Here is a 67815-nt window from a genome sequence, read left to right on the forward strand (position 1 = left end):
TATTCATTATTTTTCAATTATAAACGTACATTTTAGGGAACTTCAACGAAAAGCTCCCGGTACTGTTTACTTTAACGAAAAACCACATTTTCATACTAAAACGTCAATCCTGATACTATTCACTTTACCCTTTATTTTGTCCTTATCATTAAAACTCAAAGTTTTCAAGCCCTTTTCATTAGTTTTCCTTACATTTTAAGGTTAGTAAAACTTAGAATTAGTGATATTATAACTAAAGCTTGTTTTGCCATAGTCATCCAGTTTACTAACCCAACCTAGCACAGCCCATGTCTTAATGGGCAAGGGTCGTGGGTTGAGCTTAATGTTTTATTAAGTGGGTCGATTCAAGCACGATTCATTTATTAAGTGAGCCGGTACAAACACAACCCAAGCTCACATAGCCTAATTTTAAATAGGTCGGACCGAGCTGGGCCGAGCTGGACCGTTTGACACCTCTATGTAGTACTTATTTACAGAAGGTATAAACTACAACACGCGTTAATAGCCTATCCTATATAAGATGAAATTTTCAAGTATGCTTCAAGATTTCCTATACAATCAAGTTTTTGGCTGTTAGATCACCCGTCAAGGATCCATATCAGAATTTTCCATATGAGATATATCATATATGATATATCAGCCAGCGGCAACATTCTTTGATGCCGACATATACAGTAAATTAACATGTGCTGCAGATGTAACAAGCTAAACATATACAAAAGAGTATTAATACGAGTGTGCCCTGACCAAAAGACAACCATGGCCACACAAATTGATCAAGCAACTTTGCCAGCTTCAGCATAATACGGGAAGACAAACACTCACAAGTGTGTCGATGGACGTGGAAATTATGGAAGGGTTACCATGGCAAACCCTAGAAGAATGTGAGTGTGTCCAGCTGTTTGGTCACTTTGGTGAAATGTTCATATACATATTCACAAATCAATCATTATGAATATAATATATAGATGGATACGGTTCTACAAATAAACTCTTAATCCAACAGTCATATAATTTTACATATGAGTCATTTTTTGTATTTATTTAATCCACTTACTATCAATAAACCATGTGTTAGGTTCTCGTTTTGGGAGATCTTGGAACGTGCCCTCGTGTGAAATTGAATGCGGATACACTCTCATCATCTGATTCCCGAAATGCAAAACTGAAGAACGCACTGTTTGGGAGTAGGCATGACTCCTCTTCTTTCTTCAGACTATCGTTTTTAGACATGATCTTTAAGGGAAGACTTAAAAGATAAATGGTTTGGATCCTTGAAGTACATTACAAAGTAGGCTCCACAAAAACGTGTATAAAAAATTGTGTAAGAAAAATAGTGTCACAATCCGCCCCGTGTATGTGTGTGCGCGCATGTGTGTAATATGTATTAGATGTCCATATAACCGGCCTGTAGTGATTGATGAGCGGGAATCCTGGATCATGATCATAGTCAGATTTTGAAGTCGATTTTGTGAAATCTATTAGCAATCTCAGACTCTCATCATGATCAATAATTTAGGTTGAGGACCTAATTATAAGACGGACTTCAATAATAGAACCCTACTGATCATCAATCCTAAGGTTCTTTGCATATCTTCTGAGATTTCCAATTTTTAGGTTATGCTTGGCAACTTGACACTTCCATACAATTTTTTAACCAAAATCTCCCTAGGTCTTCTTTTTGTACTACATATTTAAGCATTATTGGTGTATGATATGATATGGCAAGTAATGCATACAACGAACATCTAACGAGAGAAACTCAGTCCCAGTTCTTTGTTATAGCTTTCATTTTCCAGTCCCAGTTCTTTGGCCTCCGCATGTGATTCTCGCCATGGATTACACCGACAAGCGGAACAAGTGCCTGGTAAAGAAGTACAATCACTAGTTGAGGAGAATCAGCCTCGAGTTGATGTAGCCATGAAGAAAAAACATGCGCTCTCAATGGAATCACTGCAAGCTTGTCACGCAACTTCTGCCTCATAAGCTCCACCGTGTCCGCCTGATTTTTCTTCATGGTTGCATCAACACGAGGGTGATTCTCTCTCGTGATTGTCCCTCTTCAGGCACTTGCTCTGCTTGCCGGTGTAATCCACGACGAGAATTGAATGCGAAGGCTAAGGAACTAGGACTGGGAGAACGGAAGCTATAATAAAGGGACTTCTCCGCCAGGTAGCCAACATGTCGTTCATTCTCACCTCAGTCTCCACTGCATCGGTTGATGTCCAGCTCACGACCGGTTCTTGAACCACCTACTTCTTGTTAGTGTTGATTGAGTGTTGCCATCACTTGCACCACTTGATGGCTTGACGCATCTTTCTGCCTTCAGTGTTGGGCACTTCTCCTTCCTCAATTTCCTTGGCAACCTCCTCATGTTAGACATTGTTGAAAGAACTTTTTTTTTTTAAGGGACATTTTGGATGCGGTTCCTAGCTATCAATATTCTTTAATTGAAACCTTGTCTGTTTTTAGTTTTTTATCAAAGTTTCTGACATTAATGTAATAAGGTAAGTTACTATAGTTTTTAAATTAAAAATTACAAATTGAAATTTTATTTGTTTATATTAATGAGATTTTAAATAAAACCCATAATTTGTGGAATTAAAAATAATAAAATATAAAGTATACTCTCTATTATATTGTGTGTGTATATACACACACACATATATATATATATAGGTACATTCATCAAAATTAACAAAAAAAATTATTGTACCAAAACAAAGCATGGGGACATTCTTCAAAACCACATGAAAAAAAAGAAAGATATTAGGCTTAATAACATTAGTAAATTTCTTCAATTAAACTTGACATGGATACATTCTCAAAATCTACGAACTGTAATGTACCCATATAATTTTAAAAATGGATTAAAAAAATTTGAATGGATTTTATATTGAAAAATTGGGTTCATTTTATATTAAAAAAGGGTACATTTTACATATAATAAACTTGTGACAGCTCGTCTGGACTTTTTGTACCGTAGGGGTGAAATGACAGTTTTGCCCCTAGTATGGTTTTTTTTCGTTGTGTGGTTGTTTTTGGGTTTTGCTTGGCTGATTTTGGACCACACACATACCACACTCATTCCCCTATCTCTCTGCCCTGTCCCGAGCCCCTCTCACTCTCCCTTTCCTATCCCTTTTGTACGGACAACACCCAAAACCCTTGAAACCTTCACAGATCGAGGAAACAAATTATATATTCGTGCTCGTGAGGTCCTTAGGAGTTCAACTATACCCATTTCAAGTAAGGATACCTTCGTTTTCACGTCGAACTCGGGATTCCCGATTTTGGTCACTGTTCATGCACACGTTAATTCTTGTGTTTTTGGGAATTTCAAGCTTGTAGGAAGCTTGATGAGGTCCTTAAAAGGCTCGGGGTGGTTCGTTTAAAGGTTTTGGACGTCGGGATCGTGAGTTGCAGGTTTGGCCGGAGTTGGTGGTGTTTTCCCGGCAAGATTCCGTGGGTTTTAGTGCTTGAAAGTGGTATGGATTTGTTCATCTTGTTGTAAGCTTCATTTTGGTACCAATTTTGTGAAATTTGGTTGAAAAACGAAGAAGATACAAGGTTTTGAAAATGTCCCGATTTTCCGGCACCGGCGACAGCGCCAGAGTTTGGCCGGAGAAGACGACGGAATATTCCTAACGGCGTTAACAGAATCCGTCAGAGTTAACGGAATATTCTTGACGGCGTTAACTGACGCCGTCAGTGTGCCAGGCACGTGCCTGTGCGTAGGCGGCGCGTGGGGACGCGTGCAGCGTCGGAAAATTTTTCTAAAAATATGGGGATGTTCGTGAGGTTAAGTAGATCACGTTGGTGTATTCATACACCCTATTTGAGCATTGTAAGAGAAGTTATTTCGTATGGTTGGTTATGTGCTTTAAAATTAACGTATTTATAGTTGTTTCGCATATAGGTAAGACCTCTCCTGAGGACGAGCGTGGTCACTCGAGGCAAGGGGGTTACGACCCTTTTACATACCAGTGAGTGGGCTTTTGGTTTTCCGTATATACCTATATACTTATGTTTTTCCCAGAAAGTGAAATGAAACGTTTATACGTTTATATGCCATGCATTATGTTTGCCCATTTAATTATGCATTATTAGTTGCATATGTATATATGTTTGGTGCTGCGGACGCATAGGTAAGTGTCAGGTGAGTTATGATTTATGTTTATGTTCAGTAGTGATTTGAGATGCATAGAGAGCTCATAACATGCACCCCTGGTGTTAGTGCTCTTGCCCAGAGTTGGGCACAGTCCTTCACATGATGTTCACCTCCCGCACCACACGCTCATCTTGGATCCAAGTTAGGTGCACAGTCCTGTTGTACAGATCACTTTAGGTGGTTCCGACTCGTAGGTGACCCGCGATTATTCGCCCAGCCTTCACGTGATCGTAGCACTTGAGCGTACACCCAATCATGTCGTACAAACCACTTTAGGTGGTTCCGACTGGTGTGCAAGTATAGTTAGTGAGATGGAGATTTGAGCTCTAGATTCAGCCGTACAGGTCACGTTAGGTGACTCCGGCTGACAGATTACATGACATTGTTTGGCATTACCTGAGTACTGGCATTTTATTTCGAGGCATTTGACATGGCATATTTCTGAGCATGACTTATATATATGTATATTCTATTTTCTGGGAAGTATACAGGTTTTACGGCGAGGGGTTAGAACTTTGTTTATGAACTGGTTTTTGAAAAGCTTTGTTTTTACCCACTCACGCTTTCTGTTTTGCGCCCCTCCAGGTTCTAGTTGGATAGCACTTGTGGTGGCTTCCCAGAGGATTTTTCCGGCATATCTGACAGATTATCACCAGTGTAGGACCACCTTTGGGTGTGTTTACGTAGTGTTGTTTCTTCCGGACTGCATTAGGTCTTCTGTGCTCTGAACTTTGCTTTTCACACTTACGCGTGCACATGTATGTTCTTATTTTGTGTATAGCTGGTTTTTATTTATTTGTACTTTTATTATTATTTATTAGCTTCCGCACTGTGCACATGGTTACGTCACTTCCACGTGATGGCCAACATGCTCTGATCTCGGCCAGGGTGTGTCAAATTGGTACATTTAAGAATGGATACATTTAAAATTTAAAAAAAAAAATTAAAATTATATGAATGGGTACATTTAAGATTAAAAAATTGAGAATCTTTCTATAAAAAACTAATGGGTACAAACTTATTCTAATTTTTTTTTTTTTTTTTGGAAATGTTTGAATTGAAAATTAATTAGGAGTTTAATAGAGGTGTGAGTATTAAAACCCTAAATCAATTACTAATTTTTTTTTTAAATTATGTAATAAACATGTAAATTCATTATCACATTAATGTTAGAGACTTCAACCAAAATTTGAAAACTAATAAGGTCTCAGTCAATGAGCAATTGTAATTAGGAACCGGATACTAATTTTTCATTTTTTAAATCTATGAATTAAGATGAGTATGGAGGATGGAGGTTATTGGCGTAAGTAGATGTAGTGGATTGAAGGGTTTTTATGAAGAAATACAAGGAAAAAAAATAGTAATAATGACACGTAACACGACATAAATAGTAAAAAATTTATCAAAATTTTGAGCAAACATTTTTAATGAATAATAACACATGACATGACGAGATTTGTTGAAAATCTCATCGAAAAACTGAAGTAACAATAACACATAGAAGATCAGACCAACAAAGCATTAGAGAAAATATAAAAAATAGGTGCCACCAATCTGTTATTTTTAAACCCCATTTGTCCTTCTTAATAAATTTCACACACACACTTGGCCCTTTTTTCAGCAAAACAAGAAGAATGTACATGAAAATTTGTGCAAACATGAACCGGTGACCAAAATAAAGAAGACTTGGCCTTCCAAGAGGCCCATGATTCCAACCCTTTGCAAAAGATCTATCAATGATTTAAGCCCGCTTGAGATTTGCTTCTCATAAAACACTTTGTATCATAAGCAATTCTAGAAAAAGCATCTAGCAGGTTCATCTCTGAAAACGCTTTTATGATCTAGAACCACTTTTATGTTTTCATGTCAAGAGCTTTTGCCATTACAAAAGCACTTCTAAACAAAGCTCTTACCATCTCATTAACAAACAAACAAAAATAAAAAATATTTGGCTCCTTATATGTAAAAAGTCATTTAATTTTACAAGTAATTCATAGTTTAACAAGTGCATATAAATTTTCTTTTTCATTACTTTTTATGTATCACATGTCAGGGCCGCCCTTGAGGGTAGCCGAAGTAGGCAGGCTGCCTAAGGCCCCGAGTCCGAAAAGGCCCCTAATTTTATTTTATTTTAAAAACTACATATTAATATTACAAATTTATGTATGTTCAGATAAAAAGTTTACAAACTTTGAGTCTTTGTTTAAATATAATAGCCCATTGCACTGAACAGCTAAGTTCAACATTTGTAACATTTAATTGTGTATATAATTAATTGAATAAAAAACAACAAACTTGTTTTGTACGTGAAAGGTGAAATGTCAAGCGACTCAAAGATTTACTGGTTTAATATTGAGTTGAATCTTGATTGTTAATGATATTTGATGTAAAAATAAATTTTTTATATACAAAGATCAGGGGTCAAAGGACTCTAGGATCTTATTTCGAAGGCTCGCATAGGGCTCCCAAATTCTCAGAACCGGCCTCGTTAACGAAGAATGACATTCTTTCTTAAGCGAATAAGCAAAGAAAGTAGTCATTGATCATGAAATATGAATTGTGATACTTGATCGTGAAGTATGAAACATCAAGCACAAAACCACAAAAGCAATGTCGTGCCTACCAAATTCAACAAATAGATGCCACCCAATCTACAAGGGATAAACTCTCTCTAAGAAGTCCCCCATTCTCTCTTTAAAATTCTCTCTGTGAAAGACTCCCTGCATCTTCACTGCCGGCCCTAGCCTTTGGCTTGGGTGCCAGAGGCATCATCCCTTCTTCCCTTCCTCCTTTGCTTCATTTTTTTTCTTATTTTCCTCCATCTTCTTTCTCGGGTTCTATTTCCTTTGCACTTTCTCTCATTTCCTTCCCCTCATCTCCTCTGCTTCTTACTCCTTCCTGTTTCCCTCCTCCTATTCCCTCATCTTTTCCAGTTTTCTCCATTCCTTTTTAATTCTCGATTCTCCCTTGAGTTTAATATCAGTTTTTCTTGAGTTGAGTCTCAACTATTTGGGGCTTGTACCCCTTATCCGGCTTTTTTCGCCCTCTTTTACTGCTTTCTATCTTTTATTTCCCTTCCTCCCTCCTCCCTATTTGTGATACTTCATCCCAATCCCACCATGTGCTTGGATCGGCGGGCTCTGATCAGAAATTGGATATCAGATCCACTTCTCTCCTTCACTTCCCCTCCTCCAACTAGCATGTTAGATCTCCCTCGAGGCCAAGTGTTGGGTATTTTACATAACCTCTTAGCCCCACCTTCTTCCCATATGTTACTTTGTTTGTATATATTTTGCAGGGGTTCATAAAGAGGACTTAGATCTGGTGTTTACTTTCTCGATTCGGAGTTTGGCTTCCTCCGAAGATATGACGGCAATGTGGTATTTACTGTTGGAGATTAGGATTTTTTATTGTCTATTTTCTGCTATCTTCATGCCTATGCTTATGTGGGCCTCCCGTTGTATATTGGGTTGTTGCTCTCATTTTGCTTGGGCCTTTTACTTTTCCTGTAGTTGTTTACCCGGTCCTTTTTGGACCTTGTACTAGTTTTTATTGTAATAAAAGTTGTCTTCATGATAAATAAAATATAAAATAAAAATGGCACCCAATCTGTCATTTTCGAACCCCATTTCTGCTCCTCAATAAATTTCAAACACACTTCCCCCCTTTTTTGAACAACATAAGAAGAACAAAGTCATTCTTTCTTGTGCAAACATGAAACGTGTTGTGAAACTTGTCACTTGTGATGTGATTTGACCACGAATATGCGTGTATTAGTAGGCCCTCTAATTAACATTAACAATGACATGTATGTTAATATATTCTGCGTTATGATTAGGGCCATGGTGTTACTTCTTAAGGAAAGTTAAATAATTACCATATTAAAGTTTCAACTTAATTATTTATGTCTCTCCATCGGTTGGTGAATGATTATGTATCGTTTTTTTTTCTACCAGCATGATAGAAAGATTTGAGAAGAGAAAGAGACGTAAAGATAGAAAAGTGTGGATAGAAAGATAAAGAGAAATAAGTATATCATAATTGATTAAGTAAGTTTCTCTAATGCAACTTCGCATATCAGTATAGATTAGATTTTGTTTTGTCATTAATTCACCATGCGATAAGCCTTTTTATTGGACATGTGGTTCCTATTTTGATTGCATACCAAATATTTATTGGCAAAATGACGCCACTGAAATATTAGGTAACCTAAAAGCAACTATTGGACCACATTCTAATACAAACTTTGTTTTTATCATGTAAATACTCATTCGAATGATGATTGACTGTTGAAAGAAGAGCAGCAAGTCCTGCTAAAATAAAAAAGTATTCAATTAAAAATGGATACGTGACCAAACACTTAAGGAATTGAAAACTTAAACTAACATCACTCCAAACAAATGCACACGTGTTCATTTTCAGCAAAACTCTTCTTTCAACGGTCAAACATTATTCTATACGTTTTGCATGAATTTTGATTATTTACATTTGAAGCATTGAAAAATTACGATGACCTTGCTGCCAAGTGCCAACGTGAAACAAATCTTACTGGACCACAAATTCCTGAAAGAAATAAAACATTTCAAAGCCGGCCTCCAAAAATTAGAACATTTAAACATTTCGGCCTTGTCCTGTATATTTATGGGTTAGGACTTAGTTGTATGTAAGATGAACATCAACAGATTAAGAAAGTTAGGTATAAAGTAGAGTCTTAACACTAGGTTTGTAGGCCAACGACATTGTCAAGTCGGAAACAAATATCTGTATTTAGTATTTAAACTAGACGGCCTTAGGGTGACTCTAAAACCGCTAAAACATGCATGCAGCGGAGTGTCAGAGAGATGGGCAAATGAGATGAATCACCTCAATTGATTATGTTTCTCACAAGTCACAAGAATTGTAAAAATTAAGTATGTAGCTGGTCAAATACTCTCACAAGATGTTTGACCTCGTGCACATGAGGTCGGACTATAATTCATAGGCGACCTACTCTTGTGTGAGAGTGGCCTTAGTAGTCACGAAATTAGATTGCTAATAAGATAGCTTAATCGCGCATCTAGTTATGCACATTCACAAAAAGTGACACCGTGTGCATAAGTGATTATACCTACATGAGGTGGATTGGCCGGATTGTACCAAAATACATGAAGACCTACTCTTTTGTGAGAGTAATTTTACCGATCACGTGATTAGACTATCATAACGAACAAGATGATATAAATGTGGCCATATCCGTCTACATTTAACACACTTGATTGTTTCCTGAACTTAGTTGATTTGGGAGATTTATGATTTAGATGGGTGGCAATCGCATTCAAAAACAGATAGGCCACATGTGGCCTAATCGGTCCCCAAGACCAAATGCTTGTTGTCCATTTCCAAAAATTATCCTTCTAACTTGAATCAAATTAATCAATCAACTACCATTCCAAAAACATATTTATTTCTTTTTCCCCACTTTGCAAAAGTTTGTTGAACTTTCAGCAAAATACAATCATTTTTCCCAGTCAAAATCAAATCAAATGTAATGTTTGGTTTGTTTTCTGAAACGTTGCTTTCAAAGATCCATTTTTAAAACCCTTTTTGAAAAAATAAATCCGAGAAACACCAGAAAACAAATTAGTCGTTTTCTTTCGCCATCAGAGCCAGAAGACGACTAATATATAAAGTATTATTGTTTACACACTTATTGTTTACTTCTTAGATGTTTTTTGTTAATTTATGTCATTTGTTATTCTTCAATTCATCTAATCAGAAAGTCAGAAATTGTGATAAATAAAAAAGAGTGTGGTGTTAGCACACCCCAAAATATATGGGAATTTTTTTAATTGGTTTGGAATTAGGGATTTGGATCCCATCCTGATCCAAATTGTAGGGATCATCACATCTTAGTCATTCATCGTGCATCGTGCAGTCATAAATTATTTGATTTTTTAATATTTAAAATCAAACACAAATAATACATGACAAAACCTGACCGCACGATGTACAATAAACGATTAAGATATCAAAATCCCTATAATCCTCACAAAATGAATCCGGAGAGTATCATCTTCCTGGAATTTGGGGTTATGAAAACAGCTTAAGTACATGCAACAAGCAAACTCTAATCCGCATCACTGGACACTGGATGGGGTTGAAAACGACAAGCCGTGTGGGGGGTGAACTCTGGTATGGTGTTATTCTTTGTAAAGTTTGGTTGAGGGTGACCCAACCAATCAAGGATAAGAAGTCTCAAAAGTAAGAGAGCTTTTATTGGATCTACGGCTCGGATTGCATGATGATCATGAATTGTGATGTCAATCACCATCTGCTGGGCTGTACAGGAACAAGTTGCATGTTTTGTTTTCCGCTTAACTTGTTGTGGGCATGTCACTCCTAGGGTTGGAAAAGGGTGAATCATATTGCCACGAGACTCCATAAAAACTTCAATGCAAAAAGAATGTTACAATATCAAGTATTTTAAGTCGATCACACGTTGTTTATAAAGAATGTCACGTTTTAGTAAATACATGTGTGAGACTTCAAAAGACTCCACATTACTTTTTAACGTCATTTTTTTTGAGTTGAAATGATAAGCAATGTCTGACCGATAATTAGTCAACATCTCTTTTTGCTCAAGTGAAGTTTGGTCACTGTGTTAAATAATTATGTGTGTAATCATAATTTAAATGAAATCTTGATGAACTTAGCATGGTCTAAAAGGCATGTATATAATTTCTCAAAAATTAATTAAGGACATTGAATGACATCCTTCTTTCTTCCACTTCTCATTTCTCAATATAATCGATATTAAGAGGAAGATAACAGAATTCGGGACTTCAAGTGAACTTAATCAACTGAACTACAAACTCTTTATTTTCTCCCGTCCATTTTGTAAAGCAGAACCACAACTCTAGTTCCAAGTCCATAAGAAACACAATATTCATTAATAGCATTAGTTAGAATGCCTCCCATTTGCCGACTACTTTACAATTGAGGGAAATATATTTAGTGTGCAAAAAACATGACCTGATACGCAAAGTGTAATAATATATTTTTTGAAAACTTGAGATAAAAAAAATCAACTAACTGTATTATAACACTCAATGTATCTGATCAAAACATTGTTCAATTAGAAAAACAAACCTTGTAAAAGTGCACTTAAATCAAGGGACGTGCTATCCACACACATTTTTTTACTTCTCACACACCCCTTGTTAATTTATGTGTGTTGATCTTCTTCATTTCATCTGATCCGACAGCCAAAAATTAGAAGAGTATGTGAGAAATAAAAAAAAGGTGTGTGAATATCATACCCCTAAATTCAAGTAACTTGGTGTTCTTTTACGACACAATAAACTTAAGTTTTGTTACATTCCTTACATAATATTTTGTGCTTGTTGCTCTTTTTTCGGTCCCTAGTTTTATGTACTTACCTAGTATTTCACAAGGTATTGTGACAAGTTTATAATTATTTTTAGTAAAAATTAACTATTATTTGTTTATCTTATTTTACAAAATAACGCAGGTCGAATAAAAAAATATTTTTTCTTTAACAAACGATATTATCTACACTAAGGGGGAAGGGTTGGCTTAGCCTCACATTTGGCTAGTAATATGTGGTTCAAATTTGCCTTTGGCGAGAATCGAACCTAAGACCTATCACCTATAAGTAAAGAGGAATACCACTAAACCGAAAATAAATGGAGTGTGACTGTTTCATAGGGGGCTCTGGGTTGTGGGTGTAAAGATAACCACTAATCTTTGGGTATAAATATTGGTTGTAAAGCCACTTTGTTCTTTTGTCCAGTAGTATTTCTCTTCACTTGTACATGAGAGGTTTTAGGTTCGATTCTCGCCAAAGGCGAATTTGAACTACATTATTATTAATTCATTGTGAGACTAAGTCCATCCCATTTAACGTAGAAAATATCGTTTGTCAAAAAAAATATTGGTGGCAAACACAAATGTTGGTTTTCTGTTTTCATTTATATAAGGGTAATTTGGAAGTTTGGTGAACAAATTGTGTTAGTTGGGTGACACATCATATGGGTTCAATAGAAGGCTCTGAATATAAAATGTTACTAATTCATATTTATGTACTTGATCAATACGATAAACTACTATTTATGAACTTCATTAATATAATAAAATAGTGCTAGAAACATTAAAAAGACATTATTCGAATTATCACATACCACAACAAGTGGCCTAGTGGTAAAAACGCGAATTCTGGCTTCCAAAATACACAAAATAGGGAGGTCTCGGGTTTGAGATTCTAACCTGATGAGTCTGCATGACTGGCTAGAGGAAGACTGAAATACCTTTGTAAGTCTTTCCGGCTCTCAAAATGAGCAGTTAATCGTGACTTGTCGCCCATTGTCATTTTTTAATAAAATTCCAAAAAAAAAAGAAAAAATTTGTGCAAATCCCACAAACGACGTCGTCGTTCCTGTCTCCATCAAGCATTACCTTGGCAACACTGGCAATTTCTTAGCCCCAAACCATTTCCCCTTCTTTTCTCCTCACACCTGCTTCCTCCGTTTCGTCTTGCGCACCAACGTCCAAATCTCTCCCTCTCTCTCTCTCTCTCTCTCTCTCTCTCTCTCTCTCTCTCTCCTCGCTTTCTCTCTCATCGCGAGCTCCTCGCCCGAAATCTCTCTCTGGATTTCGCCAATTGAATTACCTTCCTTCCTTCTCGATCCCAAATCCCCCAAATCTCTCTGACCCGACCCATGGTTGAATCCCCACCACCGAAGCCCTAGACTTCCCGAATCGTTTTGACCCTTATCCAATCGAAGATCCAGGGCTTGATCTAGGGTTTTGTCCCCCCGTTCGATTTTCGCGAATCTAGGGTTCCTGCTGTTGAATTCGACTCCGGATTGATGTTTCATCTCAAGGCGGACGATTGTGGGATCGATTGCTCGCGAATTGAAAACCGAGATGGAGGGCTATACATGGGTCGCCAGCTGAGAAGTCGAAACGGCGTCGGCACATGTGGCCTGTCCCTTATTCCAACGCCACGACTGTAGCTTCCGACCTCTCTACCGCATCCGATTCCTTCTGCAAAGTATATTTTTTTCACTTTCCCCGAGCGATTTTGTTTCGTTTTTGGTATTTTTTTGGTCAATTTCTGCTGTTTTTCGATTACCATGAGATTTTTTATTGTGCTTTTGTTGCGGTGATTATGTAATTATCGTCGTTTTGGATTTTGTTATACCGTTCCTTTGGTGAAATTCCTCTTTCGGTTTCTTGAATTTTCGTGGGTGTTGATTTTACTGGGTTAATTTGCCCTCCAATTGGGTATTGGGTATTCATTTTCTTTTTGGTTTTCCATCTTTCGATTATCTGGTTCTTTTTTGATGGGAAGAAACAAACTTTTTTATACGGTTAAATTATACCATTTATATGTGTATATGGTGAATTTCATGTATTCCTCTATCACAGGGACTTCATATGTCTGTCCTGTTTATCTCATAGTTGAATTTGTTGGGTTTGAATTTTGTTTACTACTTCCTGTCCGATTCCGTGTTCGTTTGTGCTTGCGTAGATTGAAATCTTGTTCTTGAACATGATATACTTAATTGACAAAGAAGGCGTGATTTTTCTTTTTGGCTCTGTTTTTCTCTCTCTTTGATTCTCAAAGAATGTAATTGATTGTGAGCAAGTCTCTTGAGTATTTTGATTTGGAATTATATTTTCTCATGTAAGTTTCCTGTTAGTTTCAGATTGTCTGTTCTTTAGAATTAGCTTTGCTTTCAGTTTCGTAAAAAAACTTTATGGAAACTTAGTTATATTTTACCCGATTGGGAGTAATGATTTAAGCACCTTCCCTGTGTGGTGAAATTTATCGTTTGTTTGAGAGTCATCTATGTTTTTTTGTTTGGAGACCTTCATTTCTATTAGTCCTGATGCTTCGATATTGCTGAATACATGTTTTCTAGTGCTGTCTGCTGAATACATGTTTTCTAGTGCTGTCTGCTGAATACATGTTCACCCTCTCTTGCCTATCCATAGTTCTGTACGATTTCTATTGTATCTAAATACAGTCAAACTTTACTTCATATTTCAACACCTTCCCCTTGTGTTAAAATTTATCGTTTGTTTGAGAGTTATTTATATTTTTTGTTTGGAATTGACCTTCATTTCTATTAGTCCTGATGCTTCCATATTGCTGAATATATGTTTTCTAGTGCTGTTTGCTGAATACATGTTCACGCTCTCTTGCCTGTCCATAGTTCTGTATGATTTCTATTATATCTAAATACAGTCAAACTTTACTTCATATTTCTTAAGCTTGATGAAATCTTTCCCTTGTTGTATAGGATGGTCGCAAAATTTGTGTCGGTGACTGTGCACTTTTCAAGCCACCCCAGGATTCCCTACCTTTTATTGGAGTAATTCGTAGGCTAATATTAGACAAGGAGGAACGTCTATGTTTAGGTGTAAGTTGGCTTTATCGACCTGCTGATGTAAAGCTTTCCAAAGGGGTCTCACTAGAAGCTGCCCCGAACGAGGTCTTTTACTCCTTTCACAAGGATGAGATACCTGCTGCATCGTTACTCCATCCATGTAAAGTCGCATTCCTTCGTAAAGGTGTTGAACTTCCTCCAGGGATATCCTCATTTGTGTGCAGACGAGTGTATGATACTGAGAGCAATTGTTTATGGTGGTTAACTGACAAAGACTATATTAATGTGAGTTTTGACTATTTAAATTTATTCATTGTCTCACATTTGTATGCTCATGATTATTAGATTTGTAGTGATTATTCATTTTACCACAGGAACGACAGGAAGAAGTAGATCAGCTATTAGACAAGACAAGACTAGAAATGCATGGGGCAGTGCAGTCGGGAGGTCGTTCTCCGAAACCCTTGAATACTTCGTCATCAACACAACAGATAAAATCTGGTTCAGATAGTTTACAGAATAGCACATCCCCCTTTTCTTCACATGTTAAAGGAAAAAAGAGGGAACGAGGAGATCAGGGCTCCGAACCTGCCAAACGAGAACGTTTAGTTAAAATAGAGGATGGAGAGTCTGGTCAGTCCAGACCTGAAAATATGCTAAAGTCTGAGCTTGAAAAAATAACGGACAAAGGAGGTCTACTAGACATAGACGGCGTTGAGAAGTTTGTCCAACTTATGGAAGCTGAAAGTGCTGACAAGAAAATAGATTTGGCTGGCCGAACAATGCTTGTTGATGTGATCGCAGTTACTGATAGGTTGGATTGCCTTGGGCAATTTATACAATGCAAGGGTTTGTGTGTATTGGATGAATGGCTCCAAGAAGTTCACAAGGGAAAACTTGGTGATGGTAGTAGCCCAAAAGAAAGTGATAAATCTGTTGATGAATTTCTTTTTGCTTTGCTTCGTGCACTGGAGAAGGTTCCTGTGAATCTTCATGCGCTGCAGTCTTGTTATGTCGGCAAGTCTGTGAATAATTTACGTAGTTACAGAAACTCTGAAATCCAGAAGAAAGCTAAGAGTTTAGTTGATATGTGGAAGAAACGTGTTGAAGCTGAGATGAATTTGAATGAGACAAAGACTGGATCTAGTCGTGGTGGTGTTTCGTGGCCTACGAAGCATGCATCTTCTGAAGTTTCTCAAGCTGGGAGCAGAAAGACTGGAAGTTCCGCTGAGGTTGGCTCAAAAAGCTCTACTATGCAACCTTCTGTGTCGAAAACTCCTCAGATTAAACTTGGCTCTGGAGAAACAGTTTCAAAATCTTCTGGTTCACCTGGGTCAACGAAATTGTTGAGTATATCATCTGGAAATCTCTCAAAGGATCAGAATTTTAGAACGTTAGGTGCTGGAACTTCAGATCTTCCATTGACACCAATTAAGGAGGAAAGGAGCAGCAGTTCTAGCCAGTCTCAGAACAACAGCCAGTCAAGTGATCATGCGAGAAATGTGGGTTCTTTATATAGGGAAGATGCAAGGAGCTCATCTGCCGGTTCAGTTAGTGCAAGCAAAATTTCTGCCAGTGGTTCTCGCCATCGGAAATCAAGCAATGGCGTTCATGGGTCTCCTGCCTCAGGAGTTAAGAAGGAAACAGGGCCAGGAAAAGCGTGTACCCTTAGTAGAAGTTTGACTTCTGAAAAGGCTTCAACAGTTGGAGTATCCTATGAGAAGCATCCTGAAGCACCCATGATTGACCATGGAAATAACCGACTGATTGTCAGATTGCCAAACACTGGTCGCAGTCCTGCTCGAGGTGCCTCAGGATGTTCTTTTGAAGATCCTGTTAACACAGCGTCTCCTCCTGCAGAAAAGCATGATAACCATGACCAAAAATATAAGCACAGAAGCGATGCCTTGCATGGTAGTAGAATATCAGATGTGAACTCAGATGCATTTCACAGCAAAGAGGGATTGTCGGGTTCTGAAGATGGCAATGTGCTACCTTTAGGCAGCGAACAAAATAGGGCTGGTGAAGATGATGAAAAACGAACAGAAGCATCAAAGGCTACTGGTTCCTCGTCAAAACTCATTTCAAGGACAGGAAAATCGTATGAAGCATCGTTAAGCTCCATGAATGCTTTAATTGAAAGCTGTGTGAAGTTTTCTGAGGGTAGCGGTAGTGCTTCACCTAGTGATGATGTTGGGATGAATTTGCTAGCTAGCGTGGCTGCTGGAGAAATGTCCAAATCTGAGAATGTGTCACCATCAGGTTCTCCTGGGAGGAATTCTCCTGTGCACGAGGAATCATTCTCAGAAAATGATGCTAAGTTGAAACCACTGGGCGAAGAAACTGCTGACATCCAATGTCAACCTAATGGAGGGGTCAATAGTGGTGCAACCAAGCTGGACAGTGCTCTTGACTCATTGCGATGTAAGAGTGAAGCAAGACACTCTCTTACCCACCTGCCAACTAATGGTTTTGATGTTATAGTTGCTTCATATGGGGGCGGGGATAAACCAGTAGAGTGTAATGCAAATTTGAATTGTTCCTCAAATAAGCAACAAAATAGCGATGGTCAGTTCTTGAGGGCTGATGTCAATCCTGGTGAGTCATGTGATGCTTCAGCATCGGAGCCACCTTCATGTGCTAGAAAAGAGGGTCATTTGGAGGCTGAAGGATCTAACCAGTCTCATGAACAAGGAAAATTGAGGACTCCAAATGGTAACAGGCGCAACCTTTCTGACTCTAAAATAAAATTGTTGTCTTCCTTTTCTGACGAAGATTTGTTTGTTCTTTGTGCAGATGAAAGAACTGTCGGGAGCAGTACACCAGTTGTATCTGAAGCAGCCTCTGGGAGTGTAAAAGTTGAACAGGACATTGGAATATCTACTTGCTCATCCTCTCAAGTGGCTGGTGAGAACCATGATGTCAAAAAGGATTCAAATAGTGCTCTACTGACAGAGCAGAAACCATCCGCTGTAGCAGGAAATCACTCAGAGTCCAAAGAGGGGAAGAGTGAGGAAGCTGTTCTTTGTTCGGGCCCTGGAAACACTTTACATGTGGAGTCTAAGGGTGAACAGACAGATGACATTAAGGCTGCTGGTCACACCACACAAACAGGGAAAGAGACACGGGATATTTATGTGCCAGATCCGGAGGACAGCAGAGATTTTGCTCGGGTTGCTACCGAAGGAAATGAGGCTTTTGTTGACTGTTCCGATCTACAGGTTTCCAAGGCAGAGTCACCGTCAATACCTGTTAAAGAAAATGAGCAGCATGACAAGTCTAGTAAGTGTAAGCCAGAAGTTATTGAATCAGGGGGGACAGAGGAACGGCAAGTTTCATGTGTGAATTCCTTGGGGTCAGATACTGCTGTAAAGCTGGACTTTGATTTGAATGAGGGCTTTCCTGTTGATGATGGGAGCCAACCAGAGTTTGTTAAAGCAGGAGATCCTGGAACTTCGTCCTCTGTTCATTTTCCTTGCCCTTTACCTTTTCAAATGTCTTCTGTGTCAGGGAGCTTCCCTGCATCAATTACTGTAGTTGCGCCTGCCAAAGGTTCATTTGTACCTCCTGAAAACCTGATGCGGAGTACGGGTGAACTTGGATGGAAAGGATCTTCAACTACCAGTGCATTCCGACCTGCAGAACCCCGAAGGAATGTGGAAGCATCAGTCAGTGCAACGGATGCACCTATTGTTGATACTGCTTCCAGCAAACAAGTCCGCCCTCCATTGGACTTTGACTTGAATGTGCCTGATCAGAGAGTTTATGAGGAAGTTGTCCAAAACTCTGCTCATGTAATGGGTTTCAAGTCAGATACTCATGATCGGGGCTCCGGAGGGCTAGATCTTGATTTGAATAGAGTGGATGAGAGTCCTGATGTTGGGCTGCTTGTAAGCAACAGTTGCAGGTTGGATATACCTCCCTTGCCAAGTAGGTCATCAGTATCTGGTGGACTATCTAATGGTGGGGTCAACGACTCTAGAGACTTTGATTTAAACAATGGGCCAGGCCTTGATGAAGTGGGCACTGACACAGCTCCGTGCGCCCAGCATTTAAAAACTAGCATGCTGCTTAGTACTCCTGCTTCTAATTTAAGAATAAACAGTCCTGATTTTGGGAACTTATCGGCATGGTTTCCTCAAGGAAACTCATATTCTGCCATCACAGTCCCTCCCATGTTTCCTGGCAGGGGTGAGCAGAGTTATGGTGCTCCTGCTGGGTCTCAGAGAATTGTGTGTCCTCCCACTGGTAATGCCTCAACTGCAGTGCCATTTCCTCCTGCTACTACATTTCAATATCCAGGGTTTCCTTTTGAAACCAGTTTTTCTCTGTCATCGAGCTCCTTTTCTGGTTCTACTGCATATATGGATTCATCATCTGGCGGAGCACTTTGCTTCCCCAGCATGCCCTCCCAGATGGTGGGACCGGGTGGCGTAGTTTCATCCTCTTACCCTCGACCCTATATGATGAGCCTTCCTGGTGGTAGCAGTAATGTTGGCCTTGATGGTAGGAAATGGGGTAGTCATGGTCTTGACCTTAATGCTGGGCCTGGAGCTACAGAAACTGAACGGAGAGCTGAAAGGTTGCCTTCAGGAATGAGACAGCTTTCTGTTCCCAGTTCGCAAGCCCCGGTAGAGGAACAGTTAAAGTTGTTTCAGGTGGGAGGTGCATTGAAGAGAAAGGAACCTGATAGTGGGTTGGATGCTGTTGATCGAATTGGCTATAAGCAGCCTTCATGGCAGTAGAATTATGGCACAATGCGGCAAACCTGTCAAGGTGTGGTGAGCTTTCGTAGCCTTTCCAAATTATTGTATTCAGATTCTTTATTGCCTTAGACAAGTATGGAAACCCTTGGATTGCGTCACTGGTCACTACTGCAGTCATGAAATTGGATTGATGATATTCATCTCGAAGGATATCTTTCTCCATTTACCTATGATTACAATCAGTTAAATTAATGATTTGTTCTCAATTTCGAAGCTTTGGAGTTGATCCTGCAAAAGTTTCTTTTAATATATATTTTTCATGAATTGTTTCACTTTTTCGGTGAAATCCTTAATTTGTTTATTCGGAATTTCTCTACATGAAAAACTATAGTCTAATCCTGAATGACTAGCGGGGCATATGACCTTGTCTTCACCGCAACTTGTAATTTGCAAGCTGAGTTGCCATCATAATAAAAGGAAAATTGAAATTGAGTTTCCACCCGCTTTTGTTTGGGTTTTTGGTTTGTAATATGATTTCAAACAAAACTCTTCTGTGAAATTTCCTTGAACATTCTCTTCTTGATGAAGCTTTCTTGTTTCTTTCTTGCAGCACATCGGGGTGTTTTGCATTGGAAACTTACAGGAGTTGACAAGTTGTTCGCTTGAACAGTAAAAAATGCTAAAGGGCGGGTGCAGGCGTTCATTGCACGGAACACCAGTCCATACCATCTCTAACTTTGGAAACCCCTGGGGTCCTGGAAGCAGTTCTTTTAACTGAATCTGCTCTGATGGCCACTGCAGACAAGTTTTTCTGTGTAGATATCTAACTCTTGAAAAGCATCCTCTATACGCTGCCTAAAGCTGTGACATTGGTGCTCAATGTTTGGACTTGTGCTCGTTCAGGTACACACTGCAATCCCGATCCTTACTCAGATTGTATTCTTTGGGGAGATTGGTTGTATGAACCTCCCAGGCCAGGCCAGGCCAGGGTCGGCTTGTGTTCTGTCATTAATTTTTTTTCCTTCTCCAGTTGTTACATATATAGTTATTACCTAGTCAGGACTGCCGAATTTTGTTATATTGTCACATTCTGGTTATTGAAATTTGCACAGGCTGTCACCGTGTTGTGTTTTTTTCTTCTTTTTCCCGTTGTATTATAAGTTATAACCAGAGTCGTCGCGATCTTTTTGGCAAACCTAGAGATTGTTGGACAGAAACTTCACTTTTGCCGCATTTGATTCATTTATATTATGCCTTTTGACTTGGTTGTTAAATTTCGATGATGCCGCTGACAGGGTTTTCGTTTACTTGTTTATCTTCTTTTACCTATACTGTGAAATGTAATCCTGGCAACTGTCGTACGACTTCAGTAGCTCTGGTTTCAGCGGAATCGTAAAGATTATGGGTAGACGGTGAAGGTGCAGTTGGCTCGTTTTTTATCTTCCACTGCATCGTTGGACATTCTAGTGATTATTTTCACCTAAATTTTTGTAACAATGTTGGCCTGTTGTTTCTGAGTTGAACAATTCAATTCCGTTATGAGTATGCAGCGCTGAGCGCACCACTTTTTCTGATATAATCGCAATTTTTCATCATTTCTTTTTTCTGTTCTCCGGAGAATCACTTGTTTGGAATTGGATCGTTTTGCTAGTTGTACAAGTCATTATGCAATCACGCCGTTTGCAGCCTCGTAGGGTTGCATCGCTTAGGGTTGTACAAGTCATTCAGATTCGTGTTCAAATGTGTCGACTTATTGCCGCTTCGGCACTTGTATGCCGGAAAATGTTTTCAAAGTTATTACATTGAGCACTGTTCCAAAAATCTTCGCTTAGCTCTGCCTAGGCTCGAGGCAGTTGATTACCGTCCCGATTAATGCCTACGCATTTGAAAATTAAGAAGGGTTGTCGAAACCTTTTGAGGCCCTGCCTAGACCGTCTAGGCATCTGCTTAGATCCGCCTAGGTTGCAACTCATTTAGATATAAAATAGATAACTTTTATTTTGAATTTTTTTTTAATAAATTGTAAGAGATTTGTTGAATACTTAAATGAACACATATTATAGGCTTGTTCCGCATGTTTTTATTAGGTTTCAATACTTAATAATTTATATGTCATTCTATTTTATAGTTTATGATGAAATTATATATATTTTAAGTATAAACATACACTTATTTACATAAAATATATAGATTTACTTAAATCCGTCTAGACGTTAAATTCCAACCCGCCGTCCGACTAGCGCTTTGATATTGAGCCATTCATTCATGCAGTGGATGGAGTCTCGGAGTACAGTAGAATTTTCGTCGTAAAAACACCCGAGGACATCAGAATTTTCGTAAAAAGTAAGGGAACCTTCAGCATCAGACGCATTTGTCGTAAAGTAGCTTTTAAGAACAAGTCTCTGAAGAACCAAGGAAGGTTTCATATGACAATGTCCGGGAGTGGGGTTACAAATTTAACAAAACACATGTTGCTTTTGTTTAGTTGCACAGAAGAGCCACCTCTGTCTCGTCGTATGAACGGTTAAGGTTTCGGATGGACCACCACATGCGATTGAATCCAAGTGCCCAAAACAAAAGATTAGTAAAGTGGGCCAGGAGGGACTGTCAAGGGATAAAATAGTCTTTGCATGTAGGCTAGGGAAAAGGATCTTTGAATCTTAGGAATTCCGTGATCTTACCTGTTCATTATACATCGTGCGATTATAAATTATTTTAAAATTTAAAATGTAAATTAAATATGAATAGTACTTAATGAAAACTGATCGTACCATATATAATGAACAGTTAAAATCAAGAAATCCCTAGAAAAATGATCCGACGATAATTCTTCTCCACCTTTCTAGGAGGGAGGAGGGACAATGCCAACTTTGAGATTCACTTGTAGAATGTTGGTGATATCATAGCCCAAAAATCCTAGGGTCAGACCGTTGACCAATTAGCTAATGTGCCAAATATTAAATGGTGGAATGAACCAGCTAATTATTCGGCATGATTTCAGGGCTCAACCTACGACTAAAACTTGTTTTCTTGCTTTATAGTTGGTCATTTATTAGGCCTTACATAATAATTTGTTTGTTACACTGGCATGTTTGTATTGCTTTCGTGTCAAACTTGTTGTTTTAATGAGTTTTAAATTTCAATTTCAAACTCATCTGTATTGTTTTACTCAGTTACAAACAATACAACTACAATTATTTTATTAAGCACTACAATTACATGATACATAAATTGAGAGAGAGATTGAGAAAGCTAGGACTTTAGTTTAACGGATTGAAACTTGCAACGGGTTATCTGCGTGTAGACCTGAATTAACTTATCATTTAACGGGTGCTTAAAGGGTTGACCGAATAAAATACCTGACTCGTTGAGTCTCCTTCCAAAATCTACTTTCCATTTTACTTCATGTCGAATTAAAGTTTCATGTCATTTCCTTTTGGGTTATCGTGGATTGGCATCAAGGGTGTTTGCTACTATTTATATAAAAAAAAAAAATGCAACGTCTTTATTTGTTGTCAACTTTGACGTTCACGTACATGTCCTTAAATTGTGTTACATGCCAATCCATCCTGAATTTGAATATTCGGTTGGAGATGCTCTACAAATGCATGTGGTGGATGCTTTGGAGGATAACGCTTTCTCCAACTCCGTGAGTCTCGAGTTTAAACTTTTCAAATCGTCTTAATCGATCTAGATTAGAATAATGATATTGTTCATAAACAAAAAGTTAGGAATAAAAAATGATTCCGTTGATTAGATGTTACCGCTTTGTATTCCATGCAATGCAACAACACCGGATGGATATAGACCCAGTCTTGAACCACAACAATTTTCAAAACTTCCGACCGCCTGTTATGGAGGAGGATTATATGGAGGAGGGTCATATGGGACTCAGAAAGCTCCACTGGGTTTTTGCCACGTAGGGAACGCTGATTCATCATTTTTCCGTCCAAAGACTCCGAGCCAGTCGATTAGATTCCGCCGAGTATACTGGTCAATTAGTAAATTCACATGCATGCATGCTCTCTCTCTCTCTCTCTCTCTCTCTCTCTCTCGCGTCATTTCAGTTACTCATTTGCATGGCTTGCCGCGTGTTTCAATGTCACATCTCCCATCTCTGATTTCTTAAATGCCCCTAATTACAAAGCACACCCTTATTATTTTTCGTTGGCTTTTTAGCGAGAACGGTTCTGAAATTGGTATAACTTTTCAGTTTGGTTATTGGAATGTGAAATCGATAGAAATAGTTATTGAGTTTGTCCATCATCAATCATTTTGATCATTCCGTAAAAAATTATGTTAAATATGAACAAAAATAACAAAAATACTCTCAATTTAATAAACAACTGGTCAAGATGAATTGAGGGTAATTTTATTATTTGGGTCCGTATTTAATTAAGATTTCTCACGGAATAACCAAAATGATTCATGGTAGACAAACTCAAAGATTATTTCTATTGATTTCAAATTTCAAGCAAAATGAAGAGTTATGCTAATCTTAGTGCACATTTTGGATAAAATTGTTTTGTACAAGTGACGACCTTTCAATTTCTTGATGTTACTACTTGAAGTGTTAACGTTAACAATTCAAGTAATTCTTCTATCTTGTAGTCTAAGTGCTCATAAACTGGATACGTCGTACGTATGGAGCTCCCTCGTAAAATACAATCGGACTATATCGTGGACCGGTTATTCTCTTGCCTGGTTTTGGCCAAACACAAGAATAACTTGAATTGTGAAACTTTTAATACTTTAGGGCGCAATGGGTAAAAAACTGACGAAACAAACATTAAAACGTTGAGTGATTTTGACATTGACCTAAACTTGAGGGTGTATTATATAAATAGCTCAAAAGAAAGGAAAGGAACGGAAAGTAGAGGCTCTCTCACGCAAGGCACCATCCCTTTACTCCCAATGATGGAGTTGCAGAATCTGCACTCTCTACCCCTTCTAATTTCTTCTTAGACTCTCTCTCTCTCTCTCTCTCTCTCTCTCTCTCTCTCTCTCTACTTTATCTCTCTTCTGTCTGTTTGAGGCAGTCATGAGTCTTTGTACTTTTTTCCCAGAAAAATCCCACAACTATCCCAAAAGGGTGAGAGGCCATGATGGTCTGAGCAGATTGGCTCCTTTCTTTGTCACATTTCTAGCCACATGCACCATTTTCAGCTTCTTACTAGTCTATTCTCCAAACCCTTTTCTAATTTTTCCCAAAGAGGCCCTTAACAAACTCAATTCTCTTCCAAACCAGGCATCCATTCATGCAGCACAAAAAGACCATCAAGCCCCTGATCACACTACCATCAAGCTCCTCCCCCCACCAAGTAACTCTTTCTTGTTACAAACAAAACAAACCCAATTCTTCTTCTTTCTTTTTTTTCTTTTTTATAATAATTTCTGGATCATTTTCTGAAAAGTTTGGTTTTTGTTTTTTGGATTTTGTAGAGAAGGAGGAGTGTGATTTGTTTAAGGGGCAGTGGATTTCGGATTCTAGAGGAGCAATGTACACGAATACGAGCTGCGCCACGATTCCGGAATCGAAAAATTGTTTCAGAAACGGGAGGAGGGACAGGGATTTTCTGAACTGGAGATGGAAACCGGACAAGTGCGAGCTTCCGCGGTTTGATCCGAAAACGTTTTTGGAAATCGTTCGGGGAAAGAGAATGGCGTTCGTCGGCGACTCGGTCGCGAGGAACCATGTAGAGTCTCTTCTCTGCCTCTTGTCACAGGTCAGTTCATTTTTTGATATTGGATTTGATATATGTTTTTTTACGTTGACTACTCTAATTTATACTTACGGGTCAAAACTTCTAACTCGGTGTAATGTCTTGGCCAGGCGGCCTAATCGACATCTTCGATTTCTGTATGATCCTTGTGTTTTATTTTTCAGTGTGCCAGTTTTGTGTGTCCTTGAAATCTTAAAACTTATGCAAGAAGAATTCGATAGAAATTTCACAACAAATTACTTTTACTAATTTTGTTTGCTTAGTTGTTATCGCTTGTAATGGTAATAAATTTGGCATTTAATTAGCGTAACATTTGATTTTATATCAATTTAATTAGCCTAATTGGCATAGGAGAATAATATTGCTAATTAAGGGCTTGATTGGATTCAATATAACAGGAAAACAAAAGGTATGTAGCAGCAATTCAAATTTCCACTGATTATTGTTTTCCTGTGCAATTTTTTCTATAGTACGTAACATTGAATGGGTCTTAAAAATTAACGGTTTAGGTTTTGCATCAGTGGCGAAGCCACTAAGGGACCAGAATGGTTCCTGGCCCATTCTGCCTTTTTTTGTTCTTGCTATTCTAACAGATGCTAATACTACTTATCAATTTAATACTCTTAAAATTCAAGTGTGTTCTCAATCCGAACTCTTTCCGTTCTAGGCTAGGCCTTTCTCTCAACCTCTCTCATTGCCATGCAGTCTTCACTTCCCCTCCTTATTCTATCAGCTTTCCATTGGTTTTAACTTGTATTTTAAGTCATTCAATATTATGGTCTGGTGGTATTTCTCTTCACTTGGAAGTGAGAGGTCTTAGGTTTAAATCTCATGGATGACGAATTCGATATCAAATTAGACTCCTCATTACGTGGGTTAGCCGAACTCCTCATCCTCTTAGTGTAAAAATATCAATGTACTAAAAAAAAAACTTGTATTTTAAAAACTTTCTTACTTACTCTTTTACCTTATATTTGGATTTTTGGAATTGTGCAACGTTTTTAGTTCTCTCTATTGAATTTATGTTGTTTCAATTTTTATGCAAATTACTTTAGTCTCTCATGTTCTAAGTTCAAACTATTTATGTATGTGAAAAACCCTCCCACACCACACGCGGAATCTTGACTCCGCCACTATTTTGCATATAAGGATTTAATGAATGTTACATTGGTTCCTGCATAAAACTCGTATACTGAGTGACTTAGCATTGTAACCCTATTTATTTATTGTTTATAAATTATAAGTGGTTGGTGGTGACAATCTGACTGTTCTATGAGTAAAGTCAACCTGAAAAACGAGTAGAACACGCAGGGCGGTACACATGCACCAAAGTTTGTTTGGCTGACGAAAAATACCAGTGGAGAAACATTAAACAATATAAATTTGCAACGATGTTGTACACGTAAACCATTCATGACATAATAAATGACATGGATCGCGACACAAATTATTTTGCTCATTAAGTTATTCTTGAAGTCAAACCTTAAAATTTTCAATTATTGGATTCAGATTTGTAGATATAAAATGAGGGTATTATGTGACTTCCCTGACATATTGTTTGTTTGGAATTGCTTTAAAATGATTGAAGACGTTTTGAGAGAAAATGTTTTTAGATGTTTTTGGATTCTAAAAACATTTAACGTGTTTCATGCAAGCAATGGTTTTTTTCACTTACATTTTTACTAAGAATTGTTTCGAAATGTGTTTTCACCAAAAACGTTTTCAGCTATTTTAAAAGTATTTCCAAACAAGCTCATAATAGAAATAATAGTTTGCAGATGTGGATGATGTCAGTTGATTAGAACAGTGTATTTGTTTCCCTTGTACTTGAGTTTGAATCTCATCCCGCAAATTAAAGTGTTTAGGAACATTGTGACAACTTTACTAAGCTTGGTGCTTTATGCTTTAAAGCAATGTCACAATGTCACAGTGCCACAGATGCCATATATGCATCTCATTACCTTTCGTGCTCGTCTCATTTTTGGAGTGATGACAAGCAATCGTAGTGGTTTAGAGTTTAGAGGGGATACTATCTTTGCAACAATGTCCACTAATTCTTACGTTGGTAGTTTATTCTGTCATGCCATGTAAATAGGACCCTTGCTATACAGTTCGAGTCATAGAAACGACTTCTTTACAAAACAAGGGTAAGACTGCGTATGATAAACATTTCCTCTCCTCTTCCCGCCGACCCTCACAAAATAGGTAGCCTTCTTGGCTTGGGGTTGGTTTTTTTAGTAGTGCCTTGCTATATTGACATGCCATATATGCAACATTTCTTTATTCAAATACATAAATTACGCTTCAGGAGCATGTACAAGGATCTTCCAAACCCTAATATTAATCCTATTAATCTTGCAGGAGGAAAACCCTAAAGACATCTACAAGGATTCCGAAGACCGGTTCAGGACATGGTACTTTCCTCGGTACAACTTCACCCTCATGAAATTATGGTCCAAATATCTCATAGCTGCAGAAGAGAAGATGGTTAATGGTTCAGGATCCGGCGTTTTTGATTTGCAACTAGACAAGGTCGACGACGTATGGGCAGACCACCTCCCGGATTTAGACTACGCTATAATCTCAGGCGGACATTGGTTTTTTCGTCTAATGTACCTACACGAAGGTGACAAACTCACCGGATGTGTCTATTGTAACAAACCTAATGTCACCGAATACAACAACAGCCACGCCCTGCGCATGGCATTTCGAGCTACATTCAAGTACATACAGGATTGCAAAAACTGCAAGGGAGGCCTCTTGACCTTGTTGAGGACATTTGCGCCGGCACATTTTGAGGGCGGGGCTTGGAACACCGGGGGATACTGCAACAGAACGAGTCCTTTGAGCGAGGGGGAAGTTGATTTAAAACGTTTCGATTGGGAGCTGAGGAGCATTCAGGTTGAGGAGTTTGAAAGAGCAAAAAAAGAAGGGGAGATGGAGGGGAGGAAGTTTAGGGTTTTGGATATAACCCGAGCCATGCTTATGCGACCGGACGGGCATCCCGGAGATCACTGGGGAAACAAGTGGATGAAGGGTTACAACGACTGTGTGCACTGGTGCATGCCAGGCCCTGTTGATTATTGGAACCATTTTTTGATGGAGATTATCCGAAACGAGAGAGGATAGTTTCTTAGTTGAGTGTTTAGGGTTTAGTTAGAACAAAATTCATACAAATTCGTATCTTAATAGTTAATAATGCCCTATGTTTTTTACTTTGTTTTTATTACAAGGGCGTATATTAATTTTAGTTCAGAGATATAGCTTGGGCTCGGATTTATGGTTGTGGTGGGTCGGATCCATATCCCACCCCTCGTTTTCCACGGTAGTTGTGCGCTACTCCGCTGACTATGACTAAGCCGTCTTACTTGACTTGATCTATGGCCGTTCCTCCTCCCATGGCTGCTATAGATCCCTCTAAAAGTGGTTTTGTCCTCACCACGAAGACTTGCTGATTGATGGTTCCATTCTCAGATTAGGTAGTTTTTCATTTTAGCTTAGCAGGTTGTGTTGTATTGCTTCGACAAGTCGTTTGTGGCCTCGTTCTTGTGATGACTTTTGTAGCCTCGTTCTTGCCATAGCTTTTGTGGCCTCAGTGCAAGGTCTGTTATTTCTGCCATCATTGTGGCAGATCTTTACCAATGGCTTATGGTTCGTGTTATTGTGATGTGGTTGCCTAGTAGGGGTTTTCCTTATTTGTCAATTTGGATGGATTTATCTCCAGATCAAAATATTTCGTCACTAGAGAAATGTACCCATCTAGCACCTCTTAGTTGTATGTATTTGTTCTGATAAATGAAATTCTCTACGTTTTTGTAATACACACACACACACACACACACACACACACACACACACACACATATATATATACACACACACACATAGAAGTCGAGTCAAGTAAGTTGCAAAGTATCCAGAATCTGAGGTTTTTCACTACCAATTTGCCAATGTAGACCTTTTATTTTAGCAAAAGTGTTTTCCGTGCTGGTTGTTATACAAATGTTAATAGAACTATCAGACCTTAGTGAATCTCCCTCTCCGAAGTTTATATTCGAATATCGCCTGAATAAAAATAAAAATTCTAGATGTTCTTGTTCAAAGTAATTTAAGAGCATTTTTAACCGATATGTCAAATTAATTTTCGTATAAAGCATGTACATGTGCTCGGAGTTTGGAAACGATTCATACTCTGTTAAGATGTAAGTAGGTTGCTGGTTGGTTATGTCCGAAATTCGGGTCTTGTGCTAATCTCTGTGTCTAGATTGAGTGAGGTTTTAACTCTCTCTCTCTCTCTCTCTCTCTCTCTCTCAGAGTCATTAGCAGGTTGGCTCCTTTGCTCACCTGTCTAGCCATAACCACCATTTTCATCTTCTTCTAACTCCATTCTCCAAACCCTTTTCTAATTCTTCCCAAACAAGGCCTTGATCATGTTATTAAGCTCTAACCACCAACAAGTAAACATACAAAAAGAAAATAAAACCCAATTGTTCTTTTTTATTTTTATATTTGAATTATTTTAGAGTTTGTTTGGTAACCATTTGATTTTCAGTTTTCGTTTGTTGTGCTAGAGATGAAGCGAAAATATATGAGAGGAGTGAAGGGAGAAGAATGAAGGGAGGTGGTGGGAGAAAGGGAGAAGGAAGAGAAATGCAGGAGTTTATATGAACACAAAAACTTGAAAGTTCAATTTTTTGGATTTTATTTTTTGTCATGCGTGTTTTTCCTTTTCAATTTCTTCCACCATCCTTTCTTCACCCTTCTCCGTTCCTCCTTTTATAATATACATTTTCTTTAGCTAAAAAATGAAAAATAAAAACTAAAAATTGAATTCGTTATCAAACGAATTGTTATTTTCTTTGGGTAGGGTTCTAAAAGAGATTGCAATTTTTGATTTTTGTAGAAGAGGAGAAGTGTGACCTTTTAAAGGGTCACTGGATTCCAGATCTGAGAGGGCCAATCTACACCAATACAAGCTGTGTCACTCACTGTTCCTGAATCAAGGAATTGTTTCAAATATGGTAGGATGGACAAGGGTTTTCTGAACTGGAAATGGAAGCCGGACAACTGCGAGCTTCCGTGGTTCGATCCAAATACATTTTAGGAAATCGTTTGAGGTAAGAAAATGGCCGTTATCAGATGTAAGGAAACAGACATATTACTCTGACCAATTGACCTAATTAACCCAATATGTATACTTTTATGTGCGGGTTCTTCAATGAACTATGATATTAACACTAATAACTTGCAGGAGGAATTCCCTATACAAGGATTCCGAAGACCACTTCAGGACATGGTACTTTGCTGACTTCACCCTTATGAATTTATGGTCCAAATTTCTTATAGCTGCATAAGAGAAGGGGAGATGCAGAGAAGGAAGTCTAGGGTTTTAGATGTAACCATGCCATGCTTATGAGACCGGACGGGTAGCCTGAAGTTCACTGGAACAAGTGGATGGACGGTTATAACGATTGTGTGCGTTGGCGTAGTTTCTTAGGGCCAATTTGATATGTGATACTGTTGTAGCTTTTTAAAGACATACTTATGATGTGCTGTGAAAATAATCAGTTGTACGAATATAATCTCTCCCCCGGTACTCTATCCTATATACCATACTTACGTTCTATGACAACCTAGAGCTATTCCTCATAGTACTGTCACTGTAACTTCCCAGGTCCAATCAACAAGTAAGCTGGAGTCTTAGTGTTTTCCGACAAGTAACAAGTGACATGGACTCCAAACTCCGGGAAGGTCAATCCTCGATGGAAGCATACATAACCCAGGACATAAATTTCAAATCCTTACATTCTATCTTTCATAATTAACATATGTTAAATCGAGTACCTCCAACATGTTTATAAACTTTCCCAAATATTCAGCAGATTTTGGGAAGCCAAGGTATCCTTTCACATCAGACATAAAACATGCACCCGAAATTTGGTAAATATGCGAAAAGAGATCCTACATAACAACGGAGATTCAGAGATGCTTTACACACACAGTCATGCACACAAACGGAAGGCCAATTTCAGCCAACAGTACAGCAAAGCCATAGAAGAACTCTTGGCTCAATCACACAGAGGGAAGAGTCTGAGAAGTATGATTACCACAAACCATAGCTAGATTGTTGAAGCAGATAGGTTTCAGAATCATCTGAAACAAAAATTGCAAACCGATACCAAGGATCGACAGTTAATTGATACAGGACCAGCCTTGTTTCATAACAGAGTGCACAATCAGAAATCAGAATTTTAAAACTACGCAATGAGTTTCAAATTATAAGAGCAGAAGCATTACAAATATGAGAGTAGTCTAACAAATATCTGCAGTGCACACATAGCGCGCACACGCCTTCAGCAGATGAAAGCGATATTTTCAAGAGCTCAAAAAACCAAGGCTCTAGATAACTAGTAAAGCAAGGTCGATAATTAACCGGTTTGGGGCATAGAGTCCAAGTTATTCAAATATGCATGATCTAATCAGTCTATGGAAGATATCCTTCAAAAGGCTGCATCAGAGAAAAAAACTTTAACGGCTGACACGTACGCCAGTAGAAATTGATAACCTAAACCTCTGGGAACCGGCACACTATTGATCAAATTTAGCATCTTTGATATGGTCTAAAGATTAAAGCCAACATAATAAGATGTTCACTAGTCGAATCAATACTCAAATGCAACGCAAGCTCGGATAATTTTAGAACAGTTTTAAGTATGTCAATCAACATGAACAAAACAAAGCATCAATCTGAAGGGAAGATAAAATGAAACTATCCAATTCGAAAAACATCAAATTCAAAATCTGTAACTGTAACTACACTAAGTAGCACAATAGGCAGTAATCTACACTAACATCAATAAGGTAACACATAGTCATTAGACAACAACTAAAACTTTAGATTAACACATAAGCATTGCTCTGAAATCTCATGCTTCCACTGTGTTACCTAGCACAAACGAGAACAGCTCGCGAACCGGTGAAAATTCCACCAATCCAATATCCATGGCATACCCTGCAACCGGCAACTTCAAGTCCCGCAACACGCAGAATGCCTCCGCCATTCGAGTCTTCGGCGCTTCCTGAGCAACAGCACAGTAAGGAACCCAGCAGTCAGTGCGATACTCCTCCCCAATTTCCACACCTTCTTTCTTCATTGCATCACACAATTGGGACTGAAACTGCAGCAACGAAACCGACGGAGTTGGCGACAGAAACAGGACGTTGTTGTCATTTGGGAGGCTCCCGATCGAAGAGAAAGACAAGGCCAGAGGCTCTTGCTTGGAAGCGAAGGTTCTGATCACGTTTTCGAGCTTGGCGGGTTCAATAAAGGGACTTGCGAAGAGGGTGATGTGAGGTCGTGATTCGATTTCGATAAGCTGGGTACTAATCTGACGGCGGGCGAGCACGTTCCAAGCCTTCAAGACCTGGTTTTCGAGGGCTGGATCGAAGTAAAGCTCGATTGCATAGCCCTCTGACATCGCCTTGGGATTGAAATTCGAAAGAAAACAATCAAATTGGATCGAAATCACCACAACCCAGTTTCAGAAATTGAGATCTCAGATTGCCCAGAAACGAAAAGTGAAAGACAAGCTGAAATCGAAGTGACCCAGAATTGCAAGAACCAAAATTTCCAAGAAAAAATTACAGATTCAAGAAAATATCAGAAAACAAGAACTACCCAAGAGAGACTGGGATCGGAAAAAGCCTGAGAATTGAAATAAAAAATGGGGAACAAAAAGTGAAAGAGATGAGATTTTTAAAACATGTGAAATGGTGGATTAAAGTTTCAATCAGAGAGAGACAGAGGGAATAAAGGCGCAATAAAAATTCGGAGGGAAAGCTCGAAAGGGGTTTCCGAAGAGGCTCCGTAGCAGCGAAGATACGATTTTTCTTTGTTCGCAGATTACAGTGATGGATAAGATAAAGTGGGAGAGAGAAGGGAGGAGGAGCCTTGCACCATCTGTTGAAGGAGGAGGAGGGAGTGTGCAAGGTCACCTGTTTTTTGGTGGTCAGCTTCTTCAAGTTTTTCAACACTTACAATTCTTTCAAAATTGGAGTCCCAAGGTCTCAAAGTAGAGAGATACATTGGTAAAATTGCTTAATTAGTACAAAGAAAAAGATTGATTGATTGTACACAGCGAAAAAGACTTCATAAAGAATAGATACATGCATGAGCATCGATAAATGACGTTAAAGTGTTAAAAGTAATCTCACGTTTTTAAGTGAGAGATGATTAGAATTTACGACAAGAGAGCATATGATATATAGAAAAAAAGGTAGATGTAATATTGGTTGAAAAGCCCTTGATACTTGAGTTAGCAAATTGTCATAAAACTTTGGCCAAGTATGTTGCGATCATGAGAATAATCCCCTTCTAGAAAGGTGAAAATAGTAGAGCTTCCCTCATTTTCAACGTGAAGTAATTTGATACTAAGTACAGTAATGACACGTGTTCGTGAGCGTATGGCGTCTAACTGGAGACAATAAAAAATTTGTATTAACTAATCACTTGCTACCATGTGTAGAGGTTCCTCAAAGAAATTATCAAGTTGTCAATTAGTTAGTATTGATAAGTTAGTTATCTAATGACCAATATTCAGCAAGTGATTTGTCACATGATATCGGTTTATTCAGCACTTGACACTTGTCCTACCACTTGGTGTGGTGAGGCAACCTTATTTTCCTGAAGTGTTGTTGTCGACCGACAGGTTGATGGGATTCTCTGTCGATCATCTTCTGGTCTGTCTGTACGCTCTAATGATTTTTTTTTTTCTCAAGTTTTACATCAAGCTCAACTTAAGTTAACCCACATCCATCAAGCCCACTTGAGCCCTAATTTAAGTAGTGGGCTGCAAATAAGCTTGAGGCCCAACTCTCACTTCTCCTTCCTCCTCCGTCATCTGCTACAGTATCTGGTTCAAAAAAGGAAGTCGTTGGTTCTGGAACCTCCGCCTGTGTATAAAAAACCCTAATCGCAAAAGCTTCACCGCCCTCAGACCGCCGATCCCAACAAAACCCGTTTCTCAATTTTCTTCAAAAAATAAAAAAAATGGGCGAAAATAAAAAAGGAAAAAGAGGTCGAAAAGCCAAAACCCCAGAAGCCGATGACACCAACATCACCACCATGGACATCCAATACACCAACCCCACCTCCGCGGACGACGCCGTCTCAGTTCCGGCGAGCGAATCCACCTCGGACCCCGGCAGCTCCCAGCCTGCCCGCCGCGGTAGAGGGCGTCCCAGAAAGACCGAGAACGCCAACATGGCGGGTTCGCCGGAACGGCGGAGCTCGAGACACATGGATCAGAACGGCGATGGTGGGCACGCCTTGGCGGTCGTTTCGGAGCCGCCGATGATGGCGCCGAGCCGGGAGAGCGTGGAGAGGGTGGTCCCCGCCATGGACGCCGTCGTGAAGGTGTTCTGTGTCCACACGGAGCCGAATTTCTCGCTGCCGTGGCAGCGGAAGCGGCAGTACAGTTCGAGCAGTAGTGGGTTTGTGATTGGGGGAAGGAGGGTGCTGACCAATGCGCATTCTGTGGAGCACCATACGCAGGTGAAGCTCAAGAAACGCGGCTCTGAAACGAAGTACTTGGCCACTGTGTTAGCCATAGGCACCGAGTGTGATATCGGTATGCGAAAATTCGGATTCTTTTATTTGATTCTGCACTAATGTGTTGTCGAAATTGGTATACAAGTTTGCTTTTTTGAAAAATGTGATCATATTATGAGTTACTGGATTGATATGGAAGCAGAAAGCAGTTAGTTTGTCATGGCTTTGTTTTGTTAAGATGTTCATGTGATTAAATAGAATTTAGCTAAGAAGCAGCTTCAAATTGCAGATTACTTATTTCGTTTGACATCGAATATGATTAGGATCCAACATATCGATTTTACGTTAATTTCTATGTCCTTGCTGTATCTGTATTCTAGTTTTTGGAAATTTACCTTGTCTCTGTTTATCATGTGTCCCGTGTCCGTATCTGTGCAACATAGCAATTATGTATCGTGTTTTTCATTTTTGTTTTCCAATCATTTGATGAATGCGAGATCAATTTTTTCTTTTGTAAAGTTCGGTTTGATTTGGCATGCTTTGGAAAAGTTGATGAGAAGGTGATATCAGTGCATTAAATTCATGGGTAATTCTATTGAATAGTTCTTTTTCCATGATGCCTTTAGCGATGCTTACTGTGAGCGATGATGAGTTCTGGAAAGGAGTTTCACCTCTGGAGTTTGGAGAGTTACCTGCACTCCAAGATGCTGTGACAGTTGTCGGCTACCCTATTGGGGGTGACACGATCTCTGTGACAAGTGGTGTTGTGTCACGTATGGAGATACTGTCTTATGTTCATGGATCGACTGAGCTTCTAGGACTGCAGGTTATGTCTTTTGAGATTTTTCTTGTAAGACTATTCCTATGTACCATAACTACCTGATTATTGACCTGCTGTGGCTTCCCGATTTCCTTTCTACTTGTGATCCTTTTGCAGATAGACGCTGCAATAAACTCTGGAAACTCTGGTGGGCCTGCCTTTAATGATAAGGGAGAATGCGTGGGTATCGCGTTTCAGTCTCTTAAACATGAAGATGCGGAAAATATAGGCTATGTCATACCGACACCAGTTATTAAGCACTTCATCCAAGATTATGAGAAGAATGGGGCATATACAGGTTTGTTATGATTTGTACTTCTGACACTACCTTCCGGCAAATATCCCTGGCAGTCCAATGGGGACACATGAGCATTGGGTTATTAATAATCATTTGCGTGATTGAAATTCTTCTAACAGGGTTCCCAGTTCTTGGAATCGAATGGCAGAAGATGGAAAATCCAGATCTGCGGATCTCAATGGGGATGAGACCTGATCAAAAGGGTGTGCGTATTAGAAGAGTTGAGCCTACAGCTCCACATTCTCATGTTCTGCAGCCATCTGATGTTATTCTTAGCTTCGATGGGGTTAATATTGCAAATGACGGCACAGGTATCTGTTATCTTGATAAAAGAAGTTGAACTTTAATGTGCATGAAATTCTGAATACACGATATTAAGTGATTAACATTCCTTTTGGTGTCATTTCTCTAGTTCCATTCAGGCATGGAGAGCGCATAGGTTTCAGTTACCTTGTCTCTCAAAAATATACTGGCGATAGTGCTCTGGTAAAAGTTCTTCGTAACTCAGAGATACATGTGTACAACATAAAACTTGGAACTCACAAGCGACTCATCCCAGCACACATTAAGGGTAAACCTCCTTCGTATTACATCGTTGGTGGTTTTGTTTTTGCAGCTGTATCTGTTCCATATCTGCGTTCTGAGGTGCGACCTTCATTTCATACTCCCAATGCTCTCTCTCTCTCTCTCTCTCTCTCTCTCTCTCTCTCTCTCTCTCTCGTCTCTCTCTCTCTCTCTCTCTCTCTCATTAGTAGTATGTTACCAACTCCTTAACCTCTGGGTTTTCATTTATTTCTAGTATGGAAAGGATTACGAATTTGATGCTCCAGTCAAGCTGCTGGACAAACATTTACATGCAATGGCGGAGTCTATCGATGAACAGCTAGTTGTTGTTTCTCAGGTTCCCCTCTCTCATCTATTTCTCATGCTTTTCAGTTTTAGACGAAGTATTTTTTGCTCTGCTTTCATGGCTATGATGCCTTAACATCTTTTTCAAAATTGTGGTAGGTGCTTGTTGCTGACATTAACATAGGATACGAGGACATTGTGAACACTCAGGTTAGAGATATGTTACACTACAATGATGTGATAAAATTTTTTAACTTCCACTTTAACATACTCATTCAAGGCATTAGGTTTCCGTGTAGGTTCTTGCTTTCAATGGTAAGCCTGTGAAAAATCTGAAGAGTCTGGTTAGCATGGTGGAGAATTGTGACGACAAGTACCTAAAGTTTGACCTAGAATACAATCAGGTTCGCTCTCTCTCTCTCTCTCTCTCTCTGCGCACAGGCTTTGTACTTTTCGTTTGGTGGCTGAATTGCGCAGTTCTCTGTGCAGATGGTTGTACTAGAGACAAAAACCGCCAAGGCGTCAACTCTAGATATCCTCCTTACACATTGCATACCTTCAGCTATGTCTGATGACCTTAAGTCTTAAGCCCTGAAAGGAGACCTATTCCCATAGATGAAGTTTAGAATGCTTGTAGAAGGAAGGGAAACATTTCATTCTCCTACGGAGAACAGAAGCCGGGAATTAATCCGCCATTTCTGTCATAACCAGCTTCTCGAAGTATCTGCGGACGTTCGACCGCGTGATAACGATGTCTTCCCTATGTTATTGTATTCATATTAGCCAGTTCTTGTTACAGAGCAGAAGAAAGCAGCGGGGAATTGAGCTTCGGTTTTTCCTAGGATTAGTTAGTATCATACTTTCTTGAGTTTTGTCAATTTCAGTACCAGCTAAAAACATGTGAGATGTTCATCATGTAACATTTTTACCGGCTGATTTATTTGAGAATAATACCGTACAAGTTGGATGTATACTATAAAATTCAGGGTTGTGTTGACGGAAAATTCTACCATACAACAATGTACGTTATATATGACCTCTTATTGTTTACTTAGGAAATGATTCCGATTTCCGACTTATCGGCTAGGGAGGTGCCAATCCCTATTAAAATTCTTCAAATTCTTGACTTCTCATGTGTTTACTCGGAAATTGATTCTGATTTCCGACCTGTTTTGCTTTTACTAATACATTTGTGAGTTTTATGTACCAATTCGTTATGGAATGCAAATGCGTTCTCCTGATTTTTCCAATTCACAGCTTCTTGCGTCCCAAGTAAACATACTTCGAATGCGTTTTTCATTTCAACTAATCAACCCATTTTCCTTTAAGACATTATTTTACATTAATCTTAACGTAAGTGAATTTTAACTCAAATGCATAGGAAGCACGTCCGCTCTGGGCAATGCGAAATCAACCCATCTTGACTAGACTAATAATAGAGAAATGTTAATGGGACTTTATCAAAAATGGGCTCTTTATAGACTCTTTGTTACCTCATGTTTTAACGCCAATTCGCGTGCCAACATGTAAAACATTGTGCCAAAGGAGGCGGCAGATAGTCTATGAATAGTCCCTTTAGCATTCCTCCTAATAATATTAGAAAAGTGCTATTCACACTCATTTTACCTCCAACACACTCTTGTTTTTATTGAATTAATCCTTCAATTTTCTTGATCCGACGATCCGACGATCAAAATTTAACATAAGTGTGAGAAAAGTAAAATGGGTGTGTGGATACAACTACTTAATATTTGGTTCGTTTGAAAGTGCTTTTAAAATGACTAAAAATACTTTTAGTGAAATTGATTTTAAAAGAAACACCAGATATACGATTATTTCAAGAAACAGTTAAATACTTTTCAATGATACACTTGAATTTTATTGAGCATTGATTTCAAAAAATAAAATTTTAGTAAAAACGCTTTGACTGACTTTTAAAAGTACTTTCACACAAGTAAGCACGTTGGAAGGTTTAGACCCCAACTCACAACACGTCATAAGAATGCTTTCCACCATGTGAACGCGGGACACGTAAGTTAAATATCCCTCATCCTCCGTATTCATGTCCGCTACTGCCTGTCGTCTACTCTGTTTACTTACCGCGAAGCTTCAACGAAGGCCGCCAATCCATTGACTCCCACCGGTGTCTCCTGTCGGCCCGAAGAAAACCCATTTTTTATGACGACCCACCGCCCCTTAACCACCCCTTTTCCACGCCTTATTCATTATATATTCAAAACTAAAAATCCCAAAACACAAAACCCACCATTTCTGCCACCACTATGTATATCCAACACATCAGTCCCGCCAGTGCCACCACCGTCAATGACGCCCTTTCCCTCCCTCCCGTAACCCATCCCCTCAGCCCCGAGCTCATCAACATATCGGCTTCCGGATTGGCCGACCAAAACGGCGGTTGTGGGAACGATTCGTCGGTCGTTTCGGAGCCGCCGATGACAGTGCCGAGGCGGGGGAGGGTGGGGAGAGTTGTCCCGTCCATGGACGCGGTGGTGAAGGTGTTCTGCGTCCACACTGCGCCGAACTTCTCGCTGCCGTGGCAGAGGAAGAAGCAGTACAGCTCCAGCAGTAGTGGGTTTGTGATTGGGGGCAGGAGGATTTTGACCAATGCGCATTCGGTGGATCATCATACCCAGGTCAAGCTCAAGAAACGGGGCTCCGATACTAAGTACTTGGCCACTGTGTTGGCCATTGGAGCCGAATGCGATATCGGTATGCTACAATTTTACATTTGCCTTTTGCAATTGCATAGTAATTCTTGAGGTGAATGCAGTTTAAAGTTTGCATCTTTTTGTCGATTTTAATTTCGGGTTTGATTTACTTGGCGATGATGTTTTGTGTGCAACAATTTTACATTTGCATGGTAATTCTTTGAGTTTGGTGCAATTTAAAGTTTGTTAGTTTTTATACTTTTGTGTTGCGATTTAAAGTTTGATGCTAAACTTTCAGCGATGCTTACGGTGAGTGATGATCAGTTCTGGGAAGGGATTTCACCTGTGGAGTTTGGAGATTTGCCTGCACTGCAAGATGCCGTGACAGTGGTTGGGTACCCGATTGGGGGTGACACAATCTCCGTGACGAGCGGAGTTGTGTCAAGGATGGAGATCCTGCCTTATGTTCATGGCTCCACCGAGCTTCTGGGAATGCAGGTGGATACATTATATATAGTTTCTTACCATGAAAATGAAATTATGTACACCTGATTTCAGAGACTTGACGCGTGTTTTCGGGGTACTTGGGGTGCGTTTTTGCAGATAGATGCTGCAATCAACTCTGGAAACTCTGGTGGCCCTGCCTTTAATGATAAGGGAGAATGCGTGGGAATTGCATTTCAGTCCCTCAAACATGAAGCTGCGGAAAATATAGGCTATGTTATACCAGTACCAGTTATTATGCATTTCATTCGAGATTATGAGAAGAATGGCGCATATACAGGGTTCCCAATTCTCGGAATTGAGTGGCAAAAGATGGAGAATCCTGATCTTCGCATGTCAATGGCGATGAGACCTGATCAAAAGGGTATCTGTATTAGAAGGCTGGAACCTACAGCTCCAGAATCTCAACTGCTAAAGCCATCTGATGTTATTCTTAGTTTTGATGGGGTTAACATTGCTAATGATGGCACAGGTAAACTCTCTCTCTGTGTGATTTTCAAAGACTGCTGTTCTCTTTTCAAGTCGCTTTTGTGTTCCTGCGTGTGTTGGTAATTATTTTTTAGAAGAGTGGTATTTGAACATTCCCAGATGAAGTGTTCCATAAGCTTCTTGATATTCAGCAGTAACACTAATTTTTGTAATTGTTTTTAGTTCCATTCAAGCATGGAGAGCGCATAGGTTTCAGTTACCTTGTATCTCAAAAATACTTAGGTGACAATGCTCTAATAAAAGTTCTTCGGAACTTTGAGACACTTGAGTTCAACATTAAACTTGCAAAACACAAGGAACTCATCCCATCACACATCGAGGGAAAACCTCCTTCCTTTTATATCATTGCTGGATTCGTTTTCACAGCTGTATCCGTTCCATATCTGCGTTCTGAGGTGTGCCCTTGCTTTCAACATTAAACTAGGCCTTTATTAATTTCTACAAAATGCATCCAGGTTTAATTGTTAAATGAACGTTACAATGTTGCTAAATCTTGACCATGGTTTTTTTCTTATATCCAGTTTGGAAATATATTTGACGTTCCAATCAAACTGTTGGACAAGCATTTACATGCAATGGCACGTTCTATTGACGAACAGCTCATTGTTGTTTCTCAGGTTTATATCTCGCATTCTATCTTTCTCATGCTTTTGGATATTAGTATAGTTTCTTGTTACACTGGTTTTGTGGTTGACATTGTTCAAAATTGTTCTAGGTACTTGTTGCTGACATTAATATTGGATATGAGGACATTGTTAACAATCAGGTCAGTGACTAGGCTTTTCCATTTTTCCTTTCTTTATCTGATACCGCAAATGATGGTCTAAGGAATTGGCGAAATAACATCTGATAGACTTGTGTAAATTATTCTGCTTTATGTGCAGGTTCTTACTTTCAATGGTATGCCTGTGAAGACTCTGAAGAACTTCGTCAGCATGGTCGAGAATTGTGATGACGAGTACCTTAAGTTCGGCCTCGAATGCAATCAGGTTCTTTTTATGTTTCTTAGTCTCAGGCACACACAAATACATGGATATATGCATGCATACTATGCATTTTTCTTTGGTTGGCTGAATTGTGAATTGCATACTTCACGCGCAGATGGTTGTTCTGCAAACAAAAACTGCCAAGGCAGCGACGCCGGATATCCTCACGACACATTGCATATCATCGTCCATGTCTGATGATCTTAAGACTAAAGAGAATACTTTAGAGGAAGTACAGTCTATGGCCAATGACCCTAGAGATACGATCTTAGAGAAAGTAGAGGCTGTCTACATGCCTTAAGACTCGATTCAAAAGTTAGGAGCAAACACAGAAGATCACTTCGCCTTTAGCTTTTTACAGAGATGATTTTTAGGATCCTCTTATAGGAACCATGTATAAAACTTATCCCGACCAAATTTCTGAGAAGTGAGATTACTGGATGAGTTCTTTACTTTTACTTTTAGTCGGAAATATGCGATACTAAGGGTAAAAGGAAACAATGTCACTTTTACAATAGCATATTTTGGATTGTAAAAAATTTCTTATTCTTATGAAATAAAGATTACATTAGAAAGCTTTATACAACTTACAGTATCCTCCCTCAAAGCATGTTATCCTTCCCAAGCTCTTCCTCAAGTCTCAAGTCTAGGATGACCTTGTAGAGTTTGACTGCGAGCTAGTTGTTACGTCCAATCCATCGAGATGAGGCGACTTCCAAGAACGAAAATCGCCGTTGAGTTTTATCCATAAACACATGTCGATTATTTAACTTAAGGGTCTCATTCCCCATCACTAATGTTGCATCATGCTTCTTACTTATAAGGAGCCAAGCAGTGTTCGATAAGGTGGGCTTTCCCTCATTGCATCTGTAACGTATGCTAATTCTCCAGCCACAGTCATATGGAAGATTTCTAGTAGGCAAATAGACGTTCGATGATCGACTGGACGTCTTGTATTTGACTTTCATACATATATACATCTGCAAATCTTTGATTTACTTTTCGTTTTTATAGTTTTGCAATAAAGGGGCCTTGTGGGTGGTAGATGGGGATTCCAGGCTAGTAGCTACAGGTTCTTCACCGACCTGTTCCTTTGTTTTCCCCCACAGTACAGTATAAAACCCAAAAGATATAATTGTTGCTCCAACTAGGCTGAAAAGAGGAAAAAATGGAGACATTTTACGCTGCACTCTCGCTAGCGGAAAAAGATAAAGGAGAGAGGATTGCAAGATGACTATTTTAGAGTGTTAGTAACAACTCGTTGAAAAAAAAAAAAAAAAACAAAGAGATTAGTTATGCTAACGAACCTTCCGAGATGAAGAGTGTCATGAAGGAACACAACGCCCAAGACCACGGCAATGGCCATGGACAAAGGCTTGAACATTGTCACATAGACAGGTCCCTTCAAGCGCAGCACCCATGTGTGAACAGCATTGTTCAAAAACGACCCAAATAGCCCCTAGATATAAAGAAAAATTGATACGATTAAGATGTAAGTCACACTATATAGGCACTGTTTTTTTTTACCATACAATTAGTTACTTACTGAGCAGAGAATGGAAAGCAATGCAATATCAGGTCTCAACTTCCAAGCGCTGGAATTTGGTTCTGTAATCAAAGCAACAGCCGCAGAAACGGCGACCACGCAGACATTGTAGAAGAAGATGACGGTTAACTCATTCGGGTAATCTTTCATGATTTGTGCCTGCAAAAGTATTACTACTTTAGAATTAAGGCGGAACAAGAAGGGTTCATGGTTTAGGGTCGGAAACAGAAGAATTCCAAACTTTTAGTTTTGGTTAAAATTAATTACCTGAACAATGTACCAAAGTGGTACCAATATGTACTCAGCCGTTAGCAGAAGGCCACCAATTATCCAATTTGAGTTTGTTGGTGGTGGGGAGTTTAGGAGAGGTTGGTGAAGTGAAATAGATTGTGATTGATTAGCAAACACAATAGGAGGGCCCTTGTAGAGAGTCACCACAAATGCACCTGCAAGTGAAACTATTGTACCCAAGATTTTTGCTTGACTGCTTCTGCTTCTCAAACCTGTACTTTCCAGCCTTTTGGTGGGTATAAAGGGGAGAGAGAGAGAGAGAGGGAAAGAGGTAGAAGTTAGTTGTTAATCATGCTCATGGTAAAAATTACAAGAATTCTTTAGTAGATCAATGTATTCCATACGTTGTTGAATTTATGGTTGTATGCGTGATAAATATTCTTAGGGATTTTAACGAGCGAAACTGAGCTACTTAAAATGCAATGTGTACGTTGATATATACACAAATAGAACTCTAGCATCGTGGTGCCTTTTGTTAATATAACAATGTTAAGCATCGACTTACGCATGATGTTATATTATTTATCTAGTTTCGAGCAGTACATGTAAGTTTTTCTCAAGTGACCGTCGTATGTGCCCAAAGGAGAAATTTTTCAGCATGCGGGGAAACATAGTCTGGTACACCAAATGTCATAATACAAGTGGTTGAAAAAAAAAATTTCAAATATCCAACCGTTTATATTATAATATTTAGTATATTCTATACCAATGTTTTAAAAAAGGGCCTAGACGCTGGGCGGTGGTGACCTGAGGCGTTTTCTTGCAAATCGGTTGGGCTCTAGGCGGCGCCTAGGAGGGTAAGAGGTTTTTTTTTTTTTTTTTATTTTTATTTTTATTTTTTTTTTTAAATCCTATCTACATTACTATATTTCCTTATTTTCCTCATATTCTGCATTTTATGTGGTTTTAAATTGTGAACTTATTGTACATGTGTCATCCTACAATACTCCTTACTATGGTTCTATGGCATATATGCTTAATGTGTCTTTAAATTTTGGACTTATTGGATACTCTTTTTGCATTTTATTATTCTTTTATTACCTTATCCATAGATTTCATACAAGTTTAATTTTTTTTAAGTGTCAATATACACTTATTTACAAGATATACAAGAAATTTACCTAAATCCGCCTAGGCGGCCTAAACCCCGCCTAGCCACCTAGGCCCCTAGGCACCAGCCCACCGCCTGACTAGCGTCTATTGTTTTTTAGAACCTTGTTTCATACCGAACCGTGTTTATAGCACACTAAAAATATCTCTCGTACCCATAGTTTTCCTCTTTTACCCAGAACAAACTAGAAGTCCAAGTTCCAATTAACAATTATTTCTCTATGTTGAGTCTGCCCGCTTGGAGCAAGAAAACAAAGTGGGGAAAGAGGGATTTGGATCTCATCTAGATTCAAATTGCGAGAATCTTAGTGATCTTTATATTTTAATCATTTATCGTGCATCATGCAATTATAAATTATCTAATATTTTTTATTTAAAATTAAACACAAATAATACTGACGAAAATTTATCGTACAATATATGACGAACGATTAAGATGTGAGATTTTTAAGAATCTCTGCAATTTAAGTGTGGTGGACCCACGTTCCTCCGTTATCGTAATTTGAAAAAGTACCTTTTTCTGGTCCCTTCAACTATTTATAGAAAGCAACCGGACAAACTAAGGCCATTAGATTTTGGCTTTTTTGTTTAAATGCCCGTGCCTCAAAGAGTATTTCATTCCCCCCACACACCAAAAATCTTGTGATCGTGTGACTTTGTCTCCTCTACCTTCATTCCCTGTCCCGTTCCGTCTAGTTAGTCAGGAAACGTGTTATCTTGTTTATTGCGGAACTGAAGCCAAAACGAAGAAAATACCGAGTTCCAAGCAAAACTTGAATTCCACATCAACCAAGTTAACGATTTTCTTAACCATTACGGAACATGAAACTAAAGCACATGAAGCAAAGCCACACAATCGGCAGTCCAGGAAACAAGTGGAAATTTCGACATATTCGAAGGGCACACAAATAAATAAGCCTAGATATTTGTCAACGGAGGGTGTTGTGGTAACTGTGTGTGGGGAGAAAGAGGAGGTACCTGACAATGATGGCAAGGATAAAAGTGAAAGCTGGCACAAGGTTGCTGATGGCTGAAGCAAGTGTTGGAGAGCTGTAGTTGATTCCTGTGTACCCCATGATCTGTGATGAACTCCTGCTCATCCCAAGAACACTAATTAGCATTAAATAGTTAAATACTTAGTCCTCAAAATTTTAGCGAGGCGATCATTTTTCTCTTTCTGCATGTCCTTTTATATATATATATATATATATATATATATATATATTTATTCGTTGGATTTATTCAATCGAATGTCGGTTGCAGTAATAAACAAAGGTGTGCATGTGAGAAAAAAAGTGTGCTGAAATTGCTTCGCAAAATTTATGCGTTGATATGATTGTACCCTATGAGTCCAAGAAGAAGAATTTTGGACATGATGGAGAAGTTGAGAGGAGGAAGCACCCTTGATCTGCAATTTAAGAAATTATAGATGCATGTTAGATAAAATGATGAAGAGTTTGTTAATTTTGATCAATTAAATTGTTTATAATAAGACGGTATTCTAAACTGCTCTAATTTATAGTACGAGAAAGAAGATTCGAACGTGCGGGAGACGAAAGGAGCTGGGATGAGAACAAAGGCAGCAACTGAGTAAGAGTAGACAACAAAGACATGGTAGCTCATTCCATTTAGAGTGGCAGCTTTGAAGAGAGTGTTTAGGCCGACGTTCATGCACTCCATCGTCACCATCGCCGTGAACGGCAGCACATCTCTGTAACAAGACCTCCCTGCTGCTGCCATGGATGCTCCTCTCTCTCTCTCTCTCTAAAACTCAGAAGGAAACAGAGGGGATGAGATGGTAAAGTCAAATGAGTAATGGGTGTGGTCTGAGATCACAAAGCAGCATCCTCCTCCTTATGGGTGAAATATGGAAGATGATTGGCACATTAAGGTTCTTTCTTTGGTCACATGATGTGTGCAAATAATGGATATATAAAAATATGGAAAAGTTAGGTTCTAATTTCTGATGATGACATTTTCTTTGACATTTCCTTGATGAAATCTTGTGTATGTTAAACTTTTGATAAGTCTTTTGATTTATTTTTACATAAGCATTTTGTATTATTTTACTATAAATAAGAATTTAATTTAGAGTTTAACCTCTCTATTTCTGGCAATTAATTATCATCCTAAACTAAATCTTTTTTAACATAACTAATTTTTTTTAATTTTTTTAATCTAACCATACATAAGTGGGCACAATATTCTTTTGTGATGATGCTACTCACAAATTCATTTTTATCTCTCACAAGCTCATTTTAATTTTCGATCGTCAAATTAGATGAATTGAAAAAAAAAAAAAATTAACAAAGGCGTGTGAGTGGTTAAAAAGAGTGTATAAATAACACCACCCATTTTCTATTCATATTACGTACTGATGTTAATAAGTGGGTATAATATTCTATATTTGTATTATGTATCCATATTAGTTACACACACACACATATATATATATATATATATATATATTAGTAATAGAATGTACTCATATTTATAAGATATAAGATTCAGATTGTTAAAATATATTACAGAATAAACTCTAGAATAACGTGATCAAAAGTATGTAAAAAAAGGTGATGACACAAATCTGCCCCTTATATATACACACACATTTCTTTGACATTTTATCAATATGCATGCTGAGTATTATTTTAAAATTATATTGTTGCATTGCTTTTTTGTTCATTTAATCAATCAAAAGTTTGGAAAAAAAAAATGATTCGTTTATTATAGCTCATTACATGAGGAATATAAATACCTCAAGCTTAATTGTTGACATAGAAATACATTAATTACCAAATATAGAGGTTTACAAAGTTAAAGCACCTTGATGAAAAATAAAAAACTAAAATGCTTTCAGTTAAAGAAAGGATCATATTTAAAGTCTCCCTAAATATTATTGAATGCCACATGGATTGACATTCTCTACTTTGTTGCCAAATTTGAAGAGAATGTCAAATTTTCTTGGTTTTATTTAAAGGAAACTAATGAAAATGACTTGAAAACTTTGAGTTTTAACGATAAAGACAAAATAAAAGGTAAAGTGAATAGTACTAAGATTAATTTTTTAGTGTAAAAATATGATTTTTCGTTAAAGTAAACAGTACCGATAGCTTTTCGTTAAAATTTTCTTTATTTTAATGTTGGGCCAACATATTTCTTTACATTTATTCACTTATTGATTATTTTATTAATTATTAATTCTGGGCCTACTTGATTTTATATATAAATAAAATGCATTTTAATTAGATATCTCCAATAGGAGACCCTATTTTAGGTTCTCCGCCTCAACTACCACCACTCTTTAGGAAATATTGGGGGTCAATAATAGAATATTGTCTCTAATGAAGATAAGATAACGCCGGTTACCCAATTATTAAAAAAATGTCAAAGTGCTGTGTGGGCCCGCTACTCAGCAAATGCTAGCAAGTAACGAAAAGCAATTCCATCCCTAAAAAACCCTGGGCAATAGGTAATTTAATCCTCCCAAGTGAATAGTAATTGCCTTAAGTGAACACTAATTGTCCAAGTAGATCTCCATTTTTAAACTGCCAAGACAATTCGTATTAAAAATGTTATTATTATTATTTTTTTTATAAAATAATAAAAGATAATTTTATTTTTAATTTCGGATGATAATAAAAGATTGGTTGAAAGTATTTGAAAATATTGAAATATGATGTAAGGTGGAAGAACATGATTAGGTATTTATAGAACTTTTTTTTTGTATTTTTAATTAAGTTTTATGATTTTTTTTAATAATTTTTAATTGTAGCTGACGTCAGCCTTCCCTCACATGGCCTAGGGGCTAGGCTAGTCGATTTTAGCCTGGTCAGCAACTAGGCTCCCCTATAGCCCAGTGTATTGGAATGGGATGGAGGAGTTTTGGGGGAAGAGAGGGAAATTATTCCACTATTCCTAGGGGATTTGAGAGCGGTGGAAGTGCTCTAAGTAATCCTCAACCCACATGTGAAATGTGAATGGAGACTGAGAGAAGTTGTGTAGCTTTCATTTTTTTTTTTGGAGGGGGGGGGGGGGAGAGAGGTGGTGTTTGTTTCCCACTCAAAATCAACATTGGACTCACTTTTTCAGTTCCTATGTAGTTCTCATTTATGAGAATTTTTATACAACCTCTGAGCAATCTCTTTACAATAGAAACTAGAGCTGCGCTCCATTAGAAGCCATCGAGTCCCTAAACTTAACATATGGTGGTAGGGACAATTTTCAGAGCACCACTGAAGATGCTATATGTTGTTAAGTTTTAGAGAAGCAGGCAATTGCCCCATCATCACTAGTTAATATCAATATTTTTCACAACTTAACTACACGGCATGTCATTATGTGCGAGATTTTATCAAAAAGATCTTGATGCCATTAATAATATAATCATTTACAATAACTTAGGAGTCGTTTATAACTATTTTGTTTTTAGTTTCATCTTTATGAAATCTTGTTTGGTAACTACTTTCATGAAAACTAAAAATTATTTTTTTGAGCAAGATCAGCCTTGAGTTTTCACTTTCAGGTTTTCAATTTTTTTTTTTTGGAATCCAAAAATTGAAAACAAAATGTTTATCAAACGACTCCTTAGTTAAATAAGACCTACACCTAATGTAAGAAGGGTTTTGATGACTAGTGTGAAAGGCAGCTATTGTATGATTATTGTAGGATCTCAATTTTAAAACTAAACTATATAATATGGTAACGGTCCAATAATGTACGTTGTAAGATACACCATTTTTCAATTGCATGCGATAATCGAAGTGGGACAATTGGCTTAGTTTCGTGCTGTTTTGAACTTTTAAGATACTTTAGTTTTTTGGCTTGATAAAGTGAAGCTTACCAAGGCTCATGAGTCAACATCTTTGGCGTGCAACTGCCTAACTGGGGTCAATCTTAATATCTAGGCTGGTTGAATTGAAGTTTGGTTGTACTATTTACATACTTATTTATACTTTTTACACACTTTCAGTTTTCAACCATCAGAATAAACAAGTAGAAGATCAATGACAAAAAATTAACAAAAGTGTGTGGGGGATAAAAAAGAGTGTGACAACACATTTTCTTATGTTTAGACCTAATTGACAAGTAAGTTTATCTTTTGTTAAGTCTTAAAAGTATTTAAGCTCGAAATGAATTTTATGATTGTGTTTGGAAGATATTCGCAAAATTGATTAGGAACTATGAATAATAATTCAGAGTTTTTGTGAAAAATGTACTTGTAAACTTTTGAATAAGTCTATTGGAAGTTGTTTTATCATTTATTGAGTTTCATAATTAAGGAACATATTGAAAACATGAGGAACAAATAGTGTTCATCCAAGTATCAACAAGTCTCTTACAATATATTAAAAAAATTAATAAAATGCAAAATAAAATTTATGTATTCTTTTATCTAAGTGAGAATCGCTACCTAGACGGATGCTTAGGTGGACGTTTAAGCAAGTCTATGGCCCCTTTCTTATTTTTAAATGCCTAATAATCAACCATGGTGGTGGCCAGCCACCTAATGTCTAGAGTTGGCCTAAACGACCCTGGACAGAAACTTTCAGAACATTGGTTTTGTTTTGTTTTATGAAACAATAGTTGTTCTTTATTACATTTTCATATGAAGGCAATTTGGAAATAAAAGTTCCATTGGTTTTGGATGTTGAGAGAAAAAATTTGAGTACAACTAAAAACTCTCACTAAATTTGAGTGTGAAAGTCACTACCCTAAATACATGCATAACATGTAAATTAATTTTGTTTTTTTAGAACAAACGATATTATCTATACTAAGAGAAAGAGGTGGACTTAGCCTGACGATGAGCTAGCAATAATGTGGTTCAAATTTGTTTTGGGCGAGAATCGAACCTAAGACCTCTCTCACTTACAAGTGAAGAGAGAATACCACTAAACCATAGTATTAAGTGGCAACATGTAAATTAATTTTGATAAATGTTAGAATAAAGGTCCGAACTTGACATGCCTCACATTCATGCCAACAAAATCTTGGCATTACCTATTACACATTCTTGTAACTTTCCCTTTGGCCACTCCAATTTCCGGGCATTAACCTCTTCATACTTCATTGCTGATACTGCTTGGCAACTGAGGAGTCATTTGGATTTGGGAAGACGGTTTTGATAGTTGGACTCCCACATCATCCGCCGGTTTTGATAGTTGAACTCCCTCATCATCCGCCGGTTTTGACAGTTGAACTCCCTCATCATCCGCCATCGCTTTCTCCTTCATTTTTGCGTATATCACGGTATAAAATCCCACCGAGATCACAATGGATCCAATCAAGCTGCACAAGAAATAAATCCATTGATAAACATGATAAGGAGCATTTGAATGCAAAAATTTGTTTGTGTGCCTGAGCATACCTGCCGAGATAAAAGGTGTCGCCAAGGAAAACAACCACCAAGACTGCCGCAATGGCGATTCCTAAGGGTGAAAACATGGCTACATAAACAGGCCCCTTCTTGTGCAAGCACCAGACATGAACACTGATGCGAAACACACTCACACAGATTGCCTATAAACGTAACGACATCATATTAGTTCCTTATTAAACACTATGTTTTAACAAATAAAAAGGTTTTCGTCCTTCTCACCGCATACACAACGGCGATTATCTCAATGGGAAGCTCCAGTTTCCATGCACTCATACTATTCCTCTCCACAATTAGAGAGATAACTGTGCATTGAATTGTAAGAAACATGGTGTAGAAGAAGACTATGGTCATTTCTTCCGGGTAATCCTTCACAGTGGCTGCCTGAAAGTGTAATTTCACGCCATTTTCGATACCATTAATCAGCACACACCTTCAATTTTCAAAGGATCTTTTTAACTTTAATCATTTAGGAAGATTGAAATTTAAAATAAATCTGGTGTTAGATTACATATTGATTATAATCCCTTCATGTGTCCTTAATTCGAAATAATTAATGTTCATTTTATTTAATATCTCCCATTAAATATTTAAATGTATTAATATACAAATTTTAATTTAATTTTTGACCAAAAAAGAGTTTTTTTAACTTATTAATTTTATTTAACATTCTTCAAACTTGAAATACTCAATTAATGTACCTAAATGTGTGTACTGAAATGTATTATATTGAACTAATGTATTTAAATGTTAGTACCGAAATATATGCACCGAAATGTATTATATTAAATTTATGTACCTAAATGTGTGTAGCAAAATGTATGTAACAAAAAGTATTATATTGAATTACTGTACCTAAATGTTTGTATCATTATTGTATTATAATAAATTTAATGTACATAAATGAAGAAAACAAAGTACATCGAAATATATTGTATAAAAAAAATTAACTTATCTAAATATATATTATGATAAATGAAATGAAAATGAAAATGAAAATTATAATGAAATAAAATTAATACATTAAAATTTAGGAAGAAAAAGAGAAATAATTAAAAAATCAAAATATAATTAATATATAAGGTTATTCATGTATCAAGGGACTAAAATTATATTTTGATCTTACTCATGGTTTTAATCTAAAACTCATCTTTACCAAGGATTAAAATGAAGTTTTCTAATTTTCAAATTACATGGATTTAGAGCTATTTTACCATCAATGCTTTTTCAGCAGAAAATTATTAGAGATAAGTGCTAGGGAAAGCCTCCAAATTACATTACAAAAACCATGCCATTTCATTCCCATTTTCCAAGCCACCAAAGTATGAGGTGAGTTGTGGGAAGATATATTACCTGAGCGATGTTCCATCCCGAAGCTACGAGGCATTGGATTGCGAGTAGCAGACCTCCAAACATCCAGGTTGATGACTGTGAGACGGAAGATCTATGAGTCGAGTGACTCGAGCCGGAAGACGAGGAAGAGTTCAATAGGGCAGGGCCGTTGTAAAGGGTCACTACCAATGCCCCTCCCACTGATATAATGGCGCCCAAGGATTTGGCATAACTCGTTGCTTTTCTCAAGTCTAGCTTTTCCATCCTAAAGTTAAAGTCCTTATTAGCCAATATACATATAAACCGTCACAGAAATACACAATTTATGAAAAGTTATTCGTACCTGAAAATTAAGGCTAGCAAGAAAGTGAAAATTGGGGTGAGATTTCCCATTGCTGACGCAAGGAGAGCCGAACTGTTTTTGACACCGGCGAAAAACAGTATTTTCCCTGCGCTCCTGCAATTACAGTTTTCTTCATCATTTCTATGTCTAAATCAATTATTTCAACAAGTATTTGATCAAGTGAAAGCAACTAGAATTACCCTATTAGGCCGAGGAGAAAGAATTGGCAGATGAGCCTGAAAGTCAAAGGAGCTCGCCTGTTTCTGCATGAAATATGAAATTAATTATTGACCTAAACCAATCTCGATACTTTCGAAAGAAGCGGTCACTGTCACATCGGAGGATAATCACACCTTTGGAAGATGAAGATGGGGAGGAGCAAGAGGGTACCAATAGCATTGTAGTAGACAATGAAGACAAATTTGCTCATCCCCTTTGACATGGCTACTTTGCTCAACGTCGACACGCCAACTTCTGCACACTCAACGATTACCATGGCAGTGAAGGGTACGGCGCCCCATATGCGACTTTGCCAAACCATCTCTTACTCTCTTTTCGCTGTTACAGAGATCAAATGCTCCTTGTTCTTCTTGTTGTGAAGAAAAAGTTGCAGGGACAACAGCATTTGTTTAGATTGATCGTATAACGCCGCCACCACTCTCCGACACATTAAGTTAATTTTGTAGTAGTTGGTGAAACATCTGTATACTGAAGATATTAAACACACTACAATCCAATGCAAGGAATCCGGATCCTCTTTGCGAGGATCTCAGAAATCCGTGAATCATATATGTTCATCGTATATCGAATGGTCAAAAATTATTTTAAATATTTTTATTTATAATTAACCACAAACAGTACTTGACAAAAACTGACCGCACGATATACAATAAACAGACACGATTCACGGTTCCTCACCAAAAGAATCTGGAGAGGAGCCTGGTGGCAATGCGAGTTTATTATTTCACATGCCCACAATACTTATCACCTGAGAATTTTTTTGAAATGTCTTATGAAATTATACATCTTTTTCAATTAGTCATATGAACTAAAATTTTAAGCGATTTGACATACTAGTTTTCTGAAATAATTAATTTACCATCTTATTCTAATTCTGTTAAGTTTTTCACTCAAAATAAATTATGTTCTTTGCACATGACTTGTGTTCAGAGTTATTTCAGGCATTTTTAGATACAAGTAATGGTTAGTCTATACTAAATCAATCTTATTCATAAGAAAGAGACTTAACTATGAGTATCAAGAGATACACATTACTCTAATCACTTGACGAAACCGAAATATGCCCAAATAAGTGAATATTAACATGGACATTTCATACCTTAACTTGCCCTCATTTACCTCGAAGTTGCCTCTACTCAAAAAGATGCGTCAGGCCTTTTATATTTTAAATTTCTCAACTGGGGAAATGTCAGAGTGGCATGTTGAAGCTGGCAGAAGAGAATTCGGTCCGGATTTCTTCGATAGATCCAGGATCAAGTGATCTGGATCGTTAAAATTTAATCTAACGACTATAAATGGGAAGTTTTTTTAAAGTTATAATAATTGTAACCGTTAAATTAAATTTCAACGGTCCGAATCACTTGATCCTAAAACTTTGATGAGAGAGATCCAGACCGAATCCTTTTTCCAAGTTGCAAGCCTACAGTATTTTCCACTGTGGCAACGCAACCAATTAAAAAGAAGCCAAATTATTATTGTTGAGTTGGTGATGCAGCTTTTCCATTATCTATGAATGGTTTGCATCACCTTTGAAGGACCTTAGCCAAATATATATCCTATCCTCCCCATTAATTACATCTCAAAAGAATTTTCCGAAACTCCTTTGACAGAATCTATGCAGACAATATTACATATCTCTTGGAGACGTTTTGAGGGGCTTCGATGGAATATTTAGGTGAATAACCGAATATTGTCTCCAATAAGAGGGTTTTATGGTATAATCATTAAATCTAGGACTAAAATATTAAAACATCATTGTTAATTTCATTATAATATTGTGGCCGTTGATAAAAACAAGAGAAAAACCAAGAAGCTGTCCCTACCGCTGTTTTCCGAACGATTAAAAAAAAAAGGAAAACAAAAGAACCCAAATGCTAGATTGGGTAATGAGGAGGCAAAGGCGATGAAGAGGGGAAAAGGGCACGGGCATAAATCTTAGATAGAGTTGAAGATAAACAGAGCATTTGTTATTAATTGAAACCTTGAAGTCTGTTGCAATAGAGGGAGAGAGAGAAAGATGTAGATTGCTAAGCAAAGACAAAGAGAGATTGACTGCAAGCCTCACATGTAGCTCAACGGCATAACTGCCACCGAGGTGTGGCTGGACTTGGGATGGCGGGTGAGTGGCAGATGGTGGATTGGGCTGGGGCGATATGGCTGGTATCATTTTTGCTTTTTTAAACTTTAAAAAATATATTTTTTGCCACATTAGCGAATTAACAGAAAATTTGATGGATTTAGACGGCAGGGATTACATTGATGTGTGATGGTCAAATTCAGGGACGAAATTGATTGATTTTGAAATTGAGGGACTACGGTGATGAGTTAGATCAATTTCAAGGACTATTTGTGATAAAAAAAACCCAACTGAAAATTATTTTTTTGTGTTTTCAAAATTTTAGCGGTTAGTTTTCAATTTTTATTTTTTATAGAATATGAAAATTGAAGACAAAATGGTTATCAAACGACTTCTTAATTAGGTAAAGCCTACCCCAAATGTAAGAAAGGTTTGATGACTAGTGTGAAAGGCATTTATTGTATGATTATTGTAGGATATCAATTTTAAAACTAAGATATATGATATGGTAATGGTCCAATAATGTATGTTGTAAGATGCACCATTTTTCAATTGCATGCGACAATCGAAGTCGGACAAGAGGCCTAGTTTCGTGCTGTTTTGAACTTTTAAAAGTACTTTATTTTGGCTTCTTGTTAAAGGAAGAGGATCCTCTCTGGATTTTACTTTACGAGGATTTTAGGAAACTCGACATCCCAACCGTTCATCGTACATCATACTGTCAGTTTTTATTAAATACTATTTATGTTTAATTTTAAATAAAAAGGTCAAATCATTTTTGACCGTATGATAATGGCAAAGATGTGGAGATCTCTAAGATCCCCACAAAGTGGATACCGATGAGATCCAATTCCCTTGTTAAAACCTAGTAAGGCCTCCGAGTCAACATCTTTGGCAACTTGTAACTGCCTAACTGGGGTTAATCTTAATATCCAGGTTGGTTGAATTGATGTTCGATAATGTTATCCACACACTTATTTTTACTTCTCACATACTCTCTCAATTTTTTTGCTGTCGGATTGAACGAACAGAAGAAGATCAATGACAAAAAATTAATAAGGTGTGTAGGAAATAAAAATAAGAAAAAAATGTATGAATAGCACTTTCCTTGATGTGTAAACCTAATTGACAAAGTAAGTTTATCTTTTGTTGAGTCTTAAAAGTATTTAAGCTCGAAATAGATTTTATGATTGTACTCTGCAGATATTTCCAAAATTGGTTAGGAACTGTGGTGGGCACCAGCCTAACATTTTGGGTCGGCCTTAACACCCCCGGGCGGGGACTTTGGAACACTGGTTTTGTTTTTGTTTTATGAAACGATTGTTGTTCTTTATTATATTTCATATGAAGGTAATTTGGAAATAAAAGTTCTATTGGCTTTGGACGTCGAGAGACAAAATTTGAGTATGACTAGAAACTCTCATTAAATTTGAGTGCGAAAATTACTACCCTAAATGTATACCTAACATGTAAATCAATTTTGAATAAATGTTACAATACAAGTCCGAACTTGACATGCCTCACATTCATGCCAAAAAAATCTTGGTATTACCTATTACACATTCTTGTTCCTTTCACTATGGCCACTCCAATTTCCGGGCATTAGCCTCTTCATACTTCGTTACTGATACTGCTTGGCAACAGAGGAGCCATTTGGATTTGATCAGACGGTTTTGATGGTTGAACTGCCTCATTTTCCGCCATCGCTTTCTCCTTCATTTTTGCGTATATCACGGTATAAAATCCCACCGATATCACAATAGAACCAACCAAACTGCACAAGAAAATGAATCCATCGATGAACACGATAAATAGCATTTGAATGCAAAAATTTGTTTGCGTGCCTGAGCATACCTGCCAAGATAAAAGGTTTCGCCAAGGAAAACAACCACCAGGAGTGCCGCAATGGCGATTCCTAAGGGCTTAAACATGGCTACATAAACAGGGCCCTTCTTGTGCAAGCACCAGACATGAACACTGATGCGAAACACACTCACACAGATTGCCTATAAACGTAACGACATCATATTAGTTCCTTATTAAACACTATGTTTTAACAAATAAAAAGGTTTTCGTCCTTCTCACCGCATACACAACGGCGATTATCTCAATGGGAAGCTCCAGTTTCCATGCACTCATACTATTCCTCTCCACAATTAGAGAGATAACTGTGCATTGAATTGTCAGAAACATGGTGTAGAAGAAGACTATGGTCATTTCTTCCGGGTAATCCTTCACAGTGGCTGCCTGAAAGTGTAGTTTCACGCCATTTTCGATACCATTAATCAGCACACACCTTAAATTTTCAAATTACATGGATTTAGAGCTATTTTACCAATTTGAAGTTTTGCTATCAATGCTTTTTCAGCCCAAAATTATTAGAGATAAGTGCCAAGGAAAACCTCCAAATTACATTACAAAAACCATCACATTTCATGAAAACTTTGCTCGAGTAACAAGGAAGACGGTAAATCAAAACATTCCCATTTTCTAAGCCACCAAAGTATGAGGTGAGTTGCGGGAAGATATATTACCTGAGCGATGTTCCATCCCGAAGCTACGAGGCATTGGATTGCGAGTAGCAGACCTCCAAAGATCCAGGTCGATGACCGTGAGACGAAAGATCCATGAGTCGAGTGACTCGAGCCGGAAGACGAGGAATAGTTCAACAGGGCAGGGCCGTCGTAGAGGGTCACTATCAATGCCCCTCCCACTGATATAATGGCGCCCAAGGATTTGGCATAACTCGTTGCTTTTCTCAAGTCTAGCTTTTCCATCCTAAAGTTGAAGTCCTTATTAGCCAAATACATATAAACCGTCACAGAAATACACAATCTATGAAAAGATACTCTTACCTGAAAATTAGGGCAAGCAAGAAAGTGAAGATTGGGGTGAGGTTCGCCATTGCTGACGCAAGAAGAGCCGAACTGTTTTTGACACCGGCGAAGAACAGTATTTTCCCGGAGCTCCTGCAGTTACAGTTTTCTTCATCATTTCTATGTCTATGTCAATTATTCCAGTAAGAATTTGATCAAGTGAAAGCAACTAGAATTACCCTATTAGGCCGAGAAGAAAGAATTGGCAGATGAGCCTGAAAGTCAAAGGAGCTCGCTTCTTTCTGCACAAAATATGAAATTATTTATTGACCTAAACCAATCTCGATACTGGTAAACAGAAGCAATCACTGTCGCATCGGAAGATAATCACACCTTCGGAAGATGAAGAAGGGGAGGAGCAAGAGGGTACCAAGAGCATTGTAGTAGACAATGAAGACAAAGTGGCTCATCCCTTTCGACATGGCTACTTTGCTTAACGTCGACACGCCAACTTCTGCACACTCAACGATTACCATGGCAGTGAAGGGCACGGCGCCCCATATGCGGCGTTGCCACACCATCTCTTACTCTCTCTTCGCTGTTACAGAAATCGAATGCTCCTGGTTCTTCTTCTTGTTGAAGAAAAGTCGCAGGGACAACATCATTTGTCTAAATTGATAGATATATTACACCAACCAATTACCAGTCAACATCTGTATGCTGAAGATAATTTTTTTTAGAAAGTACACTGAAGTTATTAATACAATATAATCCAATACAAGTTCATTATTTTATGTGCAACTAAAATCGTTACTTAGGAAAATTTTTGAAACGTCATATGAACTTATGCATATTTTTTAATTTGTCGTGTCAATTAAAATTTTAAAAGATTTTTCATATTAATTTTTTAAAATCATTAATTTATCATCTCACTTTAACTCTGTTAAGTTTTCCATTCATAATAAATTGAATGAGAAGAATGTTCTTTTGAAACTTTTGGGTCCTCTAGTGAATGAAATGTTCTCTCTCTCAAATGTATTCAACACTCCTAACTACCTACAAAGTAAAACAAGCATAGGAAGCAGGCATATTTTGAGAAATGCTACAGAGATTCTTAAAGCAAGACTCTCCGTCTTTTCATGTTTGTGACACTAGAATTGTGTTATAAACATAAAGTGGTGGACAGTTCATAAAGAGTTCCACTTTTTAGAGAATATCCTTAACTTTTCTCATTTTCCAGTGTCACCTTTGTGTATAATTAATTTGCTAATCATTCGTTAAATTGTCAATAATTATGATTAGAAAATTCTCAGTTCGTTAACATATTATTCTTCCATTAGATTAAGCCCTCCTCAGGTCGCACCACTTCAATATTAAATGTTTATTTGACACTTCATCACATGATGTGTGATCCATGTTGCTTCTTTTCTCCAAGCTGCACTTCTCATGTTCATTTATTGTACGAAGATGTTACCTGCCTTCTCTTTTACACTTCTCTACTTGCCTTTTCCATTCATTCGTTCCCACATGGCCTCTACCATTGTGTATTTTTTTTTTTTAAAACCATATTTTAAACTATTTTTATTTGCACAGAGCGAGTTCGAACTCAGGTACGCTGACTAACTGGCCTAGTTCACGTTACCTCTCACGCGTAACTTACTCTCACGCATAACTTACTAGTAAAGAAAGAGAAAACAAGAAGAGAAAGTTTGTGATGTATTACACATCCGATTTAAAACATAGACCGGAGTATCAGAAGCTAACAAGACTCAAAGAGAGGCCACAAAGGAGAAGGAGATTATGCATATAGATTTATGCAAGCCTCAGGTCTTCCTCCTTTTTTTCCTCAGGAAAGGCATTGCACATAGAGCTCCCCCGGATGGCTGCCGAGAATTATCCACGCTATTTTCCGGCAATGACGTATTGACCTTCGTTTGATCATCGTTACTTGTAGCAGTCTCATGATTTATTTTCTGTTCGGTATCATAGGCTTCCATCCTCTCGCTACTTTGAAATCCGACTAATGGTCTTTTGTTGCCGATGCTGGATTGAGCTGAAATATGACCAAGATCAACCACGTTGACAATGCCAAAGAAATTGGGAAGATCAGAATTCTCTGAAGCTGTTGCTTTCGGTTGAACACGAATTCCATCTTGGTCATTACCAGTCTCACTTTCATCTCCGCAAAACCCCCCTCCTGTCTTAAGGTAGTCTTCAGAAACCTCAGCCTCGAAGGAAGGATCACCATGTTGGCTCAAACCTGGTTCACCAGTTTCATCTTCAACGGGGCAGAACCCACCTCCTGTTTCAAGATAATCTTTATGCAGGCCCACATTGGGAGACAAATTCCCTTCATTCTGCTGTTTCTTTTCGCTGAGAGAAGAAGCACTTTCTTCGCATTTTCCTTCATCCCGAGATATAACTTGTTCCCCTGTCTCTGCATTGGAGCATTTTGCATTACTGTGATCTAGTGGCTCATCAAGATCATCAACGTCTAAGTCATCGACTGTGTAATTTACAGGCTTCCGCAGACGCCCAGACTGAAAACATGAACGCCAAAAGAACAAAGCTAGTTAAACTTACAGAAAGAAGAAAGACTTACATTAGATTCTTTAAAATGATACAGATTCTCATACTTAAAAAATGTGAAGCTTACCCTGCGCATTTCTCCCAACCCTTCTATTGTATCGGTATGAAGGTCCATCCCATCATTATCGTCATCACTATTGCCAGAGCTGGTTTCAGATACTTCAAAATTGGGATTTACCTTTTCCTTTCCACTTCCTAATACCCTCCTGCCTCTTCCTATGTCGTTTCCATTTGCATGCAATTTTCTATTGTTTGATCGTCCAGCTTCAGCAGGCTTTGGTCGCTTAGATGGAGCAGGCTCTTCAGTGGTCCTCCTTTTCCTCGACTGCTTAGCTGTTGATTTTCCCTTAGAATCGCTCTGCTTCTTAAGAACACTTTTATCTGTTCCCTCTGACAGTTTCTCTGATTTGTTATTCCCAGCTTCATCAGTACTTGTGGTTCTCTTCTTTCTGCTTCTTGAACCTTTTTGTGCAGCATCATCCACCAACTCTGAAGATTGATTTCCTGCGATACCTTTTACAGCTTTCTTGATTCTCTTACTACGAATTTTTGCAAATCTTTCATTAAAAGTGTAAAACGCTTCCAGCCGCAGTTGAGTCTTCACCACACAAATACAAAAAGTGATATCACCATCTTCTTTCGTAAGAAAAAAGAAAAAAGAAAAAAAAAGTCTATGATAAAGGAGTAAAAAGTGAGAGGCCATAAATCAGAGCTTGCTAAAATGTAATGGACATGCATGCATCCCTATTTGTGCTTGTGTCTGCACAGGTGTATTCCACACACCAGTGAGAGATTTAAGTAACCAACCTCGCGTTTGTTGTACTCATTCAGAACGGGTATTAGCAATTCATCTGCCTTCTGGCTAGCCCAGCCAAACTTTTCCGAACATAATCTACGTGCAAACAGAGCTGATCAGAAAGATAGACATTCTATGTATCTGTCGGTAGAAAGAAACTCTATGAAAGGTTCCAAGCTTAGATGCAGCCGAAAAACCCCAATTCGAGAGACCAACACATACATTAACTACATAAAATTGCAGTCTACATTCTGAACATAATCTAATACGCATCACCGTGAAGAAAATAAGCAAAGGGGAACTATAACATTTTACAAGGAACATATTCATCCGTCTACAATTTTTCGATACCTACATATCTCCTGTTGACCTTCAATAGTATAGCTTATAGAGTTACTGTTTTTCCAACAAAACGTTTAAACAGAACAATAGAATCATATCCTGTCAATAAACAAGCCCCTAGAACATACTATAGTCCTCCCGATCCTTTGCATTGAAAGTAAAGAATATGCCGTACAAACTATCATATTAAAAAATCAACCTCATGAAGATTGAATTTAAGTATTAGGTGACAACTCACTTGCGAAGAAAAAAATGATCTGGCTTTCCCCATGTGAAGGGCTCAGTTGATTTGTCCACCTGTGGACAAATATAAGCAGAAGTCACTGCTTCACTTGGGAAAGTGGGGGGAATATGCCAATTTTTGCTCACCTTTCTCTGCACAAGACAAAATAAGAGCATCCAAAGATGAGGATGTTATTCTTTTACAAATTAAACATAAGAAAAAAAGCCTAAAGCAGAAAATATGGCAATCTAATCACATGCTTATCCATGAAAGTTTGCTTTGTTTCTTCAATAAGATCAGCTGACTGCTGGTGCTCTTGTCCGTGACAACTATTTTGCTCAGACACTTCTTCCATACTGCTCTTCGTATTGATATCCTTATCCCCAAATTTAGACCCCCTTTTCTTTGCACTAGATCCTATTTCTCCATCAAACGTCCCTAGAATGGTAGGATCTGGTGATTCAATCCAATCCCGGAAATTATGGAGGCCATCCTCCTCAGGAAATGCATTTACAACTTCCATAGCATTGACAATGCCGATCCCACTACAAAAGACAAACCAATAGATTCTAATTCACTACTAACAGATTTTATGAATTGTAAATAAGTAGGTTTACTTAACAACACGAATCTGTATTGACTAACTAAAAATATTTGTAGAAAGTTAAATTCACGAGGATGCGGCACCACTACCAACATATTTCATAAGGACTAAAAACTTAAAAATGCAATGGTTTACCTAACTCCTTCAGTATAATCACTTCCAAGAAGAAGTGCCATACGAATTAATTTCTCTCTGCTTAGGCCAAGCTCATTCTCAACATCCTACAGAAGAAAATTGTATGAACATACATACATAAGCAATGAGCATTGCATCTTTAAGTCAAAACTTAAAGAAGAAAAACAAATGAAAGAGGAAAAATTGGGAAATATATGAAGGGCCCCAAGTAACAGAAATCAGATTTCTGACTAACTGAGTTTATAAATTGGGAAAACAAAAGAAGTTGTGTGTCTCAGTAGACCCTGACCTTCATGAAATATGTCTCAACATATTTCCGATCATCGAATATATTTTTGTAAACACTTCGTGCCCCAAACAAGAACACATCAGAGTCATCAGTTACCACACCATCAACAAGGTTGGCAAGTTCCATATACGCACACTGGGCTTCTGCTTCCATTGGTGCAATAATGTATGGTATACCAAAAATTTGCAGTAGCTCCTAAAACCCGAGATATATTAAAATTCTAAGCAATTCATTGTTTCCAAGAAAAGATGTAATTTGCCAATGGAAAAGCCAAACAGGTAATGACAAAAATGAAGACGCACCTGACATTCGGTGAACATTTCACTGCTGACAGATTCTACATTACGTTCAAGCCTTCTTCGCTCATCTCCCAGATCCATACATTCTTGGTCTAGAATTAGCAGTTCCTCCTCCAAATCAGCCTCTGTGGCTTCCATACGTGCATTCTCATCACCCTTAAGAGAAGATATGTCCCAACTGTGCTCACTTTCCTGAAAACAAATGTCATGACTCTTTTCCTTGCCCCATTTTTTGTCAGCATCACTGTCATTTGTTATCTTTTTTGTCAATGACTCAGAGTTAGCCATCTCAACTAAATGACAAGATGACTCAGCTTCAACTTCAGTCTTCTGATCATCAGCCCAACCAGTAGCATCACCTGACAAGGCATCCGAAGAATGAGCATTATTTCTTTCAATGTTCTCGGGAAAGGTGGATAAATCACCATCACCATGGAAAGTACCCAATACTTGTTCAGTAATCACATGGACCTCCTTTGTCGCTGACGGAGTAATAGATGCTGTGCATTGCACTCCTCCACAGAAATTTTCCTTTTCACTTACATTCTGCATTGCTTGTGCTGGAGGAGAACCCAAGTTCGTCTTTTTGACTCCATCACCAATGTCACAGGATGATTCATTTTGTTGAGTACCAATGTTCCCCAACAAAAATGGCTCAACTATCTTAATTTCTCTATCAATACATTCAGCACCTTTATGAGCCTCTCCTCCAAAACATTGCAACTTTTCATCAGCAGGTGATCCATAATTACCCTTGTCACTCCCCATATCCTCAAGACTTCTCCGTATTGCCTCCTGCAAACTAGCCTCTTCTTCGAAATAACCTTTAGAATTTGTTTTTCCATGCTCACCAGGAACAGATGAGGTATTTTCAGCACTACCACAAACTCCTTCCTCCCATTCCACTTCACTGTCATCATTAATATCGCCTGGCACCTTACTTTTAACTTCCGAGTCATTAGGAAAACTGCTACCTTTTGCTTCAACAATCCCTTCCTCCCAGTCGCAGTCTGAGTCAGACCCAGAAGAATGCTTTTTTAATATATCATTAGCATCAATAGTTACAGGATTTCCTGCTACTAACGAAGCAAAAAAATCATGATCACCATCAAAAGACTTGCTCTCGTCATTGTCTTCAATAGATATTTCTATAGGAGTTTCAAATTTTAACATAGACTGATTATTTCTGTCATTTGAGTTATTATCACCAAGTGAGGAGTCAACCTTGTTTTGACCAGGATGCCTTCTCACCCCTCCAGTATCAACAGAATCACCATTATCACCTCTTGGTATTTCTGTGACTGTTCTATTTCTACGTGAACTTTTCAAAATGTCAATGTTATTTTCGTTGAGCATATCCCTAGTGTCAGTCGTCTTGTTTGCAATTGTTTTCTCCCGTTCAATCTCCTTCATCAAATCCAAGTTCCTCTGTAAATCACGGGTCATACGCATCCCCATAGCTCTCACTCTACTGACTCGAAGATGGCCCCTCTCATCCAAATATGTCTCAATGTTGTCATCAAAAACACTTATGGATTCATCTGGAGCTGATCCAATCACATTACTGGTAGACGAAGCACTGTTCCTGAAATTTGAAGGACACTCTTTGGGTGCTTGTTGCTTTTCTCCATTTCTATCAGCTCTTGCAGATGCAAGTACTCTGGCACATTTAAGCATCAAACCTCACTAAGTGATTCCCCAGAATAATAAAACTGTCAAATGATAACACACGCAACAAAATTTGCAACTGTACTATATAATATATTTTTGTCATAAGAGCGCAAAATTGTGACTACTCACTGTTTATCACCAGTAAATGATGAAGAAAAGATAAATTCTCTGTGGGCTTCGGATGCTATTCGTGAACTCTGCACACCACTAACCCCTCTCCCAGAGGCAGCTTTCTGTACTTGATCTATCTCGCGACGAAAAGCTACAGTTTTAAGATAGGATTGTATTTGCAGCTCAGAGAACTTTTCAGGGTCCTAAATGTGCACGAGAAGAACCAATTAAAAGACATCCATAAAATTCAAAAAGTAGAACATTATTTAAGTAAAACAACTTATCCTCAAAAGGAGCTCTAATTAAACGTACATATATTATAAGACCCTATTAATATAAATAGACGCCAAAGTCATATACAGAAATGCTTGATGCAAAACTTCTTAAATTCACAAGACATGTCTTTGCAACTTACAAATTTGCTTTATTTTTTTAAATCAGTCTTGCTTCTCAGCAAATGAATCCTATAAACTTAATTATGACAAACAAGAAAAGTCTTCCAAGAGCATTTTAGCTGATGTTTATCCTTCTTTACATCTTAAATCCTAAAAGCATGAGCCACTATAGAAGTTCGCCTTTATATACGCTGTTTAATAATTAAAGTCATTTCAAATTGACTGTAAAGGTCACACATGTGTCAATTTTCTTTCAGTACATTCTAGGAAGCATGATAGATCACTGTCCCACTATACCAGTAGAGCACTGTCCCACTTTACCATCAGAGCACTCTATTCTCAATATTTCCAAGAAGTCACGCTACCAAATTCCAGTACCGATAAGGCAGGATTCATCACCCATCAAAACACTTCAGATATTATTGCTAATAGAAGACACTGAGCAGTGCATCTAATAAGTCACACCATGTTTGCAATCCAGGACTCACAATAACATGGGTCATAATCAGATATGAAGGCTTTCACAGGAACCAACCTTTTTGACTTTCTGATACTTCTGTCTGTTTTCCGCCATCAACCTCTCTCTTATCTATTTTTGGGGGGAGGAATCAATGACTGACATCAGAATTTGTGAAGATTGAAAGCTAATACCCATGACCTAACAAGGGGGCGAAACCCGCATAAATGAAATCTTACTTGAACAAGAAGATTGAGTTGCATTGATGGGGGCAATGCAGCTAATACAGCTGGATCAACTTCACCATGCAGTGCAGGCTGCAAGATAGTATTTAAAATTATCTCGACCGAACCTTAATTAGACAGAGTAAGAAATCCCATGATTAATGAATACAACTTAATTAAACAGTAAGGGTATACGCACACAAGTGTTACTGGCAAGGGATACTAACTCTGATATCTATCTATTAACTTACCAATATCATCTCTTCATCGGCATCGCCATCTTCATATATATCGTCCCCCACAAGAATAGAAGCAGTTGATGTTGACGCATTATTAGTTACACCAGCATCCTTCTCTGCCGCAATAGATGCAGCAATCCTAAATTAACATCAAAGAATCAATAAACTCATGTAATTGCATGATTAAGTACTCCTGAATGTTATATACAATTACATTTCATCTATCATTTCTTGATTGCAACTCCTTGAGACTGCGTCGAAGTTTTCTGAATTGATACCCACCATCTCAGTTTCATCTGACAAAATCTTCTTACCCTTAGCATCATTTTCCTCCTTATTTTTCTGGTCACAAAGCCGTTCATCAGCTCTCAACTACATTTTCTGAAACCACAAACAACATATATGTATACTTACCTGCAAAAGAAGTCTGTGTTGCATTGATGGAGGCAAACTAGCTAATACAGCTGGATCAACTTCACCATCCATCTCTGGCTGCAATACAAATTACAAGCAGCAACCACATTACATTTCCAAATGCCGAAAAATGTTGTAGACCTAAAAACAAACAAAAAAAGACAACCAGAACATCCAAACTCTGTAATTTGCATTACACTGGTGGCTGCTCTAGGTTGCTCTCAAATGATATACAATAATTTTCATCGAGTCTGGAAGAACTTACTAGTATCATCTCTTCATCATCTTCTTCACCATCCTCAGCAGCAGTAGATTGTGATGCATTCTTTATAAAACCCCCTTCTTCCTCGGCCTGGATGGATGCTGCCAACCTAATTTAACGAACAAAAGAATCAAAATCACTAATCAAACCAGATTTATACACTACTCCCGCAACTGTGTTCTCAGCTTACATTTCATCCAGCTTTTCCTGGTTGCTACTCAGCAAGCCCAAGTCGTCTTCTTCTAAACTATTATCTGCCATCCTACCAGTCTGATCTGTTAGACCTTCTTTACTCTCGGCATCATTCTTCTGCCTCTGGTTCTTGATATCCGCAGTCAAGTCTTTCAGCCTCATCGCCTTAAGCTATTAACAACAACAAAACATAGATAAATCAACTGGAAGCAAAACATACCGTTGATTTCACGCATCACATAACAAGAAGTATTTATTTTAAAAAGCAGAATAATTTTTGTAAAGAAATTCAAATTCACATGATTCAAATCCTAAGTCACACAAAAAGGCTGGAAATTTCACTCCACAACTCCGATCGCCAATGTTGCACGCAACCCTAATTCCAACCCAAATTTTCAACACCACATTCTACATTCCTACAAAGAAATTAAAAAAAATGAAAAGCAATTGCATATACTACATACATGATTAAGAAGCAATTTCTCGGCGGTCTTGCGAAGCTTGGACTGGGCGTTCTCCCGCTGTCTTCTCCGAGCGATCACAGTCCGGCGCTTGAGGGCCGGGGTTCCGCCGTCAAACACAAACACCGGCTTGGTCCGCAGGTACAACAGCTTGCAAATTCGGCGGAAGAAGCCGAGCAAATGCGCGTTGCGGACCATCTCTCCCTTCTCGTCTCGCATTGCCTTCATGAACTGTATCATCCATATGCTAGCATCTGTCCAGTCAAACAAATTAGTAACTTGATTTTATCAAATCGAATTAGTAATTCGATTTTCTGAAAATAAATTAGGGCTTGGAGGACCCGTGGGTGTACCGATTGCTAGTCTTCTTCCGGCTAGAGTCTCGACAGATACGCGGCGGCCGACGGGGGCCAGTAGTTCCCAGAGACCGTGGACTCCCATTGTCTGGATTGCTTGCTGAGAACGCTTCTGCAATCAGGTTTCAGTTTTGTCATGGCCGCCAGTCGGCGGGAGGAAAACGAAGGAAACGACGTCGTAAGCAAACAGTACACTGTACACATGTATTTTTTTTTTTTTTTTTTTTCCCTTTGAAAAAATGGAACAACCGGCAAGTCACATTTATCCACGTCAAGAATACTCACACAGCCATTTCAGCTTTATTCTTACCACAGTCAAGCATACTCATTAGCTTGGAGCTTCAAACTCAGAACCTCTTTGTTTTTTGTACTTGGAGCACGACTTTTTTTTTTTTTTTTTTTTTTTTTGTATTTTAAAAACCAGAATCTACGTACTTACCATTAGATAACTTGACATGATTGT

General features: G+C 38.1%; 9 protein-coding genes across 14 annotated transcripts; 4 read left to right on the forward strand and 5 right to left on the reverse strand.

The window, feature by feature from the left end:
• Positions 1-12736: 12736 nt before the first annotated feature.
• LOC137709442 (uncharacterized) lies at positions 12737-20871 on the forward strand. Of its 3 annotated transcripts, XR_011064864.1 has the most exons (6): positions 12737-13223; positions 14479-14850; positions 14940-17280; positions 17362-19341; positions 19882-20174; positions 20642-20871. XR_011064864.1 is itself a non-coding variant. In XM_068448534.1 (5 exons), exons 1-4 carry the CDS (start codon positions 13149-13151, stop codon positions 19308-19310), a joined length of 4737 nt encoding a protein of 1578 aa, XP_068304635.1. In that variant the 5' UTR covers positions 12737-13148; the 3' UTR covers positions 19311-19346; positions 19882-20407. The 3 variants fall into 3 exon arrangements, 2 of the variants coding, with proteins under 2 accessions (XP_068304635.1, XP_068304634.1); XM_068448534.1 differs by lacking the exon at positions 20642-20871 and having other exon boundaries at positions 17362-19346; positions 19882-20407; XM_068448533.1 differs by lacking the exon at positions 20642-20871 and having other exon boundaries at positions 19882-20407.
• A 3372-nt stretch (positions 20872-24243) lies between these two features.
• Positions 24244-28151, forward strand: LOC137749276 (xyloglucan O-acetyltransferase 3-like). Its single transcript, XM_068489379.1, has 3 exons — positions 24244-24592; positions 24714-24997; positions 27356-28151. The coding sequence occupies exons 1-3, from the start codon at positions 24313-24315 to the stop codon at positions 28121-28123; spliced, it is 1332 nt and encodes a 443-aa protein (XP_068345480.1). The 5' UTR covers positions 24244-24312; the 3' UTR covers positions 28124-28151.
• A 2824-nt stretch (positions 28152-30975) lies between these two features.
• LOC137708060 (uncharacterized) lies at positions 30976-32692 on the reverse strand. Of its 2 annotated transcripts, XM_068447041.1 has the most exons (2): positions 31941-32692; positions 30976-31147 (listed from the first exon to the last, which is right to left on the reverse strand). In XM_068447041.1, the coding sequence occupies exons 1-2, from the start codon at positions 32470-32472 to the stop codon at positions 31098-31100; spliced, it is 582 nt and encodes a 193-aa protein (XP_068303142.1). In that variant the 5' UTR covers positions 32473-32692; the 3' UTR covers positions 30976-31097. The 2 variants fall into 2 exon arrangements, with proteins under 2 accessions (XP_068303142.1, XP_068303143.1); XM_068447042.1 differs by lacking the exon at positions 30976-31147 and having other exon boundaries at positions 31743-32692.
• A 1175-nt stretch (positions 32693-33867) lies between these two features.
• Positions 33868-37494, forward strand: LOC137707462 (protease Do-like 9). Its single transcript, XM_068446338.1, has 9 exons — positions 33868-34623; positions 35171-35370; positions 35482-35662; positions 35782-35973; positions 36075-36307; positions 36462-36563; positions 36671-36721; positions 36811-36915; positions 37001-37494. The coding sequence occupies exons 1-9, from the start codon at positions 34044-34046 to the stop codon at positions 37097-37099; spliced, it is 1743 nt and encodes a 580-aa protein (XP_068302439.1). The 5' UTR covers positions 33868-34043; the 3' UTR covers positions 37100-37494.
• A 1103-nt stretch (positions 37495-38597) lies between these two features.
• Positions 38598-41749, forward strand: LOC137707463 (protease Do-like 9). Its single transcript, XM_068446339.1, has 8 exons — positions 38598-39241; positions 39479-39678; positions 39784-40156; positions 40336-40568; positions 40695-40790; positions 40889-40939; positions 41058-41162; positions 41275-41749. The coding sequence occupies exons 1-8, from the start codon at positions 38794-38796 to the stop codon at positions 41458-41460; spliced, it is 1692 nt and encodes a 563-aa protein (XP_068302440.1). The 5' UTR covers positions 38598-38793; the 3' UTR covers positions 41461-41749.
• A 108-nt stretch (positions 41750-41857) lies between these two features.
• Positions 41858-45992, reverse strand: LOC137707464 (WAT1-related protein At3g28050-like). The gene is made up of 7 exons (XM_068446340.1): positions 45650-45992; positions 45449-45514; positions 45085-45198; positions 42973-43222; positions 42706-42864; positions 42467-42618; positions 41858-42311 (listed from the first exon to the last, which is right to left on the reverse strand). The coding sequence occupies exons 1-7, from the start codon at positions 45844-45846 to the stop codon at positions 42155-42157; spliced, it is 1095 nt and encodes a 364-aa protein (XP_068302441.1). The 5' UTR covers positions 45847-45992; the 3' UTR covers positions 41858-42154.
• A 4000-nt stretch (positions 45993-49992) lies between these two features.
• On the reverse strand, positions 49993-52805 carry LOC137708230 (WAT1-related protein At5g40240-like). 2 transcript variants are annotated; one of them, XM_068447263.1, is made up of 7 exons: positions 52514-52805; positions 52361-52417; positions 52161-52274; positions 51839-52082; positions 50708-50869; positions 50477-50628; positions 49993-50397 (listed from the first exon to the last, which is right to left on the reverse strand). In XM_068447263.1, the coding sequence occupies exons 1-7, from the start codon at positions 52699-52701 to the stop codon at positions 50169-50171; spliced, it is 1146 nt and encodes a 381-aa protein (XP_068303364.1). In that variant the 5' UTR covers positions 52702-52805; the 3' UTR covers positions 49993-50168. The 2 variants fall into 2 exon arrangements, with proteins under 2 accessions (XP_068303364.1, XP_068303363.1); XM_068447262.1 differs by having other exon boundaries at positions 52361-52423.
• Positions 52806-55884: 3079 nt separating this feature from the next.
• Positions 55885-57956, reverse strand: LOC137708231 (WAT1-related protein At3g28050-like). Of its 2 annotated transcripts, XM_068447264.1 has the most exons (7): positions 57687-57952; positions 57533-57595; positions 57333-57446; positions 57012-57255; positions 56563-56724; positions 56332-56483; positions 55885-56251 (listed from the first exon to the last, which is right to left on the reverse strand). In XM_068447264.1, the coding sequence occupies exons 1-7, from the start codon at positions 57872-57874 to the stop codon at positions 56089-56091; spliced, it is 1086 nt and encodes a 361-aa protein (XP_068303365.1). In that variant the 5' UTR covers positions 57875-57952; the 3' UTR covers positions 55885-56088. The 2 variants fall into 2 exon arrangements, with proteins under 2 accessions (XP_068303365.1, XP_068303366.1); XM_068447265.1 differs by lacking the exon at positions 56563-56724 and having other exon boundaries at positions 57687-57956.
• Positions 57957-58992: 1036 nt separating this feature from the next.
• On the reverse strand, positions 58993-67521 carry LOC137708374 (DNA repair protein UVH3). Its single transcript, XM_068447433.1, has 18 exons — positions 67350-67521; positions 67000-67250; positions 66534-66706; positions 66347-66452; positions 66082-66159; positions 65882-66009; positions 65680-65806; positions 65444-65521; positions 65283-65336; positions 64371-64555; positions 62574-64230; positions 62272-62466; positions 61983-62068; positions 61500-61788; positions 61259-61395; positions 60690-60774; positions 59950-60480; positions 58993-59833 (listed from the first exon to the last, which is right to left on the reverse strand). The coding sequence occupies exons 1-18, from the start codon at positions 67435-67437 to the stop codon at positions 59117-59119; spliced, it is 4965 nt and encodes a 1654-aa protein (XP_068303534.1). The 5' UTR covers positions 67438-67521; the 3' UTR covers positions 58993-59116.
• Between the last annotated feature and the right edge of the window lie 294 nt (positions 67522-67815).

The sequence above is a fragment of the Pyrus communis genome, chromosome 11 (genome assembly GCF_963583255.1).
Source record: "Pyrus communis chromosome 11, drPyrComm1.1, whole genome shotgun sequence".
Lineage (NCBI taxonomy): Eukaryota > Viridiplantae > Streptophyta > Magnoliopsida > Rosales > Rosaceae > Pyrus > Pyrus communis.

What these genes read in the sequence shown, in the direction of transcription:
- LOC137707463 (XM_068446339.1), top strand. Translation starts at nt 38,794, where the DNA reads ATGTATATCCAACACATCAGTCCCGCCAGTGCCACCACCGTCAATGAC. An exon ending in TTCCATATCTGCGTTCTGAG is followed by an intron (nt 40,569 to 40,694) that starts GTGTGCCCTTGC and finishes TCTTATATCCAG; the next exon opens with TTTGGAAATATATTTGACGT. An exon ending in AGCTCATTGTTGTTTCTCAG is followed by an intron (nt 40,791 to 40,888) that starts GTTTATATCTCG and finishes AAATTGTTCTAG; the next exon opens with GTACTTGTTGCTGACATTAA.
- LOC137749276 (XM_068489379.1), top strand. Translation starts at nt 24,313, where the DNA reads ATGAGTCTTTGTACTTTTTTCCCAGAAAAATCCCACAACTATCCCAAA. An exon ending in CAAGCTCCTCCCCCCACCAA is followed by an intron (nt 24,593 to 24,713) that starts GTAACTCTTTCT and finishes TGGATTTTGTAG; the next exon opens with AGAAGGAGGAGTGTGATTTG. An exon ending in TTCTCTGCCTCTTGTCACAG is followed by an intron (nt 24,998 to 27,355) that starts GTCAGTTCATTT and finishes TTAATCTTGCAG; the next exon opens with GAGGAAAACCCTAAAGACAT.
- LOC137709442 (XM_068448534.1), top strand. Translation starts at nt 13,149, where the DNA reads ATGTGGCCTGTCCCTTATTCCAACGCCACGACTGTAGCTTCCGACCTC. An exon ending in CATCCGATTCCTTCTGCAAA is followed by an intron (nt 13,224 to 14,478) that starts GTATATTTTTTT and finishes CTTGTTGTATAG; the next exon opens with GATGGTCGCAAAATTTGTGT. An exon ending in CTGACAAAGACTATATTAAT is followed by an intron (nt 14,851 to 14,939) that starts GTGAGTTTTGAC and finishes ATTTTACCACAG; the next exon opens with GAACGACAGGAAGAAGTAGA.
- LOC137708374 (XM_068447433.1), bottom strand. Translation starts at nt 67,437, where the DNA reads ATGGGAGTCCACGGTCTCTGGGAACTACTGGCCCCCGTCGGCCGCCGC. An exon ending in CAGGAAAAGCTGGATGAAAT is followed by an intron (nt 66,453 to 66,533) that starts GTAAGCTGAGAA and finishes TCGTTAAATTAG; the next exon opens with GTTGGCAGCATCCATCCAGG. An exon ending in GGTTGGGAGAAATGCGCAGG is followed by an intron (nt 59,834 to 59,949) that starts GTAAGCTTCACA and finishes TCATGTTTTCAG; the next exon opens with TCTGGGCGTCTGCGGAAGCC.
- LOC137707464 (XM_068446340.1), bottom strand. Translation starts at nt 45,846, where the DNA reads ATGGCAGCAGCAGGGAGGTCTTGTTACAGAGATGTGCTGCCGTTCACG. An exon ending in CACTTTGGTACATTGTTCAG is followed by an intron (nt 42,865 to 42,972) that starts GTAATTAATTTT and finishes ATACTTTTGCAG; the next exon opens with GCACAAATCATGAAAGATTA. An exon ending in GACACTCTTCATCTCGGAAG is followed by an intron (nt 42,312 to 42,466) that starts GTTCGTTAGCAT and finishes TCCTCTTTTCAG; the next exon opens with CCTAGTTGGAGCAACAATTA.
- LOC137708231 (XM_068447264.1), bottom strand. Translation starts at nt 57,874, where the DNA reads ATGGTGTGGCAACGCCGCATATGGGGCGCCGTGCCCTTCACTGCCATG. An exon ending in TTTCTTCTCGGCCTAATAGG is followed by an intron (nt 57,447 to 57,532) that starts GTAATTCTAGTT and finishes CTGTAACTGCAG; the next exon opens with GAGCTCCGGGAAAATACTGT. An exon ending in TTGCTTGCCCTAATTTTCAG is followed by an intron (nt 57,256 to 57,332) that starts GTAAGAGTATCT and finishes CTTCAACTTTAG; the next exon opens with GATGGAAAAGCTAGACTTGA.
- LOC137707462 (XM_068446338.1), top strand. Translation starts at nt 34,044, where the DNA reads ATGGGCGAAAATAAAAAAGGAAAAAGAGGTCGAAAAGCCAAAACCCCA. An exon ending in TTCCATATCTGCGTTCTGAG is followed by an intron (nt 36,308 to 36,461) that starts GTGCGACCTTCA and finishes ATTTATTTCTAG; the next exon opens with TATGGAAAGGATTACGAATT. An exon ending in TTGACCTAGAATACAATCAG is followed by an intron (nt 36,916 to 37,000) that starts GTTCGCTCTCTC and finishes TTCTCTGTGCAG; the next exon opens with ATGGTTGTACTAGAGACAAA.
- LOC137708060 (XM_068447041.1), bottom strand. Translation starts at nt 32,472, where the DNA reads ATGTCAGAGGGCTATGCAATCGAGCTTTACTTCGATCCAGCCCTCGAA. An exon ending in GCTGTTCTCGTTTGTGCTAG is followed by an intron (nt 31,148 to 31,940) that starts GTAACACAGTGG and finishes TTTTTGTTTCAG; the next exon opens with ATGATTCTGAAACCTATCTG.
- LOC137708230 (XM_068447262.1), bottom strand. Translation starts at nt 52,701, where the DNA reads ATGGTTTGGCAAAGTCGCATATGGGGCGCCGTACCCTTCACTGCCATG. An exon ending in TTTCTCCTCGGCCTAATAGG is followed by an intron (nt 52,275 to 52,360) that starts GTAATTCTAGTT and finishes CTGTAATTGCAG; the next exon opens with GAGCGCAGGGAAAATACTGT. An exon ending in CGGGATGGAACATCGCTCAG is followed by an intron (nt 50,870 to 51,838) that starts GTAATATATCTT and finishes TTACACTTTCAG; the next exon opens with GCAGCCACTGTGAAGGATTA.